The 70,542-nt window shown below is 52.0% G+C and overlaps 3 protein-coding genes across 3 annotated transcripts; all 3 read left to right on the top strand.

The window, feature by feature from the left end:
* Window positions 1–18,889: 18,889 nt before the first annotated feature.
* On the top strand, window positions 18,890–19,858 carry LOC311428290 (olfactory receptor 14C36-like; the record flags this gene model as incomplete). Its single annotated transcript, XM_084539814.1, has 1 exon — window positions 18,890–19,858. One exon carries the CDS (start codon window positions 18,890–18,892, stop codon window positions 19,856–19,858), a length of 969 nt encoding a protein of 322 aa, XP_084395940.1.
* Window positions 19,859–27,052: 7,194 nt separating this feature from the next.
* On the top strand, window positions 27,053–32,283 carry LOC311428289 (olfactory receptor 14J1-like; the record flags this gene model as incomplete). Its single annotated transcript, XM_084539813.1, has 4 exons — window positions 27,053–27,065; window positions 31,418–31,794; window positions 32,023–32,192; window positions 32,235–32,283. 4 exons carry the CDS (start codon window positions 27,053–27,055, stop codon window positions 32,281–32,283), a joined length of 609 nt encoding a protein of 202 aa, XP_084395939.1.
* A 13,609-nt stretch (window positions 32,284–45,892) lies between these two features.
* On the top strand, window positions 45,893–53,515 carry LOC311428288 (antigen WC1.1-like; the record flags this gene model as incomplete). Its single annotated transcript, XM_084539812.1, has 14 exons — window positions 45,893–45,989; window positions 46,220–46,534; window positions 47,420–47,557; window positions 47,865–48,233; window positions 48,342–48,668; window positions 48,743–49,057; window positions 49,183–49,497; window positions 49,592–49,715; window positions 49,945–50,036; window positions 50,124–50,432; window positions 51,094–51,234; window positions 51,899–51,994; window positions 52,699–52,851; window positions 53,496–53,515. 14 exons carry the CDS (start codon window positions 45,893–45,895, stop codon window positions 53,513–53,515), a joined length of 2,811 nt encoding a protein of 936 aa, XP_084395938.1.
* Between the last annotated feature and the right edge of the window lie 17,027 nt (window positions 53,516–70,542).

The following is a 70,542-nucleotide window of genomic DNA, read 5'->3' as shown; positions in this document are numbered from 1 at the left end:
TATTGTACAGCTATTGCTTCCCACTTCTTTTGATATATTTACCTATAACCCATGTCTACATCTGCACACCAACCTTGTCTTGTCTAGCTAACCGGAGACATATTTCACTGCAGTTCTGTGAGCTGCATGAGCTCTTATGATTCTGCCAGCTGATGAAGATTGACCTGCTGTAGAGGGAATGAAAACCTGGGACGTCTTTTCATTCTTCCTGTCAGTAAAACACCTGCTTCTAAGCCTTCCATTAAGAAAAATAATAATAAAATAAATCCACCATATTATATTAGAGTAAAACTACACAGTGCAGGGAGATTGATTTAGGCAATATGTGTTTATCCAGATTGGAATATACTTCGAAGTCTGAGGGTGAGGGCCTCATACTTCAAAGAGCTCTAAGGATTTATGGAACAGATGGTAAGACTGAGAGTGCCGTGTGAACCCATCAGCGTGGACACAGATCTTGGAATCTAGATGTTCGTGTTTGACACATGACTGAACACATGAACCATAAATAACACTGATCCCTGTTTGTAGGAGATGAGCCTTTGATGCGTGGAAGTGGTTCTATTTTGCTGTATCATGGGATAGCGAGCATGGGAAGCAGTGCATCACTAGTTAGTTCAGAAGTGACTGATAGATAGGGTGGACCTTGCTAGCTCTTGTGCAATCTGTTTGCTACTTGGAGAACTCCTTTCTTTCTGCAGTGAGATATATCTTGCTCAGAACTAAATGGAATCTAATTATTTGTGGGCTGAAATAAGAACAAATTGAAATATAGAAAGAACTATGTCTAGATCAGCAGAGCAATGAAGAAAAAGTCCAAGAGAGGAAAAAGTGTATGACAGCATAAGAGAGGAAAAAGGTAATTCAGAATGGAAGTGAATGCATGTAGGAGAAGAAACTAAACAAAACTACACAAAACGATTGTAGAAATAGATTAAGAATATAGACGTAAAAGATAAGTAATAGAGAGCGAAAACATGATTACACCAAGAAAACTGTGTTTAAAAACATGCATTTACCTAACTTAGGACTTTAACTTGCAAAATACCATGGCATCAGTGCCAAAGATTACTTGACTACTGTTAGCTTGTGCAGCACTAAAAGCAGAATCATGTCAATTGCTTATTTGCAGGATTTTTCCTATTTCTAAGAGTTGATATGGAAATCATCCAGTATGTATCAGTACAATTTCTGAACACTTGAAAAGAGATACTGTGGCTTCCCCTTCAGAAAAGAATCTCGAGAGCCGAGTACAGGGGGACAATCACTTCCCTAGCCCTGCTGGCCACACTGCTTCTGATACCAGCCAGGATGCTGTTGGCCCTCCTGGCCACCTGAGCACACTGCTGGCTCATATTCAGCCAACTATCCTCCAATACTCCAAGGTCCTTCTCTGCCTGGCAGCTTTCCAACCACTCATCTCCCAGCCTGTAGCTCTGCTTGGGGTTGTTGTGCCCCAGGTGCAGGACCCGGCACTTGGCCTTGTTGAACTTCATGCAGTTGGCCTCAGCCCATCAGTGCAGCCTATCCAGATCCTCCTGCAGAGCTTTCCTACCCTCGAGCAGATCGACACACGCACCTAACTTGGTGTCATCTGCAAACTTACTGAGGGTGCACTCGATCCCCTCATTCAGATCATCGATAAAGATATTAAAGAGGACTGGCTCTAGTCCTGAGCCCTGGGGGACTGCACTAGTGACCGGCCTCCAAGTGGCTTTAGCTCCAGTTAAATGTAACTGGATTACAACAGCAGGCATGCTTCTAGCCACACATGCCTTTTTCCAGAGAGCAAGCTGAAGAACATGGCAACCCCCAGGCTGCTGCACCCTGAGGGGCAAGGGCAGAGCAAAGCCCAGGCTGGCACAACACAAAGCGTTGGGGACGGCCATGGCTGCGGAATGCTGGCCCCAAGGGCGGTTGGGCGGTTGGGCAGGCCTGTACCGGCTGCCCATGCTGACGGGGAGGCTGCTCGGCTGCCTGCTCCTCCCGCTCAAGTGTCCGCTCCAGACACAACCTCAACCAGAGGGAGTCAGCTTCTTTTTCCTCTCTAACTGCAAGCAGGACAGTGATACGCTTGGGCCAGGACGGGAGTGACCGCTCCATCAGGATGACGGGAGACAGATTGACGTGGTGAGACACTCGAGGTTGTTGGGCACAGAGGCAGGGTCAGCCCCTGGTCACACGGGGATGCTGCTCCGTTAGTTCTTTCTCTTATTATAGCCAGACACACACAGCGATGGGAAGCAGACAATGGCACGATCGTTGCGACTCTCCCTTTGAGAAGTCAGCTGAGAGGAAGAGCTGCCAACGCTCTCCAGGACAGGTAGGATTGACCCAACCCACACCCACAAGGCTCTAACTGCAAGCAGGAAGGTGACACGCTCCGGCCAGGAGGGCAGTGACTGCTCCATGAGGACGATGGGACAGGGACAGCTTTGGGGAGTTGCTAGAGACCCTCGGGCACAGAGGCAGGGGCTGCCCGTGTTAAGAGGGATGCTGCTCTGTCTCGTGGTCCTTCTCTTTCAGCCAGAAACGCACAGGAATGGAACCAGACCACGGCACAATCCTTGCCGCTCTCCCCTTGAGAAGTCAGCTGTAAGGAAGAGCTGCCAACGCTCTCCTGGACAGGTAAGACTGCCCAAATCCATACCCACCAGATACTAACAGCAAGCAGGATGGTGACATGATCGGAGTAGGACGGGAGTGGCCGCTGTATCAGGATGATGGAACAGTGACAGCCTTGGTGAGTCACTGGAGACTGTCGGGCACAGAAGTCGGGGCATCCTGTGGTCTAAGAGGGATGCTTGTCTGTTTGTTGATTCTTCTTTTTCAGCCAGAATCACACGGCGATTTGACCAGACCATGTCAAAATCCTGGCCACTCTCCCCTTTAGAAGTCTGCTTGAATAAGTGCTGCCAATGCACTCCAGGACAGGTAAGATTGCCCAAATCCACACCCACCACTGTCCACAGTAAACAGGACGGTGACACGATCAGGCTAGGACGGGAGTGAGAGCTCCATCAGGACGACGGGACACGGACAGCCTCGGTGAGTCACTAGATACTCTTGAGCAGAGAGGAAGGGGCTGCCCTTGATCACATGGGGGTGCTCCTCCATTTGTTTTGTCTTTTATTAAAGTCAGACACATACAGTGATGGGACGAGACCACTGCACAATCCTTGCCTCTCTCCCCTTGAGAAGTCATCTGGAAGGAACTTCCAGCGCTCTCTAGGACAGTTAAGATCTCCCCAACCTACGCCCAGCAGGCTGGGCATTGCTGCTCCGTTTGGTGCTTTTCCTCTTTCAGCCAGAACCGGCACAATCCTGCCGTCTCTGCCCTTGACCACTCATCTAGGAGGAAGAGCTGCCAACGCTCCCTAGGACAGGTAAGATCGCCCCAACCCACATCCACCAGCCTCTAACAGCAAGCAGGAAGGTGACATGATCGGGGTAGGACGGTCGTGTCCTCTGTTTCAGGATGACGGAACAATGACAGCCTTGGTGAGTAGGCGGAGATCCTCGGGCACTGAAGTAGGGGCAGCCTGTGGTCTCAGGGGGATGCTGCTCCGTTTGGTGCTTCTCTTTTGCAGCCAGATTCACACAGCGATGGCACCAAACCACAGCACACTCCTGGCCACTCTCCCCTTGAGAAATCACCTGGAATAAGAGCTTCCAACCCTCTCCAGGACAGGTAAGATCGCCCTAACCCACACCCACCACCCATAACAGTAAGCAGGAAGGTGACATGCTCGCGGCAGGAGTGCAGTGACCGCTCGATGAGGACGATGGGACAGGGACAGCTTTGGTGGGTCGCTAGAGACCCTCGGGCACAGAGGCAGGGGCTGCCCTGTTCACAGAGGGATGCTGCTCTGTTTGGTGCTTCTTCTCTATCAGCCAGAATCACACGGTGATTGGACCAGACCATGGCACAATCCTGGCTGCTCTCCCCTTTCGAAGTCATCTGGGAGGAAGAGCTGCCGATGCTCTCCAGGAAAGGTAAGATTGTCCCAGCCCACACCCACCATGTTCTAACAGCAAGGAGGATGGTGACATGATCGGGGTAGGATGGGAGTGGTCTCTGTATCAGGATGACGGAACAATGACAGCCTCGGTGACTCGCTTGAGACCCTCGGGCACAGAGGCAGGGGCTTCCCGTGCTTAGAGAGGGATGCTGCTCTGTTTGGTGCTTCTTCTCTTTCAGCCAGAATCACACAGCGATGGCACAAAACCACAGCACACTCCAGGCCACTCTCCCCTTGAGAAATCAGCTGGAATAAGAGCTGCCAACCCTCTCTAGGACAGGTATGATCGCCCCAACCTACGCCCAGCAGGCTGTTACAGCAAGCAGGATGGTGACACACTTGGGCCAGGATGGCAATGACCGCTCCATGAGGACAACGGGTCATGGACAGTCTCGGTGAGTCGCTAGATAATCTTGAACAGAGAGGCAGGAGCTGCCATGGTCACAGGGGGTTGCTGTTCCATTTGGTACTTTCCCACGTTCAGCCAGAAACAGCACAATCCTGGCCTCTCTGCCCTCGAGCACTAGCTGGAAGAGCTGCCAACGCTCTCCAGGAAAGGTAAGATCACCCCAGCCCACACCCACCAGCCTCGAATAGCAAGCAGGAAGGTGACATGATCGCAGTAGGATGGGAGTGACCCCTGGATCAGTATGATGGAACACAGACTGCCTTGGTGAGTCGCGGTAGAGCCTCGGGCAGAGAGGCAGGGGCTGCCCATGTTCACAGAGGGATGCTGCTCTATTTGGAGCTTCTTCTCTTTCAGCCAGAATCACACGGCGAGTGGACCAAACCACGGCACAATCCTGGCTGCTCTACCCTTGAGATGTCAGCTGTAAGGAAGAGCTGCCAATGCTCTCCAGGACAGGTAAGATTGCCCAAACCCACAGAACCAGGTTCTATTAGCAAGCAGGACGGTGACATGATCGGGGAAGGACGGGAGTGGCCACTGTATCAGGATGGCGGAACAATGACAGCCTCGGTGAGTCGCTGGAGACCCTCGGGCACAGAAGTAGGGGCTGCCTGTGCTCACAGAGGGATGCTGCTTAGTTTGGTGCTTCTGTTTTGCAGCCAGATTCACACAGCCATGGGACGGGAGCACAGTACAGTCCTGGCCTCTCTCCCCTTGAGAAGTCATCTGGAAGGAACTTCCAGCGCTCTCCAGGACAGGTAAGATCGCCCCAACCCACACCCACCAGCCTCGAACAGCAAGCAGGAAGGTGACATGATCGGGTCAGGATGGCAGTGACCTCTCCATGAGGAAGACAGGATACAGACCGCCTCGGTGAGTCGCTAGATACTCGAGCAGAGAGGCAGGGGCTGCCCATGGCCACAGGGGGTTGCTGCTCCGTTTGGTGCTTCTTCTCTTTCAGCCAGACACACACAGTGACGAGACGAGCACGGCAAACTTCTGGCCTCTCTGCCCTTGAGCACTCATCTGGGAGGAAGAGCTGCCAACGCTCTCCAGGACAGGTAAGATTGCCCCAACCCACACCCACCATGTTCTAACAGCAAGGAGGATGGTGACATCATCGGGGTAGGACGGGAGTGGTCTCTGTATCAGGATGACAGAACAATGACAGCCTTGGTGAGTCGCTGGAGACCCTCGGGCACAGAGGCAGGGGCTGCCTGTGTTCACAGAGGGATGCTGCTCTGTTTGGTGCTTCTTCTCTTTCAGCCAAAATCACATGGAGTGTGGACCAGACCAAGGCACAATCCTGGCTGCTCTCCCGTTAAGAAGTCTGCTGGAATAAGAGCTGCCAACGCTCTCCAGGACAGGTAAGATTGCCCCAACCTACACCCAAGCATGGTCTCATAGCAAGCAGGACAGTGACACGCTTGGGCCAGGACGGGAGTGACCACTCCATCAGGATGACGTGAGACTGATTGACGTGGTGAGACGCTCGAGTCCGTTGGGCACAGAGGCAGGGTCAGCCCCTGGTCACACAGGGATGCTGCTGCATTTTTTCTTTCTCTTATTAAAGCCAGACACACACAGAGATGGGAGGCAGACGACAGCACAATCGTGGCGACTCTCCCTTTGAGAAGACATCTGGAAGGAACATTCAGCGCTATCCAGGACAAGTAAGATGACCCCAACCCACATCCACCAGCCTCGAAGAGCAAGCAGGAAGGTGACATGATCGGGTGAGGATGGGAGTGACCGCTCCATGAGGATGATGGGACAGGGACGGCCTCAGTGGGTCACTGGAGACCCTTGGGCACAGAGGCAGGGGTGGCAGGGGTCACAGAGGGATGCTGCTCTGTTTGGTGCTTCTTCTCTTTCAGCCAGAATCCAACAGCAATGGGACCAGACCAAGGCACAATCCTGGCCGCTCTCCCATTGAGCAGTCAGCTGGAATAAGAGCTGACAATGCTCTCTATGACAGGTAAGATTGCCCCAACCCACACCCGCCGGGTTCTATTAGCAAGCAGGACAGTGACACAATCAGGCTAGTACGGGAGTGACATCTCCATCAGGACAACGAGAAACAGATGGCCTTGGTGACTCGCTGGAGACCCTCGGGCAGAGAGACAGGGGCTGACCATGCTCACAGGGGGATGCTGCTCCTTTTGGTGCTTCTCTTTTGCAGCCAGAATCACACTGCGATGGCACCAAACCACAGCACACTCCTGGCCACTCTCCCCTTGAGAAATCACCTGGAATAAGAGCTGCCAACCCTCTCCAGGACAGGTAAGATCGCCCCAACCCACACCCCCGATGGTCCACAGCATGCAGGAAGCTGACAGAATGGGGGCAGGACGGCAGTGAATGCTGCATGAGGAAGACGGTCCACAGACAGCCCCGATGAGTCGCTACATGCTCTTGAGCTGAGAGGCAGGGGCTGCCCATGGTCACAGGGAGGTGCTGCTTTGTTTTGTGTTTCTTCTCTTTCAGCCAGAATCACACAGTGACAAGACCAGACCACGGCAAACTTCTGGCCTCTCTGCCCTCGACCGCTCAACTGGAAGGAAAATCTGCCAACGCTCTCCAGGACAGGTAAGATTTCCCCAACCCACACCCACTAGGCTCTAACAGCAAGCAGGACAGTGAAACGATCGGGGTAGGATGGGCAGTGACCCCTGGATCAGGATGATGGAACACGGACAGCCTTGGTGAGTTGTGGTAGACTCGGGCAGAGAGGCAGGGGCTGCCCAAGATCACATGGGGGTGCTCCTCCGTTTGTTTTGTCTTTTATTAAAGTCAGACACACACAGCGATGGGACGAGACCATGGCACAGTCCTGGCCCCTCTCCCCTTGAGAAGTCAGCAGGAAGGAACTTCCAGCACTCTCCAGGACAGGTAAGACCTCATCAACCTATGCCCAGCAGGCTGTAAAAGCAAGCAGTATGGTGACACGCTCAGGCCAGGAGGGCAGTGACCGCTCCATGAGGACAACAGGACACGGATAGCCTCGGTGAGTCTCTAGATACTCTTGAGCACAGAGGCAGGGGCTGCCATGGGTGCAGGGGGCTGCTGCTCTGTTTGGTGCTTTCCCACTTTCAGCCAGAAACAGCACAATCCTGGCCACTTGTTCTCGAGCACTCAGCTGGACGGAGGAGATGCCAACTCTCTCCAGGAAAGGTAAGATCACCCCAGCCCACACCCACCAGGCTCTAACTGCAAGCAGGATGGTAACAAGATCAGGTCAGGATGGCAGTGACCACTGCATGAGGATGACGGGACACGGACAGCCTCGGTGAGAAGACCCTTGGGCACTCAGGGAAGTGCTGCCCATGGTTACAGGGGGATGCTGCTCCGTTTGGTGCTTTTCCTCTTTCAGACAGAAACACACCTAGCGATGAGACCGGACCATGGCACACTGCTGGCCTCTCTCGCTTTGGGAACTTAGCCAGAAAAGATGCCAATGCTCTACAGGACAGATAAGAGAGCCCCAAGCCATTCCCCACCATGGTGTCACGCTTGGACCAGGAGGGCAGTGACCGCTCCATGTGGATGATGGGACAGGGACGGCCTTGGTGAGTCACTAGAGACACTCAGGCCCAGAGGCAGGGGATGCTCGTGTTCAGAGAGGAATGCTGCTCTGTCTTGTGGTGATTCTCTTTTAGCAAGAAATGCACAGCGATAGAACCAGACAATGGCACATCCTTGCCGCTCTCCCTTGAGAAGTTAGCTGTAAGGAAGAGCTGCCAACGCTCTCCAGGACAGGCAAGATCGCCCCAACCCACACCCACCAGGTTCTAAGAGCAAGAAGGATGGTGACATGATCGGGGTAGGACGGGAGTGACCACTGGATCAGGATGATGGAGCAATGACAGTCTCGGTGAGACGTGGTAGAGCCTTGGGCAGACAGGCAGGGGCTGCCCATGGTCATGGAGGGATGCTGCTCCTCTTTTTCCTTCTCTTATTAAAGCCAGACACACACAGAATTGACTCCAGAATACATCACAGTCCTGGCCTCTCTTCCCTTGAGAAGTCAGCTGGAAGGAAGAGTTCCCAACGCAGTCCAGCACAGGCAAGATCGCCCCAACCCACACCCACCAGGCTCTAATTGCAAGCAGGATGGTGACAAGTTCAAGTCAGGACAGGAGTGACGGCTGGATCAGGATGATGGGACACGGACAGCCTCGGTGAGTCGCTGGAGACCCTTGGGCACTCAGGCAAGTGCTGCCCATGGTTACAGGGGGATGCTGCTCCGTTTGGTGCTTTTCCTCTTTCAGACAAAAACATAGCTACCAATGAGATTGGACCATGGCACACTGCTGGCCTCTCTCGCTTTGAGAACTCGGCCAGAAAAGATGCCAATGCTCTCCAGGACAGATAAGACAGCCCCAAGCCATTCCCCACCACGGTGTCACCACGCAAATTGGGAATATGACACATTTAAGCTACAAGGAACATCTCCTGGACATGAGGAAGATGGGAGATGGACAGCCTTGGTGTGAGGCTGGGAGAACCTCAGTGATTCGCTAGAGACCCTCAGGCACAGAAGTAGGGGCAGCCTGTGGTCTCAGGGGGATGTTGCTCTGTTTCGTGCTTTTCCGTTTGCAGCCAGATTTACACAGCGATGGGACCAAATTACAGCACACTCCTGGCCACTCTCCCCTTGAGAAATCATCTGGAAGGAAGAGCTCCCAACGCAGTCCAGGACAGGTAAGATCCCTCCAACCTACACCGCCGATGGTCCACAGCAAGCAGGAAGCTGACAGAATGGGGGCAGGAAGGCAGTGAATGCTGCATCAAGAAAACGGGACACGGACAGCCTCGGTGAGTCGCTAGATACTCTTGAGCAGAGAGGCAGGGGCTGCCCATGAATCACAGAATCACAGAATCACAGAATTTTCTAGGTTGGAAGAGACCTCAAGGTCATCGAGTCCAACCTCCAACCTAACGCTAACAGTCCTCCACTAAACCATATCCCTAAGCTAAATGGTCGCAGGGAGGTGCTGCTCCGTTTGTTGTTTTCCTCTTTTAGCCAGAAACAGCACAATCCTGGCCTCACTGCCCTCTTGCACTTAGTTCAACAGTAGAGCTGCCAATGCTCTCCAGGGCATGTTCATGTAAGATCGCCCCAACCCACACCCACCAGCCTCTAACAGCAAGCAGGATGGTGACTAGATCGGGCCAGGAGGGCAGTGACCGCTCCACGAGGACAAGGGAAAAGGACGGCCTCGGTGAGTCGCTGGAGACCCTCAGGCATAGAGGCAGGGGCTGCCCGTGTTGACAGGGATGCTGCTCCGTTTGGTGCTTCTTCTCTTTCACCCAGAATCACACGGCAATTGGACCAGACCACGGCACAATCCTGGCCGATCTCCTGTTGAGAAGTCAGCTGGAATAATAGCTTCCAATGCTCTCTAGGACAGGTAAGATTGCCCCAACCCACCCCCACCACTGTCCACAGTAAGCAGGAAGGTGACAGGATCAGGCTAGGACAGGAGTGACCGTTCCATGAGGATGACAGGACACGGACAGCCTAAGTGAGTCACTAGATACACTTGAGCAGAGAGGAAGAGGGTTTTTGAACAAACCATAAATGTTTGTTCACTGTCTTTTGTATTATAAAAAAACAAGGAGTTCTGTTTGAGGAGCAGGAGTTGCGAAAGCTCCCTGCTGAAGTAAGGAGCTGTATAATGCTTGGCTAGACACTATGAAAATTACTTTGCTTAATGTAACAAAAAAAGAGAACCCCCTTTCCTTCTCTCTTTCTGCATCTCAGTTGCCTCTTTTGTTCAAAGACACTGTTGCAAAGCTCATGTAACCACCTCCTGATAAGTTGTTAAACTAGTGTATCAACATCCTGCCTTTCTGTCTCATGCTGGGCCAACATGACCAAATAAAAAAAAAAAAAAAACAAGTTGAACCACAATGCTGAGGAAGACTACAGCCTTCATCTTCATGACAACCAGAGGGACAGAGGTGACCCCCTAGCAACAGTGCGTGCAGTCACAGAACATACCAGGATGTGCTGTGTAATCCCAGAATTACCAAGATATAAAAAGGGACCCTGGCGGGGGTGAGGTGTGCGCCGTTGGAGGAGCGGAGACTCCCTGGCCGCCCAGCGCTGTTTTGCTTTCTGCTTGCTTACTCAATAAATTCCTTTCTATGCTTAATACAATGCTCTCTGACAATTAATTAAGGGGACAACTTATAAGATTGGTGAAGAAGAATGCAGCCTAATGTCCGTCCATTTCCTGAGCCATGGCTGGCCCCAGCGTGGGGGCTGCTGAGGAAGCCCAGAGTTGCATTTGTCCCAGCAGCTGTGGTGCCAGCAAATAGTAGCTGTCCTTTTACTGTCCTGGGAGTGTCCCAAAGGTGCTGGGACTGATGGCAAATGTCATCCTGCAGGGGAATCTGGAGCTGCCCTGTGCCTGGGCCAGGCCTCTTGTGCTGGCCCTGGGACTGTGGCTGGCCCTGCGGGACACAGGCACTCTGTGCTGGGGATCTCCCAGGCAAGAGACCAGGACTCCTACAGCCTAATGTCCGTCCATTTCCCGAGCCATGGCTGCCCCCAGCCCTGGGGTTGCTGGGGAGGCGCAGAGGCACCTTTGTCCCAGCAGCTGTGGTGCCTTGCGAGAGGCTGCAGCTGTGGTGGCCATGCCCAGAGCCCTGCAGCAGCCTGTGGTGGGCACAGCCCTGGGGCGAGCCCAGCCTGGGCTGTTGGGCTGGGCTGGACTGGGCTGCACTGGGCTGTGCTGGACTGGGGAGAGGGCATCGAAGTGGGGAGAGGTGGGCAGGGGCTGGGCAGTGCCCGGTACAGGGCAACAGCAGCATCAGGGAGTGGTGGCAGCATTTAGGGGAGGGCTCCCAGCAGGGCTTGGTGCTGCAGAGCCAGGGCTGCACAAAGGGAGCCCAGAGCTGCAGGGGCAGGGGAGAGGAGGCCGCTCTGGGCCCTTGCTGGCCTGGGCAGAGCAGGAAGAGGGCCCAGGGCATATGTCCCCTCGCCACAGCCTGCCAGGACTTGCAAGGTGGTCATGTAGTGTCCAGGGCCAGGCTCTGCACTGTGGACACAAGCCCTGCGTGCCCTCCTCCTGCCATGCTCCATGTGGTGGCTGCAGCAGAGGGGACCCCGAGGCAGCCCCTGCATGGGACTCTGCCACCTGCCTCACCCCAGCCCTCTTCAGCACCTTCCTTGATGCTCTCTGATGCATGAAAGGACCTCCTTGTGCCTACCGGCCAGCACATCTCCTGAGGGCCAGTGCAGCTGCTGCAGGGGCAGGGAGCTCAGCATGGCCCTTGCAGCGCCCTGCCTTGGGCCTGCCTCTCCACTTGGCCTCAGCCCCGGCCTTGTCTCTGCTGGCAGGAGGGCTCTTGGCATGTGCTCCCTGGCCTCCCCTTGCCTCCACAGAGCTGCTGCCCACTCAGGCTGCTGCCACAAACGTGTCCTCACAAGCAGCACCACCCCTTGGGCTGCTCCTCCTGGCCTCCCCCACCCCACTGCCTGGACTCCTTGTCTCTGCTGGGCCCCTCTTTGTCACCCAAATGTGTCCCTTGGCTGTCAGCTCCCTCTCCCCTGCCCCACAGGATGACAAGATTTGGGTGGGACATATTGCCATGGAGTGTGGAAGTATTTTTGTAATCTGCATTGGTGATGGCACAAAAAGACACTTCCTTCACCAGTGATCTACATCCTTCTTCAGGTGAATTTTCAGGATCTCTATTCATCAAAGGAGAAGAAATACTGATGGTCACGAGCACTTGCATTTCATTGCTTTCTCCATCATGGTGTTCTCCCTCATCTTCCAGGCACTTCCAGCCATCTTGAATAAACTATCCATATTGAATGTCCCCTTTCTAGCTGCCTGTCTGGACCTATAGATGTCCTGGTTTCAGTTAGAACAGAATTAATTTTCTTCCTAGTAGCTGGTGGAATGCTGTGTTTTGGCTTAGGATGAGAAGAGTGCTGAGAACACCCCGATGCTTTAATTGTTGCAGAGCAGTGCTTATACCAAGCCAAGGACACCTCAGACTTTTGCTCTGTCCTGCCAACAGGCAGGCTGGGGGTGCAGTAAGAGCTGGGAGGGGACAGACCCAGGACAGCTGACCCGAACTAGCCAAAGGGGTATGCCATACCATCTGACGTCATGCTAAACAATATATAGGGGTGGCTAGCCGGGGGAGGGGGCCGGACTGCTCGGGGTTAAGCTGGGCATCGGTCAGCGGGTGGTGAGCAATTGCATTGTGCATCACTTGTTTGTACATATTATTAGTAGTAGTACTATTATCATCATTGTATTATTATTATTATTATTATTATTATTTTCCTGTCTTATTAAACTGTCTTTATCTCAACTCACAGGCTTCACTTTCCATTTCTCTCCCCTGTCCCAGAGAGGGAGGGGGGAGGGTGAGCAAACGGCTGCGTGGTGTTTAGCTGCCAGCCGGGTTAAACCACGACAACTTCCCATGGTTCTCCTGCTTCGTCCTCCCCTTACTCTTTGATCAATCAGACCACTCTCACTGACCCAGTTGCTGCTTTGAGCTTCATTGAGTTCAAGCTTGACCATCAATTAGCAGTCTGCTTAATTGTTTCTGTAGCAAGCTCCTCATCATTTATCATTGAATTAAGATCATACGGAATAATAGTAATCTTAAAACCTAGAATTTCCTATCAGTCAGTAGAAAATACTAAATTTACAGTCATGCTTTTGGGAAGGTAAACCTGACTGAAGACAAGATGAAGAACTTGTTTCGCTGTTTGGGAAATTGCTGCGTGTTTATTCCTGCCTGTTTTATAATACGGAAAAACCCTTCTGTGTGCAGCCAGGTCTCTAAGGAAAGCCGGTGGGAGCTGGTGCAAAGGGGCTCTAACATCCAGCTGCAGACTTCAGTGCAGAAGTGTGGAGTAAGGAAAAAGTGATGCAAGCACCAGGTGGCCAATGAGAGAAGTGTCAGGGTTGGGGTGGTGAGGAGCAAGGTTGACCATGCACTGTCAGACCTCAAGAGTCTGATTTTCCTCCCTATGGACGTCTCCATAGGAGAAGCCTTGGATTAATATCAATTGAAGAAAGATGCTCAAAACTGAAATGCAACAAAAATCATCCTTTAAAATGAGAAAAGACTTGTATTAGGTGCTTTTTGAAATTTTTCTCCTTAACTACACTATGAAAGCTCTCCAATTAGTTGTCCTAATCTTGAAGACTTGAATAAAACTATGGTTCTTTAGTTGTTTCTGCATTTTAATGAGTTCCATGGTGGATTTTGGTGCTTAGTCTATGAACCTGAGGTAATGAGAGGAGAATGATGCAATTGCTTGAGCAAGTAAAGTCAGAAGGAAAAGTTGAAGTGACTTGGAGTATTAATGGGCCCCACTGAGGGCCGTTACCAGGAGATTCTCCTCAGGGACTTGTTAGGGCAGATAATTGGAGGCCATGATTACAGATAGGCAAAGCACTGTGCTGAGAAAAGTCTGGGTTTGTTGTGCTGCAGTAAAAGGGCCAGGTCCTGACTCCAGCCACTGGAAGGGAATGTCCTGCACTCCCATGTCTGGCTCTGGGCTCTTGTTTGGGGTCTGTGGGATATGGTGGGCAGTGTGATGCCTCAAGAAGAACAATGGTATGACACCTCCCTGCCTCTGCACAGGGTCTCAAGAAAGCAATGAGCCCCCTTGCAATGACTGTATCTCATCTCCTCAGAAGCTCTATCCAAGGGGACAAAAAAGTCAGGGCTGCTGGGGCCTTCTCTTCTTGACAGCACCCACCTCCTTGTCACCTCCAGACTTCCCTGTGCTGCCGCACACTTTGTCCTATTTCCCTGAAGGCTTCAGACCCATCTCTGTTCACCACCTTGCTCACATCCTGGCATTTCTCTGGTTTCACCAATGCCTCGTCAACCCTCACCAGCTGTTCCTTCAAACACAAAGCCATGGGCTGATCAAAGATACTCTTTGGGTGACCTCTAGCACCACAGCACAACCCTCTGAGGGACATTTCTTCCTCTTCATGGCCAGTGCCAACATTCCAAGGTGCACTTTCTGGAAGGTTTTCCTCTCCTGCTCTTTCCTACTACCAAAGAAAGCTCCAACAGGGTGGAAACCACTCCTAAAGTAGGCATCCCAACCCATCGGCCTTCTTGTGGCCTGTCAACTAACCAGACAGCAGTCACCTCACCAGCATCTTCTAAGCCATGGTCCAGCTGCTGACCTTACAGCTTTTTCTGTAGACACACTCAAGTCTTGTGCCTGCTCCTGTCCAGTCATGGACTCAAGTAGAAGGGACAGGACAACCCATATGCGGGTCTTCTTTCTGCCTGGATCCTTCTGGGTATGTGGGCAGAGGGGATCCCACAGTCAGCATGCCAAACAGGTGCCTTCTGCTGGCCTACCAGGACCACTGTCAGATGTCAGCTGAAAAGTACACATCCCAGGTAGAAGTGTGACCTGTCAGCTGCTTCAGACAGAAGTGACCTCACAGTCCCTTTCTGTGACATGTTCCTGCTGCTGCCCTATCAACTGCAGAGACAGAAGTGACCTCACAGTCACTTCCACAGTCACATTCCTCCAGCTGGATTCCCACAGCATCATCCCTTTATTTGTACATCCCTTAATCCTTACTCAAAGGCTCTCAACTTTGCCATCACCAACTTGAAGTTCAACACAGTGCTAGTGTGGAACATGCTTTGTGTTAAGGGAAGGAATCAGGGTGAGCAAGAGAGGAAAGGTAATGGAAAGGGGTTATGGACTAATTTTGGCTTCAAGGGATATTGTGGTCAAAATTAGAGCAGTGGATTCCTGTCAGCTTGTAGAGTGGCATTTAGATTTAGGTATTAATGTAACAGGTTAAAAAAGGGTAAGGGCCTCACATGACTGCTTTAAGTCAGCTTTATGGTGGGATCAACATTACCTGAATATTCTTACCTCTCCAAAATCGTTACCTTCTGCTATCCAAGCTCTTCTTTCCCCTCCCAAATCTCACATCTCTCCTGGCCAGGCTCCTCCTGCCTTCCCCATATCAGTCATCTTCTTAGTGGCAGCTTTCTGATGGCTTTCATGAACTCGAGAGTATCTGTCTCACCTCTGTTGGCTACTCTGTTCCTGAGAAAGAAGCAGCTCCTAAGGCAGCATGGAGAAGGACACAAAGGCTGTCGGAGCACCCCGTGCAATGTGCCCAGCAGCTCTGCAACACCACAGAAGTGCACTTCCTGCCTACATGTTTTGGTTCCAGAATGATTCCTATGGACCCAGAGTAACTTTTTCCCTCCCCTCATGAAGGCTTTGTGTTCCCCCAGCCATCTCAGAGGCAGTGGCCCCCTCTGTGTCAAAAACTGAATGCAGAACTGAAGGATGATGAATTAGGCAAAAGCTGAAACTTCTGACATGACAACACCTCTTCAAGACCTCTTCCTCTATGGGGCCTGCCAGGGACCTAGGAAGAGAGGATCTCAGAAACTATGTGCAAAGCAGGTGCATCTGCTGGCTTGTCATGGAGAACAGCAAATATGAGCCTAAAGGCACAGATCCCAGCCAGGAGTCAAGGGATGACCTGTCAGCTACTTCAGAAAGAAGTCAACTCACAGGCTGTTTAACAGCCATTTTCTTCCTACTGGACACTGTGAACTTACTGTCGTGGTTTAACCCGGCTGGCAGCTAAACACCACGCAGCCGTTCGCTCACCCTTCCCCCTCCCTCTCTGGGATGGGGGAGAGAAATGGAAAGTGAAGCCCGTGAGTTGAGATAAAGACAGTTTAATAAGACAGGAAAATAATAATAATAATAATAATAATAATAATAATAATAATAATAATAATAATAATAATACAATGATGATAATAGTACTACTACTAATAATATGTACAAACAAGTGATGCACAATGCAATTGCTCACCACCCGCTGACCAATGCCCAGCTTAACCCCGAGCAGTCCGGCCCCCTCCCCCCGGCTAGCCACCCCTATATATTGTTTAGCATGACATCAGATGGTATGGAATACCCCTTTGGCTAGTTCGGGTCAGCTGTCCTGGGTCTGTCCCCTCCCAGCTCTTACTGCACCCCCAGCCTGCCTGTTGGCAGGACAGAGCGAAAGTCTGAGGTGTCCTTGGCTTGGTATAAGCACTGCTCTGCAACAATTAAAACATCGGGGTGTTCTCAGCACTCTTCTCATCCTAAGCCAAAACACAGCATTCCACCAGCTACTAGGAAGAAAATTAATTCTGTTCTAACTGAAACCAGGACAAGGAGGCCAACCCAGCTCAGCCTCCCCAGCTCTCCACACCTCCCTGTCCTCTCCCCAGTCCAGTAAATTCTTTTCTAAAAAGTTAGTAATAGTTTTTAATAATTTTTTAATAATATTTCTTCTCTAAAAAGTTAGAATACAATAACTTGTATTCTCCTAACTCCCTCTCTCATTTCAGTTTGTTTCAAAGTTGATTCCCCTGGAGGCCCAGGGACTTGTCAAGAGCTCCCTGTGCTGATGAGCTGGGATCCTGGGCTCCTGGGCCCAAGGGGAGCTCCTGGAAAGCGGGCAGCACTGCAGAGAGACAGCTCTGCCCAGGAGCAGATCCTCTGCACAGCACAGCAGGGCTGGGGGCACTGCCTGCAGGGGACAAGGGCAGCTGAGAGAAGGGAGGGAGATGTTAAAGGCAGAGTGGAGGGGGGATGCTGAGAGCTGACTGCAGAAGAAATCTTCACAGCCCTGAACAGGGTAAGTCTGTGGCTGCAGGGCAACGCAACTGCTGTTCCTGTTGCCATCTCCAGATTTGCTGGCAAATCCTGCAGCCTATGGGATCTTTCATGAGGACTCTCAGACCTTCTTTGGATAAGAGGAGAAGAACAAGGTCCAGAGCAGGGTTTACCTGTGAAAACTGTCAGAAGGAGAGGACTTGAGAGTTTATTCTTTCAGGCCTGGCTGTTGGGTGTGCAGGCAGAGGTGCCAAGGGCTGTGGTGCAGAGCAGGGTCCCTGCTGTGCCCCAGGGCCTGTGTGCCAGGGCAGGGCCTCTGCTGCCTGGGAGGCTCAGCACTCAGCCTGCCTGGGGAGCTGCCCAGAGAGATGCAGGTAGAAGCTGCAGGTGGAAGGAGCCTCCTGGCAGGACAGGGTAGGGCAGGGTCCTGCTGGTGTCCAGATGCTGCTGCCTTGGACAGGCTTCTCACAGCTCCACAGCACCCCCACTACATCTTTGGGGATATTCTTGACAGTGAAAACCAATGCAGGGACTACCTGAAGGGAAGACACTCTCTGGAGTCTGTGCTTTAAATTTCCTTCCCTGAAGGGCAGTCAGGGGGATCATTAGGAAGTTGTCAGGTTTGTATTAGTAAAACAAGCTCCAAGATCATTACACTGAAAGAGATCTGTAGGTTTTTGAGGAACTCCATAACTCAGCAGGACTCTCCTCCTGTCCAGATGCTGCTCTATGAGTCAGGCTCCAGAGCACTCCTAGGGTGTTTTGTAGGAGACTCTTCAGGAGGAAGATCAGAGCAAGGAATTCTTGAAGGGAAGGTGTTTGCATTTCGACTTCTCTCCTCTTGCTTTCCTGGGTGGCAGTGGGAGATGGGAATGTATTTCTACAGTTTGATGAAGACCCTGAGAGCCCAGTTCTTCTTAGCTCTTGATAGGTACACGCTACTCCTTAGCCACTGAACACATGGAGATATTCCTGAAAGTTATACAGGGACAGGCAGTGTCTGCAAGACAGAGTTGAGCACACAGCGGGTGGAATGTTGTCTGTGAGCAATGGCAGGGAGGAGATGTGGGGACAGGGAAGCAGCTGCCAGCAGGGACAGCTCCAGGCATCAGAGACCTTGGCAGGGAGCGAGAGGGAGCTGCTGCCTGAAACACCAAGGGAGGGGGGGATTCAGGCACTCCCTGACAGGCCTGCAGTGCAGGCGCCTTCTCTGCAGCAACCCCCTGCTCTCCTCTGCCACCCAGCACAGCCTCTGCCCTCAGGGGCTTTAGGGCATGAGCCACCTCCTCCTCAGCTGGACCTCCCAGAGAGGAGAGGAGCCGGTGTCCTGCAAGGTGATGCACAAGAATGAGACTAAGAGTACCTGCCCTGCAGTGCCACTTCCAAAGGTGGCATGAAAGCTTTTTAAGCTGAAGGCTTCCCTGCATACCCATCTGCCTTTCTGTCTGTCTGCAGGTCGGAGCATTGTGATATTCTTTCTTATTTCTCCACCTGTGTGTGGGTCTCCTACTCTCTTGTCTGGGGTGCAGGTGTGTGTAAGCTTCTGTTCTGATATGAAATGCTGGGCCCTGACCTGAGGGCATCTTTTTTGGAACAAGGTGCTCAAGCTTCATTTTAAACTGTCAGACACTCCTGTCATCCAGTTGGGAGTGTTGGAGATAAGCTGACTCGTTCCTCATTCAGATCAGGGAAGGGTAATTTCTGTGGGAGGTGTGAATCTTGCTCAGAAAAGTCTCTCTAACTTGTCTCTGCTTTTTTCCTCCATGGATAGCCAGTCCTGTCCTGAGGCTGCAAATGTCCAACAGCACCTTCCCCATTGAGTTCCTCCTCCTGCCATTTGCAGACACACGTGAGCTGCAGCTCCTGCACTTCGCGCTCTTCCTGGGCATCTACCTGGCTGCCCTCCTGGGCAACAGCCTCATCCTCACTGCTGTAACCTGCGACCACCGCCTCCACACCCCCATGTACTTTTTCCTCCTCAACCTCTCTCTCATTGACCTGGGCACTATTACCACCACTGTACCCAAAGCCATGGCCAATTCCCTCTGGGATACCGCAACCATTTCCTATGCAAGTTGTGCTACCCAGGTCTTTTTCTTTATTCTCTTTGTCTCAGCAGAGTTTTATCTTCTCACCATCATGGCCTATGACCGCTACGTTGCCATCTGCAAACCCCTGCACTATGGTACAATAATGTCCAATAGAACTTGTATCAACATGATAGCAGTTCTCTGGGGCAGTACTTTTCTCTATGCTGTGCTGCACACTGCCAGTACATTTTCCCTTCCCCTTTGCCAAGGCAATGCCCTAGACCAGTTCTTCTGTGAACTTCCCCAGATCCTCAAACTCTCCTGCTCAGATGCGTACCTCAGAGAAGCTGGGCTTCTTGTGGTTAGTGCCTGTTTATTATCTGGGTGTTTTGTTTTCCTTGTGCTGTCTTATGTGCAGATCTTCAAGGCTGTGCTGAGGATCCCCTTGCAGCAGGGCAGGCACAAAGCCTTTTCCACATGCCTCCCTCACCTGGCTGTGGTCTCCCTATTCATCAGCACTGGCATATTTGCCTACCTGAAGCCCCCCTCCATCTCTTCTCCATTCCTCAACCTTTTGCTGGCCGTTCTGTACTCCGTGGTGCCCCCAGCTCTGAACCCCCTCATCTACAGCATGCAAAACAAGGAGCTCAAGTGTGCAGTTAGGAGACAGATTTGGGGAATGTTTTCCAGTACTTATAAAGATCCCTTCACTGTTCCTTGCATTTGTACATAAATATTTGGATTCCCCCTACTGCTGTGAACGAACAAACTTGTTCTGTCCCATTAGTAGGCTGTATAGATGTGCACCTAACACTGTGAGTCAGTGAAGACTCTCTCATGACATCTCAGTAATAAAACGGAATTACCCCATGCAATGCCTGAAGGCTGGGACTTCCTTCTCCCAAAAAATGTGTCAAGAATAGGCCCAAAAAATTGCTCCCCACAAGGATCTGTTCCTGCTTCAGTTCAGGAGGGAATAGCTCATTTTTGCATTGTGACCTGTCAGAGACCAAGGACTAGATTTAACACTCACCCATGTGTGTCTGCTGACAGCAGAGGCAGCGAATGGTCACTGCATTACATAGCCAGGGCCATTCCCACACGTGATCCACAGGTGATATCCTTCAGGAGGGGAATCTGGAGCTGCCTGCAGAGCCCAGGATACCTCCAGGGACACTGGAGCCTGGTGTGGGCAGTGACTGCAGCCCCTCTGAAAGTGAGAGATCTCCCACTGTGAGCTCAGCCACAGTGAAAGAACTAAAGCCAGGTATTTCAGGGACCCTGTGACTCCGCAATCTCAGGGAAGAGAGCGGGCATCCAGCAGGCAGAGGGAAGGGAAGCTGTGGAGTGATTAATTTCTCCCTTCGTGAAGTACCTCTGTCTGATACAGAACCACAGCCTGGTTGTTCTGCGCAGCAGTAGCAGCAGCTTGGGGACCACATGTGGGGAGTGTGAGGACGGCCATTCCCCACTACCCAAGGGGAGCTAATATTTGAAATTTGACCAGCTCCATCTTCCTGCTGGCATCAACGTCTGTAATGGTGGAACAGCTACTGTGGATCAGCACTGGGTCATGGGCTCAGACATTTCAATACCCAGCTGCAGAAAGCACTGACTAACCTGATCTACCGTAAAGCTATAACTGCTCAGAGAAGATTATGGTAGTGAACACCTCCAGAGGTCCCTTCTGACTCAGGGATGAAAGAGCTAGACTGTGGAGTTAGAGAGCATGACAATGCTGTGTTTTGAGGCCTCGCCGCTGTTTGTAATCCCTGCTCCTCAAGGTTACACAGTGAGTGGTGTCATTCTCAAAATGAGTCTCTGCCCTTGGGAACCTGGAGTACAGCTGGTGCAATGATACTACAGAAAAGTTCTCAGAGACATTGCAAGACATTCCAGAATGACTGAATCACAAATTGGTTGGAGTTGGAAAAAGTCGCTCCCCATGTTACTTGTAAGTTTCCTTTAAGTGCTGGAAGGCAAGAAAAAGATTCCCTCCAGAGTCTTCTCTTCTCTAGGCTCAGTGAACACAACTGGCTCAGCCTGCCTTCACAGGAGAGGTGTTCCACTCCACTGATTATTGCTGTGGCTCTGCTCTGGTCCCACTTTCTAAGTCCTATGTCCAAAATCTTATGTGTCTGTTGTGCTAGGGCCCCGGAGCTGGATGCAGAACTCCAGGTGGGGTCTCACAAGAGCAGAGTAGAGAGGGAGAATCACCTCCCTCAACCTGCTGGTCACTCTGCTTTAGATGCAGCCCAGTATACTGTAGTCTTTTGGGGCTGCAAGTGGACATTCCTGACTCATGTTGAGCTTCTCTTCAACCAGCACCCTCAGGTCCTTCTCATCAGGGCTACTCTCAATCCATTCTTTCTGGCCTGTGTTTGTGCTTGGGATTGCCCTAACCATTATGTGGGGAACAGACTGGTGTGTCTAACCCAGCTCCAACCCCTTGCCACAGGTCTTTCCTTTTCCATCAATAGAGAGGTGACGTTTTCTGTAAGGGCACCTCAGGCTTTGGGGGAAGACTCTTCTTCCCTTGTCGTTGCCACGTTCCATCCTCTGGCGATATTGGCCCCCCCTCCCTTCTGTGAGTGCAGTGAGGGAGTTTTGGGTTGTTTGGCTGTGGGCTGTGGGTGCCCTGCAGACTGTGCAGGATCCAGCCTTCCAACTCCTCATCAACCTCCTTGCTGCTATGCAGCCTTCTCCCTGCCTCCTGCAGCTCGGCCCCCTGCTGCAGGAAGTCCTCCAGCTGGGCACAACTTTGTCAGGCAGTTCTGCTGCCTGCCCCTGCCCCAGGGGAAAGGCCTGGGCACTTCCAGCAGCCTGAGGTCTGCACGGCAGTCTCACACCTCGGCAGCTCTGTCTGGGTGCAGGCATCAACCACCGCTGGGGCAGATGGTGCTGGTGGCCCAGCTGGAGCTGCAGCCTCTGTCCGGATGTCGTGGTTTAACCCGACCGGCAGCTAAACACCACGCAGCCGTTCGCTCACCCTCCCCCCTCCCTCTCTGGGACGGGGGAGAGAAATGGAAAGTGAAGCCCGTGAGTTGAGATAAAGACAGTTTAATAAGACAGGAAAAAAAAAATAACAAAATAATAATAACAATAATAATAATGATGATACAATGGTGATAATACGAAAGTAATAATAGTATGTACAAACAAGTGATGCACAATGCAATTGCTCACCACCCGCTGACCGATGCCCAGCCTAACCCCGAGCAGTCCGGCCCCCCCCCCCCGGCTAGCCACCCCTATATATTGTTTAGCATGACGTCAGATGGTATGGAATACCCCTTTGGCTAGCTTGGGTCACCTGTCCTGGGTCCGTCCCCTCCCAGCTCTTACTGCACCCCCCAGCCTGCCCGTTGGCAGGACAGAGCAAAGGCTGAGATGTCCTTGGCCTAGTATAAGCACTGCTCTGCAACAATTAAAGCATCGGGGTGTTATCAGCACTCTTCTCATTCTAAGCCAAAACACAGCATTCCACCAGCTACTAGGAAGAAAATTAATTCTGTGCTAACTGAAACCAGGACATCTATCCACCCCTTATTCCATACCATTTATGTCATGCTCAGGTTACACTCTTTTCCATACATTCTAATTAGTCACCTATAGTAATCATGGTAGTGATAACATACAGTATAATATACTATTTAACATGGTGCAATTCAGTTCATGGGCTATTCTCACCCAGTATTAAATCTCCTTGAGGTACACACCGGACCTCTCCGTTCTTTTGCATCACCCACCAAGTATATCCAGGTCCCTGAGCGAAAACAATTCCACGAATAGGTTTGCCTTTTCCTGAGGCAGGAGTAGCCCAGACTGTTTTACCCAGCATATTTTTTACATGCACTACAGGAACTTTATCCCCATCTACAGTACGTAACAGGTTTGATTGGGCAGGTCCAGCTCGGTTGGTAGATCCCCTAGTATTGACTAACCAGGTGGCCTTTGCCAAATGCGTATCCCAGTTTTTGAACGTCCCAGCGCCCATTGCTTTCAAGGTAGTCTTTAACAGGCCATTGTATCGTTCAACTTTCCCGGAGGCTGGTGCATGATAGGGGATGTGATACACCCATTCAATACCATGTTCTTTGGCCCAAGTGTCTATAAGGTTGTTTCGGAAGTGAGTCCCATTGTCTGATTCTATTCTTTCTGGGGTGCCATGTCGCCATAGGACTTGCTTTTCAAGGCCCAGGATGGTGTTCCGGGCGGTAGCATGAGGCACAGGATATGTTTCCAGCCATCCGGTGGTTGCTTCCACCATTGTAAGTACGTGGCGCTTGCCATTGCGAGTTTGAGGGAGTGTGATGTAATCAATCTGCCAGGCCTCTCCATATTTATATTTCAGCCATCGTCCTCCATACCAAAGAGGCTTTGACCGTTTGGCTTGCTTGATTGCAGCACATGTTTCACAGTCATGAATAACCTGTGCTATAGCGTCCATGGTCAAGTCCACCCCTCGATCACGAGCCCATCTGTATGTTGCATCTCTACCTTGATGGCCTGAGGTGTCATGGGCCCATCGGGCTATAAATAATTCACCTTTATGCTGCCAATCCAGGTCCACCTGAGCTACTTCAATCTTAGCAGCCTGATCCACCTGCTGGTTGTTTTGATGTTCTTCAGTAGCCCGATTCTTGGGCACATGAGCATCTACGTGGCGTACTTTCACAGCCAGGTTCTCTACCCGAGCAGCAATATCTTGCCACAATGCAGCAGCCCAGATAGGTTTGCCCCTACGCTGCCAGTTGTTTTGCTTCCATTGCTGTAACCATCCCCACAGGGCATTTGCTACCATCCATGAATCGGTGTAGAGATAGAGAACTGGCCATTTTTCTCGTTCAGCAATGTCTAAAGCCAGCTGAATGGCTTTCACTTCTGCAAACTGACTCGATTCACCTTCTCCCTCAGCAGCTTCTGCAACTCGTCTTGAAGGACTCCATACAGCAGCCTTCCATCTCCGATGCTTCCCCACAATACGACAGGACCCATCAGTGAACAGGGCATATTTCTTTTCATTCTCTGGCAACTGGTTGTACAGTGGGGCTTCTTCAGCACGACCCACCTCCTCCTCTGATGATATCCCAAAGTATTTGCCTTCTGGCCAGTCCATGATCACTTCCAATATTCCTGGGCGACTGGGGTTTCCTATTCGAGCCCGCTGAGTAATCAGTGCAACCCACTTGCTCCATGTAGCATCAGTTGCATGATGCGTAGAGGGGACCCTTCCCTTGAACATCCAGCCTAGTACCGGTAATCGGGGTGCTAGGAGGAGCTGCGCTTCAGTACCGACCACCTCCGAAGCAGATCGAACTCCTTCATATGCTGCCAATATCTCCTTTTCAGTTGGAGTATAGCGGGCCTCAGATCCTCTGTATCCCCGACTCCAAAACCCCAGAGGCCGACCTCGAGTTTCCCCAGGTTCTTTCTGCCAGAGGCTCCAGGTGGGGCCGTTCTCCCCGGCTGCAGTGTAGAGCACATTCTTTACATCTGGTCCTGTTCGAACTGGCCCAAGGGCTACTGCATGGACTATTTCCTGCTTGATTTGTTCAAAGGCTTGTCGTTGTTCAGGGCCCCATTCAAACTCATTCTTCTTACGAGTTACTTGGTAGAGTGGGTTTACAATCAGACTGTAATTTGGGATGTGCATTCTCCAAAACCCCACAACACCTAGGAAAGTCTGTGTTTCTTTTTTGTTAGTTGGTGGAGACATAGCTGTTATTTTGTTGATCACATCCATTGGGATTTGACGACGTCCATCTTGCCATTTTATTCCTAAAAACTGGATCTCCCGTGCAGGTCCTTTGACTTTATTTTGTTTTATGGCAAAACCGGCTTTCAGAAGGATTTGGACTATTTTCTTCCCTTTCTCGAAAACTTCCTCTGCTGTGTCACCCCACACAATAATGTCATCGATGTACTGCAGGTGTTCAGGAGCTTCCCCCTGCTCTAGTGCAGACTGGATCAGCCCATGGCAAATGGTAGGGCTGTGTTTCCACCCCTGGGGCAGCCTATTCCAAGTATATTGGACTCCCCTCCAAGTGAAGGCAAATTGTGGCCTGCACTCTGCTGCTAGAGGGATGGAGAAAAATGCATTAGCGATATCAATTGTGGCGTACCACTTGGCTGCCTTCGATTCAAGTTCATACTGAAGTTCCAGCATGTCCGGCACTGCAGCACTCAGTGGTGGCGTGACTTCGTTCAGGCCGCGATAGTCCACTGTTAGTCTCCACTCGCCATTAGACTTTCGCACTGGCCATATGGGACTATTGAAAGGTGAATGAGTCTTGCTGATCACTCCTTGGCTCTCCAATTGACGAATTAGCTTATGGATGGGAATCAGGGAGTCTCGGTTGGTGCGATATTGCCGCCGGTGCACAGTTGTGGTAGCAATTGGCACTTGCTGTTCTTCGACCCTCAGCAACCCCACAACAGAGGGGTCCTCTGAGAGACCAGGCAAGGTAGATAATTGTTTAATGCCCTCTGTCTCTAAGGCAGCAATACCAAAAGCCCACCGGAACCCTTTTGGGTCCTTGCAGTATCCTCTTCTAAGATAGTCTATGCCAAGGATACATGGAGCATCCGGACCAGTCACAATGCGGTGCTTTTCCCACTCATTCCCAGTCAGACTCACTTCAGCCTCCAATACAGTCAACTGCTGAGATCCCCCTGTCACTCCACAAATATAGATGGGCTCTGGCCCCACGTTGGGCGCCAAAAAGACTGTCGTGGTTTAACCCGACCGGCAGCTAAACACCACGCAGCCGTTCGCTCACCCTCCCCCCTCCCTCTCTGGGACGGGGGAGAGAAATGGAAAGTGAAGCCCGTGAGTTGAGATAAAGACAGTTTAATAAGACAGGAAAAAAAATAACAAAATAATAATAACAATAATAATAATGATGATACAATGGTGATAATACGAAAGTAATAATAGTATGTACAAACAAGTGATGCACAATGCAATTGCTCACCACCCGCTGACCGATGCCCAGCTTAACCCCGAGCAGTCCGGCCCCCTCCCCCCGGCTAGCCACCCCTATATATTGTTTAGCATGACGTCAGATGGTATGGAATACCCCTTTGGCTAGTTTGGGTCACCTGTCCTGGGTCTGTCCCCTCCCAGCTCTTACTGCACCCCCCAGCCTGCCCGTTGGCAGGACAGAGCAAAGGCTGAGATGTCCTTGGCTTAGTATAAGCACTGCTCTGCAACAATTAAAGCATCGGGGTGTTATCAGCACTCTTCTCATTCTAAGCCAAAACACAGCATTCCACCAGCTACTAGGAAGAAAATTAATTCTGTGCTAACTGAAACCAGGACACCGGAGATGAGTGGTTACCATTCTGCCTCGAGGATCAGTGGGGTGCATGCCCTCAGCCCTTGCAGGCCTGGGTGTGGGGTGCAGGTGTACCTGGTGCCTCCCACCCTTTCCTGGATGGCTCTCCCTCACTATGTGCCCTCCCAGCACCTCCTGGGCCAATGGCTGCACCAACAACAGCACCAACCAGACCCACTCCGTTTCCCCACATTGTTGGCCATGCTCCTGGTCATTGGCACTCATGAGGGTGGGGGGTGGTTGCCATCAATGCCCATGCTTTGTCAGCCACTCTGGTGAGAGCTGCAAGCTCTAGGCAGGTCTCTGCACTCCCGTGGAACTGTCCTGGCTCAGGAAACCCTTGTAGGCTGTGATCTGCCACTGCTCTGGAGAAAGTGACTGCCTGGAGCTGATCACCTCAGATGAATTACAGAGTAATGCTGGACGCCGGTCCAGCACAGACTGGGAGACAAGTGGCTAGAGAGCAGCTCAGCAGAAAGGGCTCTGGGGGTGCTCGTTGACAGCAGGCTCAACATCAGCCAGCAGGGTGCCCTGGCAGACAAGAGGGCAAAAACCATCTTGGGATGCATTAAGCACAGCACCGACAGATGGTCAAAAGAGGTGAGTTTTCAGCTATATTGAGCATTGGTACTGCCTCCCCTTAAATCATGTATGCATTTCTGGTCTGCACAATAGAAGAAAGATGTGGAGTTGAAAGCATCCAGAGGAGGACAGCAAAGCTGGTCAATGGGCTGGAAGGCATGTCCTGTGAGGAGAGCCTGAGCACACATGAGTTGTCTAGTCTGGAGAAAAGAAGGCTGAGGGGTGACCTCATTACTCTTGACAACTTCCAGAGAAGGAGAAGTGGAGAGGGAGGTGACAATCCTTTCTCCCTGGTAACTGACAGGATGTGTGGGAATGACAACAAAGCTACACAAGGAGAGGTTCACACTGGAGATTAGGAAACCTTTCACTTCTGTGAGGGTGGTCAAACACAGGAACAGGCTTCCTAGAGACCTGGTTGATGCCTCAAGCCTGTCAGTGTCAGAGAGGCATTTAGACAATGCTCTCATATATAGTCTCTGATTTCCGGGTTAGCCCTCAAGAGATTGGTCACTTGTACCAGATACCCTTTGAAGGTCCCTTCAAACTGAACTATTCTGTTCCATTTGGTTCAATTTGTTTTGATCCGTTTAAATTCTATTCTATAAATCTATACAGCCCCTAGCCTGTGTCACGGTAGAGCAGTTGTCCACCTCCGAAGCAGAAATGGGGTTTTGTCCTTGTTGGACATCATGGCGTTTCAATTGGCCTATCCCTCCAACACTGTTATTATTGGAAAAGGGAATACTGTGGGGGATTGTATTGAATCCAGGTAAATGAGACCCACTTCTCTCCTTTCACACAGAGATGTGGTATTTCATCCTAGGAAATATTGCAGGTGGTCAGGTATGGTCTACCCTCACTTTCAGTCACTTTCTTATCAATACTCCAAGCAATGAGATCCAAGAGGACATGCTCTGGAAAGACTCCTCAACCAAAGTAATACTAAGCAAGCTTTAGCTCCCCAGCTCATCTCGTGGACCTTCTTGAAATCTGCATGCAACTTTTGCAGAGGAATGTTTTATGGCAATGAGCTTTTCTGCCTTTCAGGGCTACTGACAATGAGATCTCCACTAACAGCCTCCTGAACAGGCCCAGAAATGCTGCTTTGAGGTCTGGCACCTAAGTCTTCTTTCTTCTTCCTTATGTCCCTCAGCTCTGATGTCAAGCCTGTTTCTTCTCCTTTGGGAAGCCTGGTAACAAATTTCCAAAACTCCAAGTGTGTAAAGACTTTGTTTGTAGCCAGAGACATGCTGGAGTGGACAGCAGATGTGAACATACAGTTGAAATGGGATGCCAACAGAGAGAGCAAACCCTGCTGTCCCCAAGGACAGAGAGAATCAGAGCTGGGACACCCTGGGCAGGCCTGGCAGGAAACAGATTTGCTGCCAGGTGTGTCTCTGCAGCCCCTGAAGGCCTCTGGCAGAGGAGAAGCTGATCTCCAGGAACAACCAGGTGCTGCTGACAGGCACTCTGTGAAAACTGTTGGCTTGTTCAATGACATCAAGAGGCTGAGTAAAAGTGGAGGGAGGGAGCAAACTGTCTGCAATTGCTGCCTTGGTTTTCTGCCATGCATTTGCTCTGGATGGGGATGGCTTTCCTTCCCAGTACCAGTGTTGACCCTTCCAGCCACAGGTAGTTTTGTGTGAGAGTCTTGACATCTGATGTAGCGCTAAAGGCCCGGTATTTGGCCATAACAAAATCAAGAACCTTCCCTGAATTGGCTTAGGCAATGTGGAAATGTCCATGAGGCCACCGCCATTATGGTCAGTAATGGAGATATTGTAAACACAGCTGATGGAGAAGACAGAAACTTAGCTCTCCCTGTGCTACATGACTCCATATTGTCAAGTGAAAGCAGTGTAGGTTGCTCAGAAAATATTAATGGACACTAAAAAGATTCAGTGGTGCTAAATGTAGGCATCTGCTCTCATTTCTGTTAGCCCAAGAAAATCTCCCTGCACTTAAAAATGATGCCCCCAGATGCTCCCTGACTCCCACAATTAATCCATCAGACCATATAGATACTTGCATATGTCTCTGACAACCTCTGGCAAATCAGCTCCCTCCTGGCCTCTGTCTCCATTCAATGTGCTGGGAGCTGAGGCAAGCAGATTACATGCAGATGCCTGGTTTGTGCCCAGGCAAGAGGAATCCTGTGGGCTTGTGTAAGGCATGGGAGGGAGCTGAACCCCCTTCTAGCTTCTGGACTGCAAAGAATGAGATGTCTTGGTTGACTAAGCTGAAATCCTTTCCTCACCAGGGGAAAGAAAAATCTCTCCGGGTCCTTGCATGGAATACCTGCCTGAAACCAAGACATGGAAAGGTGATTCTGTGTCATTCCCCATATTGTTCATCTGATAATGCATAACAACAGTGCTGGAAATGAGTTTCCTTGTCCAGTGGAGGGAAGGAACATCAGGGATTGCTTCACTTTCAAAGTCAATTCCCCTGGAGGTCCAGGGAAATCTCCAGGGAGGCTGAAGGGGTAGACACAGGGACGCATTGGGCTGGAGCTGTGCTGATGAGCTGGGCCGGGTTCCTGGGCCCAAGGGGAGCTCCTGGCAAGCAGGCAGCACTGCAGAGAGACAGCTCTGCCCAGGAGCAGCTCCTCTGCACAGCGCAGCAGGGCTGGGGGCACAGCCTGCAGAGGACAAGGGCAGCTGAGAGAAGGGAGGGAGATGTTAAAGGCAGAGTGGAGGGGGGATGCTGAGAGCTCTCTGCGGGAGAAATCTTCACAGCTGTAACATGGTAAGTGTCTGAGTGAGGGCAGGAAATGCAGTATCCTACAGGGTTCTTCTATAGCTGCCACTTCCCATGGCTTATAAGACATGTCACAGGAGCTGTGCTGGCTTCTCTAGTACAGAGAACAGGGATAGATATTCCCTGGAATACTGATTACCTGACAAAGCTGTCAGAAGGACAGGACGTGAAGCTTCCTAATCACCGGGCTGGCTGCAGGCTGTGCAGGCAGGGTGCAGGCAGGCGTGTCCAGGGCTGTGGTGCAGAGCAGGGTCCCTGCTCTGCCCCAGGGGCTGTGTACCTGGGCAGAACCTCTGCTGCCTGCCAGGCTCAGCACTCAGCCTGCCCGGGGAGCTGCCCAGGGTGCAGTTGTGGATGGAAGGAGCCTCCTGGCAGGGCAGGGCAGGTCAGGGCAGGGCACGGCAGGGCAGGGTCCTGCTGATGCCTGAGGCAGGATGCTCACAGCTCCACAGCACCCCTAGGCCATATCAGCGGGACTTTTCAGACAGAAGGTCCAGTCTGTGGTTGCCTGATGTGGTCTGGGCTTTCCTGATGCTGTGCTTTCAGGTTTCTTTGGTTTGTCAGGATAGGAATGGAAACAGAGCTTTACGGAGTACAGAAGATTTTGAGTTTCTGTCACCTCAATTTTTATGAGGAACCTCAGAAAGTGCCTTCAGCATCCTCAGTCCTTCATAATGCAGCAGCATCACCTTCCCAGTTTCATCAGGGCTTGTGTGGCCTGCTCTTCAGCACCTACACACACTGAAAAGGTGCAGGACAGAGCTGAGCAGACAGCAGATGGGATGGGGTGTGTGAGCACTGGCAGGGCACAGACATGGGGACAGAAAAGGAGCTCCTGGAATGGACTCCTGCAGGCAGCAGAAATAGGCAGGGAGAAAAGGAACTGCAAAGGGAAACCCTGCTGCAGAGGATAGACAGGCACCTCCTACCATCCCCTGCAGTGCAGGTTCCATCCCTGAGCAACCCCCCTCAGCTCTCCTCTCCCACCCAGCAGAGTCTCTGCCCTCTGGGCTGGGGGATCTTGGGCAGGAGCTGCCTCCTGGGTAGCCAGAGCCCCAGAAGAAGGAAGGTCTGCCTCTCCAGTTCTGTGCCCTGTCCCACTGTTCTGCAAAGGGCTGAGAGCCACTGTTCTGTCATGGTGCTGCCTGGTAGGCAGCAGGCACGGCTGGGCAGAGTGACCCCTTCCTGCTTGCTCATCTATCTCTCCCCTTTCTCGGTCATGCTGCTTGTCCTTTTCCCTCTACCTCTCTGTGTTGCTTCCTTTCTCTTATGCTGGGGCCATTGGGTATGTCACCTCTTTGGGGCAGCAGGGTTGGGGTAAGCTGAGTGTCCTGTGAAGGAGCCCTCAGGCAGGGAATTGTGTTCCTCACAGTTCACTCAAACAAAACAGAACAGAGCACCAGCCAGGGAGCTGTAAGTATGCCATCCTGAGCAGGGGAAAATGGAACTGAGTGTGTAAGGAATCTGTGAGAAACAGAGTCGATTCTGCTCAGAGACCCTGTCCTGATGGTTTGTGTGTTTTCCTCCATGGACAGACAACCATGCCCACAGGAAGAAAATGTCCAACAGCAGCTTCCCCAATGAGTTCCTCCTCCTGCCATTCGCAGACGCGCGCGAGCTGCAGCTCCTGCACTTCGTGCTCTTCCTGGGCATCTACCTGGCTGCCCTCCTGGGCAACGGCCTCATCCTCACAACCGTAGCCTGTGACCACCGCCTCCACACCCCCATGTACTTCTTCCTCCTCAACCTCGCCCTCCTCGACCTGGGCACTATTACCACCACTGTCCCCAAAGCCATGGCCAATTCCCTGAGGAAGACAACAGCCATCTCCTACTCAGGTTGTGCTACCCAGGTCTTTTTTCTCTTCTTCATGCTTGGAGCAGAATATTCTCTTCTCACCATCATGGCTTATGACCGCTACATTGCCATCTGTAAACCTCTGCACTATTGGACATTCATGGACAGCAGAGCTTGTGTCAACATGGTAGCAGCTGCCTGGGGTAGTGGTTTTCTCAACTCTGTCCTGCATACTGCCAATACCTTTTCCCTCCCCCTCTGCCAAGGCAATGCCCTGGACCAGTTCTTCTGTGAACTTCCCCAAATCCTCAAGCTCTCCTGCTCAGATGCCTACCTCAGAGAAGCTGGGCTTCTTGTGGTTAGTGTCTGTTTAGTACTCAGCTGTTTTGTTTTCATTCTTTTCTCATACATGCAGATAATCAGAGCAGTGCTCAGGATCCCCTCGCAGCAGGGCCGGCACAAAGCCTTTTCCACGTGCCTCCCTCATCTGGCTGTTGTCTCCATCTTTTCCAACACTGGCATGTTTGCCTACCTGAAGCCCCCCTCCATCTCCTCCCCATCCCTGGACGTAGTTGTGACAGTTCTGTACTCAGTGGTGCCTCCAGCAGTGAACCCCCTCATCTACAGCATGAGGAACCAGGATCTCAAGGATGCACTGAAGAAGCTGACTCAGTAAGCAGTACTTCAGAAGCCATAATCTGCCAAAGTCCTTCACAAGGGATTTCCAATTGATCTCAGGAAACTCCTGGTCTTTGATCTTTTTGGCTGTGATGATCTTGTTTGTCCAGGAATTTCTGCATGCACTCCACCTCTGCAGAGGTCTGAACACACTCTGTCGTACTCATAGGCCCATGTACATATATCTGGTGCTATGGCACAGCTCTGTCATATCTCCGTAATAAAGGAGGATTTCCTCAGTGCTTGTGCCTGGAGGTTGGTCTCTTCTTCCACAGCTGAGGTCAGGAACAGGCTGAAGAATTTGTTTTATCTGGAGGAAACTGCATTATATTCAGGTGGAGAACATTGCACTGTGGAATTGCTCTCAATGGCTCTACAGCCAGTGACAAGTGGTGCCCTTCAGGGGTCTGTCTTGGGACCAGTACAGTTTAGTATTTTTATCAGTGACATAGATAGTGGGATCAAGTGCACTCTCAGCAAGTTTGCAGATGACACCAAGCTGAGTGTTGCAGTTGATACAACAGAAGGAAGGGATGCCATCCAAAAGGACCTAGACAAGCTTGGGAAGTGGGCCCAATGTTAACATAATGAGGTTCAACAAGTCCAAGTGCAAGGTGCTGCACCTGGGTCAGGGCAATCCCATACATGGGTACAGATGGGGAGAACTCATTGAGAGAAGCCCTGCAGGGAAGGACTTAGGGGTTCTGGTGAACAGAAGGTATGACATAAGCCAGCAGTGTGCACTTGCAGCCTGGAAGGCCAACTGCACCCTGGGCTGCATCAGCAGAGGAGTAGCCAGCAGGTCAAGGGAGGTGATTGTGCCCCTCTGGTTGCCCTTGTAAGGCCTCATTTGGAGTGCAGGGTCCCCAGCACAAGAAGGATGTTTATCTATTAGAGTGTGTCCAGAGGTCCACAAAGTTCATCAGAGGGCTGCAGCACATCTCCTGTGAAGAAAGGCTGAGAGAGCTGGGGCTGTTCAGCCTGAAGAATAGAAGAGTCTGGAGTGACTTCATTGAAGCTTTTCAGTGCTTAAACGGGGGCTTATTAAATAAATAAATAAATAAATAAATAAATGGAAAACAACTTTTTGCTCAGGCCATTAATGATAAAACAAAAGGAAACTGTGAGATATGTTCATCTGATTCGCGTCAATAGAGAGCAGTTCTGTCTGTCTCTGGGTCCTGCACTGGCAATTTAATTCTTCCACAGATGTGGTTTCTTCCCTTTCCTCCCCGTGTCCTAGTCTCCCCCTCATTATAGTCAATTTATCAAATCTTCAGAAATATTCCTCAAATCCATGAGCCTATTTGCTTTTGTTACTGATTCCGAACTCTGATTCCTAACAGTTACAGCTTTTTTGCCTCCTTTGTGATTGATTTAGCACTGCTATAGATGTGACTGGAGTGTCTCTGTGAATGGCCTGTGAGGAATGTTTTAACAATTCGTGAAGTGTCAATAGAGAGCTATTTGTATTTGTATGTTCTTTCTTTGAAGTCTCTGATGTCTGGGGTTTTCAGAACAACTGCTAACAACTAGTGACTGTTATGGCTTCTGAATGGGACACTATGCAAGCCCATGGTATCTGGCCAGGAGATTAAGGAGAAGAAAGAAGCTGAAGGACAGCTAGAAGACAAAACTTGCAGGGAACTCTGCGTAAGCTTTTGACATGCTGCCAAGGAGCACAAAGGGGAAGGACAAGAAAAAAAACCTGAGAGGAAGGCTACGAGCCTTCAGCATGAAAGACCCCCGGAGACCCCCAGGGGGATCACCGGAGACTGATACGCATGCTCCAGTAGGAGGGTTTGGATTCCGGAAACTAATTATAATAACCCATTTTTCTTTTAGAAGTAGTAATGAATATGTATCAGCCTAGGAGCATAAAAATCAGCTACTTGATGTAACTGGTGTGCGTCTGGGTGGAGCAGAGACTCTTGACACACCCAGCACTGTTTGCTTACCTCTATTCTTTTAATAAATTGTAAACTTTGATTATAATCCTATTTTGGGACTGAGCTATTTATAACAGAAACAGTTTTAAACTAGGCCCCTCACTCTGCAGAGCATCACCAGCTCTGAGCCCTGCAGGGAGCACAGGGAGGGGACAGGAGTGGCAGGTGAGGCCAGCATGAACACACTCCCCTAGGGAAAGCCTCTTTGAAGGCAAGGACATGCTACAGGGAGCAATAAACGAGCAAGGAAACATTTCTTCTGCATGCATCAGCTCAAGGCAGTCTGCTCTGTCACTGGGACAGCAGCAGCCCGAAGAGCTCCAGGTGCAGGAGTCCTGTGCTGGGGAGAGGGGCTGGCACAGAAGGGATTCAGTCAGTCAGGGATAAGGATCTCTTGATAAGGATCTCCAAGCACTTGAGCTTGGAGCTGCTGTGCCCTTCAGAGGGTCTGTGGCTGTGCTTGAGCACTCAGAGCTCTGCAGCACCCCACGGTGGGCACTTCAGTGGCGCCAGCCCAGAGTGTGCTGCTGGTCTGGTTGGAGACAGGGGAGGGGCTGGGCAGGGTTTGGAAAAGCTGGGGAGGGGCTGGGCTGGGCTGGAAGTTGCCTGGCAGAGGAAAACTCAGATGTTGTCTGAGTTGTGTGGCCATGACAGGTGAGGACTCACAGCAGGGGATTTGTGGTGCAGAGCCAGGGCTTGTGGACAGGAGTAACATGCAAGTACAGGAGGCAGGTGGCCAGTCTGGGCCATTGGTGGAATGATTAGCATGTGAAGATGGCCCAGCACACTCATTATCCCCAGACTCTGAGGATGGCTGTTCCTAGTACTGGCTGCTCACTCTGATTTATGGCTGAGGTTTTCTGCCAGCCCACCCTCATCCTCACCTTAAGCTCCCTGCCTGTGTTGGGGAAATGACAAGCTCTCTCCAACCTCTTCCCTGGTCCAGACCCCTTCAGACCTCAGAACAGGGATGTCTGTGGAACCCCCTGTGGGACATGGTCAGGGCATGGCAGGCACCAGGCGCATGGGGAAGGGGAAAGCCAAGGGCTGCAGTGGGGATCACACTGGGGGACCACTGCCCACCCCGAACATACTCTTCCCTGTGCTGTGCCTGAACAATGGAACCATGTGTGGGGTAGAAGGGACAGGCTGGTGTAGGGACAGAGCCCAGACAGGGACCGTGAAGCCTCTGTTTCAGGAGGTGACTGCAAGGAAGGGCATAAAAAATGAATTAATGGATGATTCTTTTGTTATGCAGTTACGACTGGGGGAAAGGCAGTGTTCACCTGGAACTTGTAGCTGCAAGAAAAGTCAAGAGTAAAAATTCAAGCTTTAGTGACAGCATTAGAGCTCAAGGCTGGACAAGACAAAAGCAGGGCTGCTGCTGAAAGGAGGAGTGTGACTGCAGAACAGCAGACCCTGATGGGGCTGGAGGCACTCAGTGCCTTCTTTGCCTTAGTTTTCACTTCTCACTCCACAGGTCTTCAATCCTCTGTGCTTCAGAAGAGGGATCAAGGAAGAGAAGAGCAGGAATGGACAGGAATTTCATGAAATCCCACAGGACAAATGCCAGTTTCTGCCAGCTGGGGGCTGCCTGGTGGGGAGCAGCCCAGTGGGAAAGGTCTTGGTGGGCAGGGGGCTGTGCAGGGGACTGCACTGAGCCCTGGCTGCAAGGGAGGCCAGCAGCATCCTGGGTTGTGTGAGCAGGTCCCTGGCCATGAGATGGAGGCAGGTCATAATCCAGAATACTGCATCCAGATTTTAAATCCCAAACCCAGGGAAGATGTCACCATCTGGAGTGGGTTTGGGAAGGGCTGCCAGGATGGTTGGGGCCCAGAGCATTTCACCTGTGAGGAGAGGCTGGGAGAGCTGGGCTTGTCCAGCCTAGGGCAGGGAAGGCTGAAGGGGATCTTCTGGAGCCTGCCAGAACCTTTGAGGAGCTCATTGAAAGGGAGAGAAGCCACTGAAGTGTAAGAGACTGGGCTACCTATTATCTGACATTAGTGGAGGAAATGTAGTGAAGCCTCAGGCCATAGCAGGAGCTCCGCCTCACCTGAACATGGCATGTGGCATGTAGTGGTGACTGAGCAGCATTGTGTGGGGCTCTGGGTGGCACCGATGGGGGACGGGGGATGTGCTGACCATGGAGGTGCCAGATGGGAGCCTGCCCTGGGACATAACATCAGCCATCCTACCCTGCAACAGAGAACCACCAATCTGAAGGAACATAACATGTATGTGTTAACTGATTGGATTCTAGCAGAGGAAATTAAGCTTTTGTGGGTAGGAGAACCCAGGGAAAGCTTTGAGCACAGTCCCTCCTTGGAAGCACCCAGCTCAAGCTGATATATGGCTACCATTAAATTCTTGCTGTGTTAAATAAAAGTCAACTCTGAATGAATTTTGGATGCCTGGGAAGACCCATTCTTGCTAGGGGAAACAACGGGATCCCCTAACAATCCAAACCAATGAAGAGAGGTCAAGACCTCAGTGTGACTTGCTCTGTGCAGAGACTGAGGGGTGTCACGGGTAGTCCTGAGCAGAAAAAGTTGTGGTGGTACCAGGCCTTTTGCAAGACTCCTATCCATCTTTTTCTTTCAAGCTCTAGGTCTGTAGGTGTCAATTGATGTCAATTAGTATCAATTAAAATGAAACAAGAAAATGAAAGATTAAAATCTAAGAAAATATGTCCACACACTTTTCAGCTTCTACAATTCTTTCGGGGTTTGTTTTCTTTTGGTTTAATACAGTAGTCATTGAGGAGAGTCTGTGTCTATTAGCATTTTGTTTGTTCATTTGTTTCTTTCTCCCAGAACTGGGGTTCTCTGTAGGAGACAATTGTCTTCAGCTACAGGATCACAGACACCTGGGGAACTCCAGGCCTGCCAGCCTGACTTCGGTGCCAGGAAAGGTGAGGGAAGAGGCCATCTTGAAGGCAATCACGCAGCATGTGCAGGACAACCAGGGGATCAGGTCCAGTCAACATGGGCTCATGAAAGGCATGAACCTGCCTGACCCAACCTCATTTCCTTCTATGAACGAGTGACCCACCTGGTGGATGGGGGATAGGCTGTTGACATAGTTTACTTACACTTCAGTAAGGCCTTTAACACAGTCTCCCACAGCATTCTCCTAGAGAAGCTGGCAGCCCCTGGCTGATGACACCAAGTTGGAGAGAAGTGTTGATCTGCCAGAGGGTATGAAGGCCCCTCAGAGTGACCTGGACAGGATGGATCAAAGGGCAGAGGCCAATGGGATGAGGTTCAACTTGGCTAAGTGCATCCTCATACAACGCTACAGGCTTGTGGCAGAGCGTCTGGAAAGCTGTGCAGAGGAAAAAGATCTGGGGGTGTTTGTTGATGCTCACCTGAACATGAGCTAGCAGTCTTCCCAGGTGGCCAAGAAGGCCAATGGCATCCTGCCTTGTGTCAGGAATAGTGCAGCCAGCAGGACCAGGGAGGTGATCATGCCCCTGTACTCTGCTCTGCTGAGGCTGCACCTTGAGTACTGTGTTCAGTTTGGGGCCCCTCACTACAAGAAGGACATTGAGGCCCTGCAAAATATCCAGAGAAGGGCTACAAAGCTGGTGAAGGGCCTGGAACATAAGTGCCTTGAGGAGCAGCTGAGGGAACTGGGGTTGTTTAGTCTGCAGAAGAGGAGTCTCAGGGGAGACCTAATTGCTCTCTCTAGCTACCAAAAGGAAGTTGTGGGGAGCTGGGGGTCAGCCTCTTCTTGCAGATAACTACTGATAGGATTAGAGGGAATGGCCTCAGGTTGCTCCAGGGAGGTTTAGTTTGGAAATTAGAAGAAATTAGAATTTTCTTCTCAGAAGGAGTAGTCAGGCATTGGAATGGGTTGCCCATGGAAGCGGTGTTGTCACCGTCCCTGGGGATTTTTAAGGAGAGTTTGGACCTGGTGCTTAGGGACATGATTTAGTGGGTGACATTGGTAGTAGGGGCATGGTTGGACCAGATGACCTTGGAGGTCTCTCCCACCCTAATGATTCTATGATTCTATTCTGCCCAGTTGCTGTATGAGCTTCAGGGAGTTAGAAACTTGCCCCATCTCCCAGAACTCTCATGAACTCCCTTACAGTATTTATCTTTCTATGTGGGAAAAAAATTTGCAGGTGGCTTTGTGCTGTTTCACACATCCCTGAATTAGAGATAATGAGGAAACAAGCAGTAGAAACAAAAACTTGAGCAAGGTCGAGATAAAGTAATTTGGCTACAGTGTTATAGAAGAGCTTGGCAGTGGCCAATTGCTGGCTGGCTCAAGGCACGTGGCTGAGAGTCTCTAACCAATTGTATGACAAATTTGGGCACGTGGACAGCGCACAGGGCTACAGGAAAAGTATATGTAGTAGTGAAAGAATGGCAATAAATGTCTCCTGTTCAAGAGTCATCAGGAGTCCTTGTCTTTCATCCCTTCATTTCTATGGTCTGTTTTTCTAAGACTTTTGTGCAGATAGCCCTAATGGAAAGTAGATCCCCTTAGATGCAGCATGGTCATGGCAGGCATTTTTTCTGCACTATGGGCCTGTGTCTTCTGCACTATGGTCCACCAACTCAAAGAGCATATACCTTCCTCCCTCTACGTGTATGAACCAGTACCTCAGCTGTTAGGAGTAAGCATGCCTCTGCTCAAGAAAGGGGATACGGTCGGTCCACACAACATACCACTCTGTGGTTTTACCCACGTGACCATGGAGGGGACATGAGAAAATGGGGTGGGAAATCTACTTCAACACTAGAGGCATGGGTATGTAAGTTACAAGGAAAAACAATTGTAAAAGGAGAGGGTAGGGGAGGGGGATCCTTCCAGGAAAATTGCTGCTCCAATTTCCATGAATACTCTGACCAGGACTAGAGGTACTCTGTCTTGTTGTTCATGTGGAGGAACAACTGAGTTTATTGGATTGTATGGGTTCGATGGCCTAACACATCAGACCCACAGAAGTATAAGGCTCTTGTGGACACCAGCGCACAGTGTACTGTAATGACATCCAGCTATAAAGGAGCAGAACTCATTTTTATTTCTGGAGTGACAGGCGAATCCTGACAGTTAACTGTATTGGAGGCTGAAGCAGAGCTACATTAAGATGATGACATTAAACAGCTGTTTGCCTTGCCCAGTCTTTTGGAGGACCCTTCTGTTGTAGGGTTGCTGAGGGTCAAAGAGCAGCAGATGTTGATCACTACCCCAGTGGTGCACAGGGAGCAATATTGCACTAACTGGGACTCCCTGATTCACATTCATGAACTGGTTTATTGACTGGAGAGACAAGAAGTGATCAGCAAGACTTGCTCACACTTTATTAGTCCCATATGGCTAGTGTGAATTCTTGACAAAAAGTGGAGACTAACAGTGGAGTATTGTGGCCTGAATGAAATCATGCCACTACTGAGTGCTGCAGTGCTGGACATGGTAGAACTCCAGTATGAACTAGAATCAAAGCCATACAAGAGTTATGCCACGACTGATATCACTAATGTATTTTTCTCAATCCCTTTAGCAGCAGAGTGCAGTCCACAATGACACAGGAAACAGGTGAATGCAGACAGGCACACTCAGCATTCACACAACCACAAACAGCACCAGCATCATTATCCTGATTGCCACTCTGGCAGAGCAAGATGGAGGCCCATTAGTGGGAAATGTAAAGTGCTTGTGTGCGCAAATGCATGTGCATGTGAGTGTGTGCAAGGTAGATCCCTCCAGCAGCTGGGATCAGATACTCAGCCTGCCCAGGACAAGTTCCTGGCTCCCAGTCTGCCCAGATGAAGACAGTTGGACATATGAGCCCTCGTAGGCGCAGCCCCACTGTAGCTGCTGGCACACACCACCCCAATCTAACAAACACTCACAATGACACAGGCACACACACATTAAGTCCACACACTCCCATCTCTCCTTTTGCTTACTACAATGACACATGGGCCCTCTGATGCCCTGGTTCTAGTCCAGCTGCTTCACTTACCCCTATGTATGATCATTAGGTGACCTACAGCCCTTGGCAGCAATCCCATTACTCCAAATGGTGATGTGGAGAGCTGCTGCCAGTGATACATCTGGATGGGTTTCTGCCTGGATGGAGGGGTGACAACCCTCCCAAGGCAGTCCTGGAAGGAGCTGGGACAAGATCTTAGTTCCACAGGAGCCTGTGACTTGGGTTCCCACCTGCCATTGTGCTTTGTGCTCTTCTGGGCTCATGGAGATGGGTCCTTGATGAGCTGAGGGCTCTCCTGTGACGGGCCTGGAAGCAAGCAAGGGCAGGGCATGAACTGAATTATTCATCCTGCCATCATTTCCTTGGGCCTTTGTTTTGTGTCCAGATGTGCTTCTTATCACACAGCCTACAATCCAGCAAGAACATAAACCCCTGGAAGCATCTGCATGTGGAGGTCACATATGTATGATGGTGGTATTACATAAGATATGACAGCAGAGAACTCAAATTGCTCTTCAGAAATGCATCACGGTTAGGGGAAAAGCTGTGCTGTTGCACGGGCCATGGCTTCCTTTAGGGCCAGCATCACGGCCTTGTTTCTAAGACTGTAGATGTATGGGTTTAAGAATGGGTACAGGACAGTGTTCAGCAAAGCTAGAATGCTGTTGGTCTCCAAAGAAACATGTCCTTAGGAGGGTGCGTAGAGAGCAATGCAGCTTCCATAGGCAATGGCCTATGAGGATGAAGCCTGTGAGGATGAATTCAGGAATGACAGTTCCATTGCCTATTCTCATGCGCAATTTCCATTCATCCTGCTGCGGTAGGAACATGGCAAAACCAAGTACAATAATTTCAGTACTGTAAATTAAGGCTAAAATTCATTATGGTCCCACCAGATCAATGGAAACAGATCTGTCACACAATCTCATCTGACCTTATTCTGCACTGAAATGCAGTTGTTTCCAAACAGTTGGTCTTTTCTCTTGCTATCAAATGTCCTCACCTAAATGCCTTACGTTTCTGAGAGGTGGAAAAATCTTGTCATTTTCAAAAGTTTAAGGACGGTCCTTAAAGTCCTTAACCAAAACAAAGCATTCTACCAGCTACTAGGAAGAAAATTAACTCCGTCCTAACTGAAACCAGGGCAGTCTGGAACAGGTTTCCAAGAGAAGCTGTGAATGTTTCATCATCGGAAATGTTGAAAATCAGGTTAACAGGGACATTCAGTAACCTGATGTAGTGAGAGATTTCCCTGATCATTGCAGGGGGACTGGAGTACATGATTTAGAGTCTTGTTCCAACCCAAATCAATCCAAGACTTTATCGGTCTTTGATTCAATGATTCAATGACTCTATAATGTTATGATCTATATATAATGTTATGTATTCTCACTCTGACTCTAGGCAACTCCTGATCTATGTTTTTACATAACCTTTCATGTCTACTGCCGAAATACAATGCTGATAAGTATATCCCTTGTGGGAGGTGAGTCTCATTAGAAAAAAAATAGAGCTAGCATACAACTGAGCAGTGTGTTTCATTGATTATTAAGCTTTCTCATATTTATTTTAGTTTGTTCACAGTTAAGAATCATTCTTCTCTACCTGTGTGCAGCCTGTTCTCTAAGGAAAGCAGGAGGGAGTTGGGACAAAGGAACTACAAGCTGCAACTGCAGACTTCAGTGGAGAAGTCTGATGTCACGAGAAGTGATGCAAGTCCTAGGGGATCAATGAGAGAAATGGTGCAAGGTGGGAAGGTGAGGAGCAAGGTTGTCCTACAGAATCAGACTTTCACCTATCCAGACTTCCTTCAGAGAAACTCAGGTCTTTCTGTGTTCTAGTAAGTCCCAAGGGGTAGTTACTGCCAGGCCCGTGAACTTCATCTCCTGAGAGGATACTGATGAAATCTCAGAAAACCAAAGTCAGAAGCCAAACCCCAAAGATCTTCAAAGCACTGACTGGTCCTGCTGAGGGCCAATACTGACAAAGTCCCAAGGACTCCTTAGAGCAGGTAGTTGAAGGCCATGATTACAGGTAGGCCAAGGCCCTGTGCAGGTGGCTCTGAGGCTGAGAAAATACTGTTTGTTTGTGTTTTTTTTTTCATCAAGCAGAAAGGCCAAGATTTTCTGCCAGCACTGAACATAGGGAGCTCCTGTCCTCACATGGGGCTCCAGGCTCTTCCTCAGGCAGTGGGATGCGGGATATGCAGTGCCAAGTGAAAGACACTGGTGTGACACCTCCTGACCTCCATCAAGAGGTGCAAAGGGGAGGTATGGTCCCATTGCTAAGAGGACCAAATGTCTCCTCCTAGGTATTGGTGGCAGGGAGACCTGAAAGAGCCAAGGGAACAAAGGCCTTGGTTTTCATGGATAAATCTAGCTTTGCCAGTGCCTTTGGCCATCTCCACCGCTGGCTGTCCTATGATGTCCCACACCTGTTCCCATTTCCCTTCAGGATGCAAGCACCTATCTTGCTTTCCTACCTTACACTAAGCTTGGCATTTCCATAGGTTCATTGATATCTCTACCCTCCCTAGTTTTTCTCTCACATGTTGTTTCCAACTATCAAGAAAAGCTCCACCATCTTTCAAACGACCCTTCATAAAGGCATGCTAAATTATCCTTCTTGTTTCCTGTAATTTGACTAAATAGAAGGAACTTCACCTTGATCTTCCAGGCCATGTGTCTGCTGCTGGCCTTTCAACTCTTCAGACAGACACAATCAAGACACATGCTTGCTGCTCTCTTTTGCAGCCATGTACTCAGGCAGAAGAGACTTAACAATCCACAGCCAAGCCCAATTCTGCATGGGCCTTTCAGGTACTTGGGCAGAGGGCATAACGCAAACACCATGCCAGCCAGGTGCCTTCTGCTGGCCTGTGACAGACACTGGGAGGAGATGTGAGCCTAAAAGCCCATCTGCCAGCCAGGAGGCAAGGGTTGACCTGGCAGCTACTCCAGAAAGATGAGACCTCCCAGTGCCTTGCCCAGCCATCCTCCTGCTGCTGGCCTCTCAGCTCCAGAGGCAGAAGTGAGCTCACAGTCTCCACCAAAGCCAATTGCTTCTTCCTGGATTCAGAGTTTCTTAAGCACAATAAACACCTTATAAGAACATACAAACATGGTACCCTCCTTGGCTCCCAACCTGCACCAGATAAAAGTAAAGTTGTTTTCATGCTACAAGACTATGCATCTCTTAATGGCCTCTCGGCTTCTCTGTCAGAGTTTAAGAAGCATTTGGACTGTGCACCTAGTCACATGGTCTGAATTTTTGGGTTGACCTATGTGGTGCCAGGAGTTGGACTCGATGATCCTTGTGGGTCCCTTCCAACTCGGGATATTCTATGATTCTATGATTCTAAAAGAGTGTTCTGCAACTTCCATTTGGTACTAGAGCAGGAATAACCTCAAAATAAATAATCATGCTATCTTCATGTCAGTGCATTATCAGTTCCTTTTGCCCAGCTAAAATGACAAATGCATACAGCAGCCATGTGCCTGAAGATGGCCTGTCAGGTCCTCATGCACAAGTGCCCTGACACCCACCTTCACAGCCATGGGCCTCCTGTTGCCTCCTGAGATCCTGAGGCACAGCTGACCTCAGCAGAGCATCCCCACCCATCTCCTCCTTGAGCCGTATGTCCTCATAACTTGAACCTCTCTCACTTCAGAATCTTTCCCTTTTGTTAGCCAAGCCCCTCTGTTCTCCCCCAAATCTCCAACCTTTATTCACCCAGCTTTCCCCTGACCTCCCCATATCTGTCACCCTGTTGGAGGCAGCTTCTGAAGGCCTTTAGGACCTCAGAGGCTTAGCCTCCCTGCTGTTGGCCAGCCAGCTGGTGGGACAGAAGTGACCTCACAGCCAGCATCCACAGAGCCACAAGGAGGTGTTGTGCTCAGGAGGCCTCTTCCCAGCCCACCCAGGAGCACTGGGTGCAGGGTGTGTAGGTCACATCAACGATGGCCCCCCGTGGTCATGCGGCTCAGTGCAGAGCAGACATGTGCAGTCAGAGGGGCGTCAGGGGGATAGGAGCCTAGCCTGTGACTGTGAGGCTGAAGGAGCAGCCCCTGCCTGGCACAATCAGGGTGCAGGAGTCTGGGAGGTACCGCAGGGCCATGCCTGGGCACGGGGCCAGGAGGAAACCACCGTCTTCCTGCCCGGGCGCCATGTCACGTGGGCTGCGGTTTGTGCACCTGCAGTGGCAGGCAGGCTCCAGCTCACCAGAGGCCGTGGGGAATAATGGCCCCTGGGTGACACGCTGAGAGCCAGGGAGACGTCTGAGGCTCTGGGCTGCAGCTCTGCTGCCAGGGCAGGCCCTGGACCAGCTCTGGCTGTTGCTGGGACCCCACAGGAGGTTCCCTAGGGAGGGACGGGACAGCCAACGCTCCCGGCATGGGGCTCTGGCCATGCCCAAGGGCCTTTCCCAGCTGCTGCTGCCAGCACAGCAGGGGCTGTAGCAGGGGCAGGGGCTGGTCCCTTCCCAGACTGATACAACCCTGCTGCAGGACCAGACCCATGTATACCATTGTGCAAAGATGGCCAGGATATTGCACCTTGGGCACTTGGATGCACCCAGCATAGGAGATGCTCCGTGCTTGTGATCCTCACAGTGTGCTGCAAGGGGTGTCAGAGCCATCTGCCCCCACACCCAGCCCTACCCCACGATGACCTCCCACCGCAGTGACGTGAGACCCACAGCAGAGCCGTCCCTCATATATGGTCATGAAGAGCTCTGGAGAAGTTCATTGGAGAGCTGGGTTGCGTCGGAGAGGAGATAGGTGTTGATAACGTCTAAAAAGGAGCCTGCTGCTTCGATTGGCTCCTCCTGCAGCTGGGACTGCATCTGCACAGATATATTGCCCTCCCATCATCTCCATTGCCTCGTGGGTCCCCAGGAACTCCAGCAGCAGGGCCGTGCTGTCAGGGCAGGAGCCTCAGGATGGGGACAGAGGGATTCCTGTCCCCTCGGGTGCTGTGTCTGCTCCTCTGGGTGCAGCTGTGCAGAGGTAAGTGCCAGCTCCTTTGTCCCACAGCCTGGGACCAATGGGCAGCAGTGGAGTCATTGAGATCCCTTTGGGAGTGGTGTTGCTTTCCAGGCGCTACTGAAATGAGAAGCAGAAGGTTCTTGGTATCTCAGCCATGTGCTTTAACCTGTACCTGTCTGAGTGGGAGAGGATAATCCATTTGCACAACTCCCGTGATTATTGCAGCCCATGTCTGGCTACAATTTTAGACTCCTTGTCCTTGGGTACTCTTTTGGGGCCCCTTGTTCCCCAGTGTTGTGTCACTGGATCTGGAGGAGGCCCAGACAGTGACAGTGGAAGCTCAGTGATCTCCATTGCACAGCCAATGCCTGGGGTGTCCTGGAGGGGTTGTGTGCTGCTCCTTCCCCTGGGATCTGTGGATTCACAAGAGAGCAGGTTGTTCCCCATAGAGAGAAGGGGACTGAGGCATCTGCACACAGAGGTGACAGACAGGCTTCCTTCCTGGGGGCTCTGGGGGCACACGGGCTAAGCTGACAGCAAGGATGAGGAAGGGCCATGGGGGGGATCTTTGTGGTCAGCTCAGTGTCCCCTGTGCACACAGGAGGTCCTGGGGCTGGTGGTGGGTTTCATAGAATTGTAGGCGTTGAAAGGGACCTCAAGACTCCCTGGTTTTGGAGGTGTCTGGGGCAGGTGATAGACAGAGGGAGGTGAGGGCCTAGGGAGATGGGACTGTTCAGGAGGTTCTGGGCTGGGGAGGAGCAGGAGCCCTGTAAAGGGCAGGGGATGGTGTACGGGTGGGCAGGGGCAGGGGCCCACTCGGGTAGGAGTAGGTGCCGAGGGCTGTGGGGCAGAAAATGTCCCAGGAGTCCTGGAGCTGTGTATCCTCATCCCAGCATAGCCCATGGGAAGAGGAGGGACACTCCACTACCCCTGGGACAACCCATGGGGACAAGACTCCCACCCTTGTTACTCTGTCTGGGCAGGGGGTACTCACAGACTCACAGTGTGGGGCTCGAAGCTCTCCTGACCCTTCCCTATGTGTGTTTGAAGGGGCTGCAGAGGTGAGGCTGGCAGATGGCGGCAGGCGCTGTGCTGGGAGAGTGGAGGTGAAACTGCAGGACCAGTGCGGGACTGTGTGTAGTTACTCCTGGGACATGGCTGATGCTGCAGTGGTTTGTAGACAGCTGGGCTGTGGCATTGCTCTTGAAGCTCCTCAGTATGGATACTTTGGGCCAGGGTCTGGCCCCATTTGGATGGATGTTGTTGACTGTAATGGCACCGAGTTTGCCCTGTCAGACTGCACACATGAAGGGCCAGAAGAAGTTTACTGCTTACCCAGTGAGAATGCTGGAGTGATGTGTTCAGGTAAGGGTTGACCCCCCTTCCCTTACCTCTGGGTCCAGGACAGTTGTAAGGGACCAGTCTGTGCCCTCAGGAAGCAACAGGTGGACACCAGAGCACGGGTCAACATTGCTAGTTCTGCTGTCAAGCAGGGACTGTGATTGCTGCTGTCCCCTATTAGTGGGAAAGCCCAGTGGAAGCCCACGTTGGGTGCCTGCAGACTGAATGGCCCCCAAGGTGGGTAAGCACAGCTTGGGCCTGTGCCTGGAGCTGGGAGATGAATCCCCTCACCCTGTACTGGAGTGGCTGCTAGTTCACAGCTTTCTCCTGCTCACCCAGGACCTGTCTGGCAGGGACCAAGACCAGGTCCCCACAGCAGAGCCATATGAGTGTGACTCACATGGCCATGGCCACCCACAGCTTCAAGGATGGCTGTGAGAGTGCTGGGGACCTTTGGGACATGACCTAGCAAACATGAGTCCATCAGCTGAAGCCAGGACCCCCTCGGAACAAGTATTTTTCTGTCAGATCCAAGGGGTTCCTCAACCTGGCCTGAGCCCAGAGCAGGCTGCAGCAGCCCCCAGGCCTGGGCCTTTTTTCCTGGGCCCATGTCCTCAAGGTGCTGCAGTACTGGGGCCAGGGTCAGGCAGCCCAGGGGCTCCAGGCAGCAGAAGTTTGTCTGAGTGGTGCCTATGGCTAGGGGCTGGGAGAGAGGGCAGCCCATGGGGGCTGGAGTGATTTCTGAGGAGCAGCAGAGGGGCCCTCACCTCTTTGTGCCATCAGCACACCCTGAGAGCTGCTGGGCTGGCCGTGGGGCTCTGCATGTGGCCACCTTAGGGATGAGGTGGGAGGTGGACACGGAAGTACCAGAGGGATCTGGGAACTCACAGATCTCCTTGGTTGCTCCAGGATTTGTCCGTCTGGTCGGAGGAAACAGCCCCTGCTCAGGAAGTGTGGAGATCTACGACGGGAACCAGTGGAAAGCTGTCTGTCACTCCCACTTTGGTGCCAAAGCTGCCGAGGTGGTGTGCAGGGAGCTGCAGTGTGGCACAGCCCTGTCTGTCCATGGGGCAGCTCAGCTGGGAGAAGGGGCCGGTCCTGTCTGGGACAGGGAGCTGCAGTGTGTGGGGAATTAATCCGTTCTCTCCTCCTGCCCCACGCAGGCCCCCAGAGACCAGCCCTGCACCCATGGCAATGGCACTCATGTCACCTGCACATGTAAGGACTTGGGGTGAAATGGTGCCTACGAGGGCTGTTCTGGGGGCAGAAGAGGTGGGGTGAGGTGGTGGTCTGCGGCCCTAAAATATTGCTGCAGGAGGAGAAAGGCACTATGTCCCTTTGGCCTCTCTTGCAGCTCCTGTGAGAGCAAGATCACAAATGTGGCCTCTCTCACCCTCCTTTGTCCTCGAGTACACAGGGTTCAGGCTGGTGAACGGCAGCACAGCGTGTGAGGGCAGGGTGGAGGTGGAGGTGCTGGGGATGTGGGGGACCCTCTGTGCCTCCCGCTGGGACCTCTCGGACGCCCACATTCTCTGTCGGCACCTCGGCTGCGGCTTTGCTGAGTCCATTCCTGGAGGAGGGCATTTTGGGAGAGGAACCGGCCCCGTCTGGAGAGACTCGTTCCACTGTGACGGGACTGAAGCCCACCTGGGGCAGTGCCCGGTGACTGCCCTGGGGGCCTCGCCGTGCTCCCAGGAGAACACTGCTGCTGTCATTTGCTCAGGTGAGTGCTGGGCAGTGCTGCAAAGTCCATTTGCCCCTGGTGTGTGACATGGCCACCCACAGCTGGGGACCCCATGGCAGCACCAGGCTGAATTTTTGCTCTCACCAGGCCCGGCTCGCCACATGTCTGTATGGTTGGTGGGTGGAGAGAGCCGGTGCGACGGGCGCGTGGAGGTCTTCCAGCACGGGACGTGGGGCAGAGTCCTGGATGAGCAGTGGGACATGCAGGAGGCCAGCGTGGTGTGCCGGCAGCTGCAGTGCGGAGAGGCAGAGGCAGCCTACACCCCCGTGAGGGCCGAGCGAGGACGAGGACCTATGGGGCTGAGTGGGGTGCGGTGTACAGGGCACGAGGCTGACCTGAGCCTCTGCAACACCTCCCTGCCTGAGAGCACTCCGGCAGCAGGGGTCATGGAGGACGTGGGGGTCGTGTGCCAGGGTGAGTGGTGCTGCACGTCGCCCAGGTGTGGATCCAGGAGGGCAGCCAGCCCCTGAGGGTTCTCCCCGCTGCAGGGAGCCGGCGGGTCCGGCTGGTGGACGGGGCCGGGCGCTGTGCCAGGAGAGTGGAGATCTACTACCAGGGGCGCTGGGGCACCGTCTGCGACGACGCCTGGGACCTGGCCGACGCCGCCGTCGTTTGCTGCCAGCTGGGCTGCGGAGGGGCCCTGGAGGCAGCCGGCTCTGCTCGGTTTGGGGAGGGCTCCGGGCAGATCTGGCTGGATGGCGTCAACTGCTCCGGGGCCGAAGCTGCTCTCTGGGACTGCCCTGCCAAGGCCTGGGGGCAGCACAACTGCAGGCACAAGGAGGACGTGGGAGTCATCTGCTCAGGTCTGTGCTGGGAGTGGGGAGGGGAGCTGGGGCCTGTGAGGCCGGGGCAAGGGTACAGCCAGGTAGGGCTAAGGCCATCTGTGTCTGACATCCAAGGACGTCCCTGGGGCCTTTCCTCCTTCCAGAGTTCATGGCCCTGAGGCTGGAGAACAGCGACGGCTGCTCCGGGCGCCTGCAGGTTTTCTACAACGGGATGTGGGGCAGCGTTTGCTCCAACTCCATGACCACCGAGACGGTGTCACTGGTGTGCAAGGAGCTGGGCTGCGGGAATGAAGGGGAACTGAAAACAGATTCTAACTATGCCAAGCTGTCTGGCACTGCGTGGCTGGATCACGTGGAGTGTGGGAAGAGCAACAGCTCCTTCTGGCAGTGTCCCTCTGCTCCCTGGCATCCACAGTTGTGTGATGACCTCCGAAAAGAGACCCACATCACCTGCAATGGTAAATCTGAGCCATCAAGGCACCAGGTCCTACTCCCCACTGGGTATGGTGAAATGCAGAGAAGGAACCTAGAGGTTCCTGCTTTCTGCATTAGACCCTGTTGCTGCTGGTGGCACAAAGGTGACTTCAGCTCTCAGAGCCACCCATGCCCACCAGCAGCAGTCAACAGCTGGGCTGCCAGCAGCTCCCTGGGGGATGCAGAGCCATCTCCAGGAGAGGTCTCAGAGGAGACCATGTGGGCATGGGCAGGAGTTTCCCCTCCTGGGACAGCCTCCTGCTGCTTTGTGAACCAGGGACCCTGTGAGGATGCGCACTCAGTTCCCTCCCACAGTGCCATGCGTGTCCCCTGAACAAACAAATGAACAGGGTGCTGCTGCTGCCCTGACCCAGGCAGCAGGGGCACATGCAAGTAGAGGTCAGCCCTGCTGTCTTCTGCACAACCCCTAGAGCATCCCTTTTCAGCCCAACTTCTCTTTCCTTTGGGACATGGACAGAAAGGCTGCAGGTGGCTGCATGCCCCAACTCCACGAGGTGCACAGGTAAAGAGCTGCCCCTGCACATGCCCCCCTCACCTGGCAGGGCTCTCCCAGCTGTCCTGGTGCCATGGGAGGTCTCTGCCTCCTCAGACAGGGAGAAGATCCGTGCTGTGGGAGGCAAGGATGGCTGCTCGGGCAGAGTGGAGATCTGGCACCGCGGCACCTGGGGGACGCTGTGTGACAATGCCTGGGACATGCGGGATGCCGAGGTGGCGTGCAGGCAGCTGGGCTGTGGCCCCGCGGTCTATGTCCTGGGCCAGGCTGCTGCCGGAGAGGGGACGGGCCCCACGTGGCTGATGGAGTGCAGGGGGACGGAGCTGCCTCTGCAGAACTGCTGGGCCCAGCCAGGGGACAGCAGTGCCTGCCAGCATAAGGCAGATGCGGCTGTGCATTGCTCAGGTGAGCAGTGGGGCTGGGAGACATGGCTGGGGGCTTGGCAAGGAGCTGGCTTGAGTGTCTGCCCTGCAGGATACTTGCACAGCCCCAGAGTTTTCACAGTCAAGGAGGTTCCTGCAGAGTGGGGGGCTGGTGTTGGGTGGGGAGCAGCCTCAGTGGGGCTGGATGTGCCAGCACATCCCCTGGGCTGCCTGCACTGTCCTGTGAGCAGCCCAGAGCAGTGGTGCTGGGCCCTGTCCCTGCCACCCTGCCCAGCCCCACAGGAGGGACAATTCAGGTGGCAAATTTTGGCGTCATTTGCCAGGGAGGCTGCCTGGTGCCACAGCCCCAGCCTCTCAGCCCAGCTCTCCTTCTGCTCCCCTGCAGCTGCACCCAGGACAGCAACATCCCCCCGACAAGCAGGTAAGCTGTCCTTCCCCTGGGGCTGGGTCTGTCCATGTTCACGCTGTGACCCACAGCCAAGGGAAGGGGCTCCTTGTTGGGCTGTGAGACTCCCAGAAAACCAAAGCAGCTGGGGGAAGTCTGTGATGGACCTAGAAGGGTGGGACCTGCCCCATCACCCAGCCCTGTCCCCCCCAGCCCCTGTTGCCTTGTGTGGTCACACGTGGCACGTCCTGCCCCCAACCTCTCCCTTGCTGCCCCTGCCATGTTCCTGCCCATGCAGATCCCCCACGGGGCCGTCCGACCACCAGCAGTGAGAGACTCTCGGTGCCTGTCATCTTCTGCATAATCCTGGGGGCCCTCCTCTGCCTGCTCCTGGCCCTCCTGGCTGGGCAGGTGCGAAGCGCCAGGGCTCGGCGCAGAGGTGGGTCCTTCCCCAGTGGTCCTGGGGGGGAGATGCCTCCTGGCAGGGCCGGGGGTGCTGGGGGTGTTGGTGTTCTGGGGCACAGAAACAGAGCTGTGTGCTGCCTCCTGCCCCATGTGCTGCCCCACTGACTGACAGACCATGGGGCACCAACATCAAGGGGTGGAGAGAGCCCAGAGCCTGAGGCATCAGTTCTGGGGTGAGAAGAGAAATGTGAGAGCTGGGCTGGGTTAGAAGGGGAGGATGCACTGCTGGCAGTGCTCTGAGCAGGTCTGGCAGGAGGAGCATGGGGCAGCGGAGTCCATCACCTTGGTGTCAACCACCTCCCAACAGGACACGGGCTGTGCTATTGATGTGTGGGGCAGAGATGGAGCAGCTCCATGGGGAGGAGAAATGTGGGAATTGGTGCAGGGTCTGCACTGAGACATGACCCAGGGACCAAAGGAGCACAAGGGCTGTCTCCAAATGAGAGGCTGATGCTGCCCCAGACCATCTCCATGGGGATTCTGCCCTCCCTGGGGATGTGGTTGCAGTGCCAACACAACACAGTGGGGCTGTGCTGTGGGGACAGCCCTGTGCTGGTCCTGATAATGGGGCTGGGGGAGCCCAGTGGGGTCCTGTCCCTCTCTGCCCATGCCCAGACCAGCCCTGCCTCTGTCCCCAGGCTCCGGGAGAGCTGGGGAGCCCTTCCCCGAGGCCGTGTACGAGGAGATCGCTTACAGCCTGGCGTGGGAGAAGCAGGCGAGGTTCAGTCTCTCAGGTGGGTGCAGGTCCCTGTGGAGGCACATTTGTGGGGCTCTTTCTCCCTGCCCCAGACCAGGGCTGTGTCCTGCAGCTCCTGTCCATGGTCCCCAAAATCGCTGGGCTGTGGGGATTTTGGGAGAGCATCCAGGTGCTGAGCCCCAAAGAGGAGCTTCCTCGCCACCAGCTCTGCCCATCCCAGACCAGATAGCCCCTCTTTGTTTGTCCCTGAACCAAGGACTAAGTGAAGGGCTTTCCCAGGGCAGCTGTTGGAGTCCCTCTGAGAATTGTCTCTTTCCAAGGAACTGGTCTCCTCCCCATGCACCCCCAGCTCTGTGGGTGCCCATCCCCAGCAGTGCTGACCACCAGTCAGGGCAGCAGGGCTCATCCCACAGCACCCACTGCAGCTCTCTGCAGGCTCCTTTTCAGAGGGGTCCCTGACCCAGATGCAGCCCTACCCCAGGCACATGAGGAGGAGGATGGTCTGGGGCCACACCCAGGGATAAGAGGTGGTGAGGGGAGGAAGGGCTCCATATCTCCTCTCTGAACACAGACCAGACGGGCAGCAGTGCCACCGAGTGTTATCATCAGAGCTGGAAGCATGAAGGCTCTGCTGTGACCCTGACACCAGCAGCATGTCAGCCCTGTGTCCCCACACACCCTCCCATCCTCTGTTCTGCAGGACATCTCTTCTCATTGCCACCACCTTCCCTCTCCTTTCAGATGTCCCTGTCCTGCCCGGAGGTTACCCAGCAGATGGCTATGATGATGCTGGGGAGGTTTCTGACCCTGGGGAGGATCCTGTCCCTGGGCAGGGGGACTGGGAAGTGCCCAGGACACCAGAGGAAGGAGATGGGCGCAGGGATGCAGTCACAGGTGAGAGGGCAATGCAGCACTGCCACTTCCTAGGTGCCAACCCCAGGCCTAGGAGAATCCATGGCATATTGAAAGCCTGACCATCCATGGAGAACCTGTCCTGGGACATTTTGTGGGGGCTGGAGAATGGGCTGAATGTCTCAGTCTGGTAAAGACGAGGAAGCTGATAAACAACTCTGAGGGGCACCCCACAGGCCCAACCAGAGCAGCCTGCCTTGATGCTTACAGGGGGAAGCCTGCGCTCCCGGAGAAGTGCTGGGGTCCCTGGAGCTGAGGGAGACACCTCGTCACCTTTCCTGGGGAGCACGGGCTATGACGATGTTGAAGAGGTGTCTCTGGCATGTCCCCATGAGGACACCCAGGATGTGACACCAGAGCCCCGTGCACAAGAGTTCCAGAGCCCCAGGCCAGCAGAGCCCAGCCCTGCTGAGCAGCTGGGTGCAGCTGGGAGGGAGGAGAGCTCAGTGCCACTGGGAGAGCCGTGAGTGCCAGGGAATTGTCTGGTCTCCCTTTTCCAGCAGTCAGCAGATGCACATGGGTATTTGCCTTCTTGGTATTCCCCTGTTTTTATGCTGTGTGTTGGTATTTGTTCATATTAAAACCCTCTGGGGGCTTTGCCCCAGGTCCAGTGCTTCCCTGCCCAGGTGTCAGGGTGTCTCCCTGAGGCTGATGGAGTGGAGAGGAGCTCAAAGATGCAATGGCTGGGAAGGGACACATCTTAGAGCCAGCAGGATCAGGGTCTGGCTTTGGGGCTGACAGAGCCCCTGGTCTCTGGACACTATTCCTACTGACAGAGACATTTCTGTCCTGCCAGCCACAGGCAGTTTCCAGGCAAAGTGGATCTCTGGGAAGCCCCATGAGACACTCCCTTGCAGTGCCCACCTTCTGCTGCCTTGGGCCCCCATGAAGCCCAAGGATGTCTTCCCAGCACCCACAGGCAGGGAAAGATCAGGTAAAAGAGGTGAACGGGGAGATGTCTTGGACCCTTGGGCAGGACTTGGCACCAGCTCCTGCTGGTGGGTCCCCACAGCCCTCCAGGTCTTCCCCAGCAGGCTCCTCTGCTGCAGGCTGGGAGGTGCTTTTGGTAGTGGGATGGTGGGCTGGAACACCTACTGGAGCATCTATTTAATCCCTTTGGGTCATCTCTCATGGCTGTGTATAGTCTTCTGTGGGTGAAGAACTGGCTGGAGGGCCATGCCCAGCGGGTTGTGGTTAATGGAGTTAAGTCCAGTTGGTGTCCCTTTACAAGTGGCATCTCCCAGAGGTTGGTACTGGGGCCTATCTTGTTTAATACCTTTATTAATGACCTAGATGAGGGCATTGAGTGTACCCTCAGTAAGTTTGCAGACTATGGCCTGAGCAGCTATTCCTGCAGCCCCTGCCCATGCTGCCCACAGCCCCCAGCTGGTGGTGCTGCTCTGCAGAGCAAGGGGGCTGTGGTGCACAGGGCCATGGGGACACTCTGCAGGGCTGTGCTAGCCAGGCTGGGGAGGCAGAGCCAGCTGGTGGGGGGCACTGGCACTGAGTGCCTCCCACACAAGTGGTTCCTTGGCCATGGATAGCCGGCACAGATAGCTGGCCTTCTTCAGAGTCAGAGACTCATGGAATATTCTGAGCTGGAAGGGACCCACAAGGATCATCGAGTCCAACTCACTTCCAATGTCAGGATATGTTTTGGGGTGATTCACTGTATTCAATCTATGAAATTTCACCAGAGGTATAACAACCAATTCAACAGAGAGCTTTCTCTATGCCTGCTGTGTTCCCTGTTGTTGCAGAGCTCTGCTTTTCCTTTTCCCACCCAGATTTAGCACCTCAGGGTGGCTCCACCTGGGACGTGCCCGTGCTCTATGGGCTCCACATGCTATTGACTCCCTGGCACACACTGTCCCTGCCGAGTGCTTGGGCTCTCCTGGCAGCTCCCTCTTTCCTCCTGAAAGAAGCCTGTCTGCCATCATCCCTCTCATCCACTGTGTACAGAGGCAGGTGAATTCACCATCTCTGTGGGTGCTGTCCAAGAACAGGGAACAATCACAGGTTCAGCCTGGCAATGCTGCACCCTGGCAATGCTGCTGTGGCAGGACCCTTCTCCCCTCCACCTCTGCAATCTGCCACGTGCCCCTGAAGCTCCACCACAGGTCTACAAGGAAGGGTATCAGGCAAGTAATTCAATGCATGGTCCTTTCTTTTGTTAAAATACTCAGAAAGCCTGACCCACCATTTATACAAAAACTTGGAGTCACATGAGACAGATACATACAGTGTAGGAAGGTATGAACAATGGTATTTCTTTGTGGGGAACACTATGAGAAGTAAAGCAAAGTAAAAAAGGAAAAAAAAAATAAACAAATAGAAAGATTTCTGGGTATGTATACAGTTAACATTAAGAACACAGACAGTTTATTCCTTCTGAAAAATCTCCAGTCATCACTTTCCATACTACATCCTTGAGCTCCCGATTCCTCATGCTGTAGATGAGGGGGTTCACTGCTGGAGGCACCACCGAGTCCAGAACTGTCAGCAAAAGATTAAGGGAGGAAGAGGACATAGACGGGGGCTTCAGGTAGGCAAAAAAGGCAGTGCTGAGAAACAGGGAGACCACAGCCAGGTGAGGGAGGCATGTGGAAAAGGCTTTGTGTCATCCTTTGTGTCATTCCCCTAGAAAGGGGCTTAGCTGCCTCCCCGTGCCTCACAGAATCCCACTGGAGTTGGGATTCCTCTTCCTTGGTTCTGGTGGGCACAAACCAGGCAGCTCTCTGTAAGCTGCTTGTCTCAGCTTTCAGCACTTTGAATGGAGACAGAGACCAAAAGGGAGCTGTTCAGAGGCAGACACCAGGTGATATTGGAGATGGCAGAGTGACATCTGAGTGACATTTGAAGTGCCAAATTCCTCTGGGCCATAAACAGAGATTTTATTATTGCATGTACAATATAATATAACTGTAGCCATTGCTCAATAGCAAAGAAATAAAAGAAATAAAAGGCATGCTGTGACCTGGTTGCCATCACTGGAACGTGGTGGGACCACTCCCATGACTGGAGTGCTGCAATGACTGGTTATGGGCTCTTCAGAAGAGACAGACAGAACAGAAGGGGTGGTGGTGTGGCTCTATATTAGGGAGTGTTTTGACATTGCAGAACTCGAATCTGGGAATGATAATATTGAGTCCCTATGGGTTAGGGTCAGAGGGAAGGCCAACAAGGCAGGCATCGTGGTGGGGATATCTTATTGACCGCCAAACCAGGATGAGGAGACAGATGAGGCATTCTACAAGCAGACTTTGACCTGGTCAGGACACTGGTTGGCAGAGTGCCTTGGGAGGCAGTTCTGAAGGACAGAGGAGTCCAGAAAGGATGAGCACTCTTCAAGAAGGAAATCTTCAAGGCTCAGGAGCAGTCTGTCCATCCCCACTGTCATGGTTTAACCCAGCCAGCAGCTAAACACCACGCAGCCGTTCGCTCACCCTACCCCTCCCTCTCTGGGACGGGGGAGAGAAATGGAAAGTGAAGCCCGTGAGTTGAAATAAAGACAGTTCAATAAGACAGGAAAATAATGACAATAATAATAATCATAATCATAATCATAATCATAATCATAATCATAATCATACAATGGTGATAATAGCACTACTACTAATAATATGTACAAACAAGTGATGCACAATGCAATTGCTCACCACCCGCTGACTGATGCTCAGCCTAACCCCGAGTAGTCCTGCCCCCTCCACCCAGCTAGCCACCCCTATATATTGTTTAGCATGACATCAGATAGTATGGAATACCCCTTTGGCTAGTTTGGGTCACCTGTCCTGGGTCTGTCCCCTCCCAGCTCTTACTGCACCCCCAGCCTGCCCGTTGGCAAGACAGAGCAAAAGGCTGAGATGTCCTTGGCTTGGTGTAAGCACTGCTCTGCAACAATTAAAACATCGGGGTGTTCTCAGCACTCTTCTCATCCTAAGCCAAAACACAGCATTCCACCAGCTACTAGGAAGAAAATTCTGTTCTAACTGAAACCAGGACACCCACGTACCCAAAGATGAGCCAGCATGGAAGAAGACTGGCTTGGCTGAACAGAAAGTTGTGGCTAGAGCTTAGGAAGAAAAAGAGGGTTTAGGACCTTTGGAAAAGAGGGCAGGCCACTCAGGAGGACTATAAGGACCTTGTGAGGATCTCCAGGGACAAAATTAGAAAGGCCAAAGCTCATCTGGAGCTCACTCTCACTGCTGCTGTTAAAGATAACAGAAAATGTTTTTATAAATACAGAAACACAAAAAGGAGGACTAAGGAGAATCTCCATCCTTTACTGGATGTGGGGGGAAACTTAGTGACAAGAGATGAGGAAAAGGCTGAGTTGCTTAATGCCTTCTTTGCCTCAGTCTTTAGCGGCAAGACCAGTTGTTCTCCAGGTACCCATCCCCCTTATCTGGTGGAAGGGGATGGGGAGCAGAATGTGGGCCTCATAATCCATGAGGACATGGTTGTAGACCTGCTACAGCACTTAGATGTACACAAGTCAGTAGGGCTGGATGGGATCCACCTGAGGCATCCCACCCCTCATCCTCCTGTAGCGAGGTGGGCATTGGTCTATTCTCCAACGTGCCCTTTTATAGGACAAGGGAGAATAGGCTAAAGTTGTGCCAGAGGAGGTTTAGGTTGGATATTGGCAAAAACTTCTTTAGAACGAAGGCAAGAGGAGCCTGGCCAGGAGAGATGTGAGATCTGGGGGAGGAAAGAGGAGCTTGGATAGCAGAAGCTAACTATTTTGAAGAGGTAAGAATATTCAGGTAATGTTGATCCCACCATAAAGCTGACTTGAAGCAGTCATGTGAGGCCCTTACCCTATTTTAACCTCTTACATTAATACCTAAATCTAAATGCCACTCCACACCCTGACAGTAATCCACCACTCTAATTTTTGACCATGATATCCCTTGAAGCCAAAATTAGTCCATAACCCCTTTCCATTACCTTTCCTCTCTTGCTCATCCTCATCCCTGCCCTTAACAATACCATTGAAATGCTCTATTTATCCCTAGTCTTCTTGCAGATCTAAACAAAACCCTCAAAGAGCTTGCCCATACCCTAACCACAGACCTGACACCACAAGCAGAACACCAAACCCTCCCACTAAACATCGGCTTAATCTCTCAACCAGAAAGGTTTGCCATAGTCCCTAATGCCATAAATGAGTAAGTATCATCCAAAGCCTATCTTCCTGTGCATTAACCTTCTCACCTTTAACCCTTTTCCTAACCCTAAACATAGGTTCTTGTTCCCTTGGGTCAGGTCAGGAACCGTGAGATTGCTGTGCAGTCACATGGCATTCAAAGATGAATGTGAGGGGCCATGGATTTGATCAGCTTGTAGGCCACAAGGAGGAGATGGGTGGGAATGCTCTGATGAGCTCAGCTCTATCTCAGGATCTCCCAAACCAGCAGGAGGAATTGGCCTGTGAAAGGGACTGTGAGGTCACTTCTGTCTCTGCAGTTGATAGGGCAGCAGCAGCAACGTGTCACAGAAAGGGACTGTGAGGTCACTTCTGTCTGAAGCAGCTGACAGGTCACACTTATACTCGGGAACTCTAGTTTTCAGCTGACATCTGCCAGTGGTCCTGGTAGACCAGCAGAAGACACTGGGTTGGCATGCTGACTGTGGGATCCCCTCTGCCTACATTCCCAGGAGGACCCAGACAGAAAAAGGCTCAGATATGGGTTGTCCTGTCTCTTCTGCTTGAGTCCATGACTGGACAGCAGGAGGCACAAGGCTTGGGTGTGTCTGCAGAAAAGTCTGTAAGGTCAGCAGCCGGACCATGGCTTGGAAGATGCTGGTGAGGTGACTTCTGTCTGGTTAGTTGACAGGATGCAAGAAGGATGACAGGTTGGGATGCCTACTTCAGGAGTGGTTTCCACCCTGATGGAGCTTTCTTTGGTAGTAGGAAAGAGCAGGAGAGAAAAACCTGCCAGAAAGTGCACCTTGGAAGGTTGGCACTGGCCATGAAGAAGACAAAATGTCCCTCAAAGAGTTGTGCTGTGGTGCTAGAGGTCACCCAAAGAGTGTCTTTGATCAGACCATGGGTTTGTGTTTGAAGGAACAGCTGGTGAGGGTTGACGAGACATTGGTGAAACCACGGAAATGCCAGGATGAAAGCAAGGTGAAGAACAGAGATGGGTGTCTGCAGATTTGAAGGAAATAGGGCAAAGTGTGGGGCAGCATAGGAAAGTCTGGAGAGGACAAAGAGGTGGGTGCTGGCAAGAACAGAAGGCCCCAGCAGCCCTGATATTTTTGTCCCCTTGGATAGAGCTTCTGAGGAGATGAGATACAGTCATTGCAAGGGTCTCATTGCTTTCTTAGACCCTGTGCAGAGGCAGGGAGGTGTCATACCATTGTTCTTCTTGAGGCATCACACTGCACACCATATCCCACAGACCCCAAACAAGAGCCCAGAGCCAGACATGGGAGTGCAGGACATTCCCTTCTAGTGGCTGGAGTCAGGACCTGGCCCTTTTACTTCAGCACAACAAACCCAGACTTTTCTCAGCACAGTGCTTTGCCTATCTGTAATCATGGCCTCCAATTATCTGCCCTAATGAGTCCCTGAGGAGAATCTTTTGGTAACGGCCCTCAGTGGGACCCATTAATACTCCAAGTCACTTCAACTTTTCCTTCTGACTTTACTTGCTCAAGCAATTGCATCATTCTCCTCTCAGTACTTGAGTTTCACAGACTGAGCACCAAAATCCACCATGGAACTCATTACAGTGTAGAAACTCCTAAGCAAACATATGTCTTCCATAGTGTTATTCAAGTCTTCAAGACTTGGAGAACTAATTGGAGAGATTTCATGGTGTAGTTAAGGAGGAAGATTTCAAAAAACACCTAATAAACATCTCTTCTAATTTTAAAGGATAATTTTTGTTGCATTTCAGTTTTGAGCACCTTTCTTCAATTTATATTAATCCAGGGCTTCTCCTGTGAAAAAAAAGGTGGAAAAGCAGACACTTGAGGTTTGACAGTGCATAGACAACCTTGCTCCTCACAACCCCAACCCTGACACTTCTCTCACTGCCCACCTGGCTCTTGCATCCCTTTCCCTTACACCAGACATCTGCACTGAAGTCTGCAGCTGGATGTTACAGCCCCCTTGCACCAGCTCCCACCTGCTTTCCTTAGAGACCTGGCTGCACACAGGCACAGAAGGGTTTTTCCTTATTTTAAAACAATCAACAGGAAAACATGCAGCAATTTTCCAAACAGCAAAGCAAGCTCCTCATCTTGTATGTCTCCAGTCAGGCTTACCTCACTGGTTTTAAAATTAAGTAAATTTAGTGTTTTATACTAATTAATAGGAAAGTATAGGTATTAAGATTACTATTATTCCATAAGATTTTAATTCAATGATAAATGATGAGGAGCTTGGTACAGAAACAATTAGACAGACTGCTAATCGATGGGCAAGCTTGAACTCAATGAAGCTCAAAGCAGAAACTGGGTCAGTGAGAGAAATCTGAATGATCAAAGAGTAAGGGGAGGAAGAAGCAGGAGAACCATGGGAAGTGCATAGGTCATGACAGGCATCTGGAAAGGGGACATTCAATATAGATAGTTTATTCGAGATGGGTGAAAGTGCCTGGAAGATGAGGGAGTACGCCATGATGGAGAAAGCAATGAAATGCAAGTGCTGGTGACCATCAGTATTTCTTCTCCTGTGATGAATAGAGATCCTGAGAATTCTCCTGAAGAAGGATGTAGATCACTGGTGAAGGAAGTGTCTTTTTGTGCCATCACCAATGCAGATTACAAAAATACTTCCTCACATCATGGTAATATGTCCCACCCCATCTTTACCATCCTGTGGGTCAAGGTAGAGGGAGCTGTCAGCCAAGGGACATATTTGGGTGACAAAGAGGGGATCCAGCAGAGACAAGGAGTCAAGGCAGTGGGGTGGGGGAGGCCAGGAGAAGCAGCCCAAGGGGTGGTGCTGCTTGTGAGGACACGTTTGTGGCAGCAGCCTCAGTGGACAGCAGCTCTGTGGAGGCGAGGGGAGTCCAGGGAGCACATGCCAAGAGTGCTTCTGCCAGCAGAGACAAGGCCGGGGCTGAGGCCAAGGGGAGAGGCAGGCCCAGGGCAGGGGGCTGCAGGGGCCATGCTGAGTTCCCTGCCCCTGCAGCAGCCGCACTGGCCCTCAGCAGATGTGCTGGCCGGCACACAATGGGAGGTCCTGTTGTGCATCAGAGAGCCACAAAGAGGACACTGGAGAGGGCTGGGGTGATGTGGTTGTCACTGTCCCATGAAAGGGCTGTCTGGGGGTCCCCTCTGCTACAGCTACCGCATGGAGCATGGCAGGAGGAGGGCACGCAGGGCATGTGACCACACTGCAGAGCCTGACCCTGGACTCTCCATGATTGCCTTGCAGGTCCTGGCAGGCTGTGGTGAGGGGACGAGTGATAGCCCTGGGCCCTCTTCCTGCTCTGCCCAGGCCAGCAAGGGCCCAGAACGGCCTCCTCTCCCCTGCCCCTGCAGCTTTGGGCTCCCTTCATGCAAGCCCTGGCTCTGCAGCACCAAGCCCTGCTGGGAGCACTCCCCTAAATGCTGCCACCGCTCCCTGATGCTGCTGTTGCCCTGTGCCAGGCACTGCCCAGCCTAGCCCAGCACCTGCCCACCTCTCCCTATTTTGATGCCCTCTCCGCAGCCCAGTGCAGCCCAGTCCTGCCCATCCCAGCCCAACAACCCAGGCTGGGCTGGCCCCAGGGCAGTGCCCACCACAGGCTGCTGCAGGGCTCTGGGCATGGCCACCACAGCTGCAGCCTCTCACAAGGCACCACAGCTGCTGGGACAAAGGTGCCTCTGGGCCTCCCCAGCAACCCCAGGGCTGGGGCTCTTAGTTGCCCACTTAAGTTGCCCCCTTAATTAATTTTCAGAGAGCATTGTATTAATCATAGAAAGGAATTTATTGAGTAAGCAACAGCAAGCAAAACAGCCTTGGGCGGCTGGGGATTCTCGGCTCTGACAATGGCGCGCACCTCACCCCCGCCAGGGTCCCTTTTTATATCTTGGTTATTCCGGGATTACGCAGCACATCTTGGTATGTTCTGCGACTGCGCGCACTGTTGCTAGGGGGTCATCTCTGTCCCTCTGGTGGTCGTGAAAATGAAGGCCGTAGTCTTCCTCAGCGTTGTGGTTCAACTTCTTTTTTTATTTGGTCATGTTGGCCCAGCATGAGACAGGAAGGCAGGATGTTGAGACACTAGTTTAACAACTTATCAAGAGATGGTTACATGATGGTTACAACAGTGTCTTTGAACAAAAGAGGCAACTGAGATGCAGAAAGAGAGAAGGGGAGGGGGTTCTATTTTTTTGTTACATTGAGCAAAAGAATTTTCATAGTGTCTAGCCAAGCATTATACAGCTTCTTACTTCAGCAGGGAGCTTTCGCAACTCCCCCTCCTCAAACAGAACTCCTTGTTTTTATAATCTAAAAGACAATGAACAAACATTTATGGTGTATTACAATGGGCACCCCCTTCCTTTCTGCTCACGTGTATCTAGCAAATCACTGAGGCTGTCCATGTCCCGTCGTCCTCATGGAGTGGTCACTCCCATCCTGGCCTGATCGTGTCACCTTCCTGCTTACTGTGGACAGTGGTGGTTATGGGTTGTGGCAAACTTACCTGTCCTAGAGAGCATCGACAGCTCTTATTCCAACTGACTTCTTAAGGTGAGAGCAGCCAGGATTGTGCTGTGGTCTGGTCCAATCGCCGTTTGATTCTGGCTGAAAGAAGCACCAAATGGAGCAGCATCCCTCTGTCAACACGGGCAGCCCCAGTCACTGTGCCCGAGGGTCTCCAGCAACTCACCAAGGCCATCCTTGTCCCATCATCCTCATGGAGCACTCACTGCCCTCCTGGCCCGAGCGTGTCACCGTCCTGCTTGCTGATAGAGGCTGGTGGGTGTGGGTTGGGGAGATCTTACCTGTCCTGGAGAGCATTGGCAGCTCTTCCGTGCAGCTGAGTGCTTGAGGGCAGAGAGGCCAGGATTGTGCCGTTTCTGGCTGAAAAAGGAAAAGCACCAAACAGAGCAGCATCCCCCTGTAACCATGGGCAGTGCTTGCCTGAGTGCCCAAGGGTCTCCAGCGACTCACCGAGGCTGTCCGTGTCCCGTCATCCTCATACAGCGGTCACTCCCATCCTGACCCAATCGTGTCACCGTCCTGCTTGCAGTTAGAGCCTGGTGGGTGTGGGTTGGGGTGATCTTACCTGTCCTGGAGAGCGTTGGCAGCTCTTCCTCCCAGAAGTCTTCTCAAGGGGAGAGAGGCCAGGATTGTGCCGTGGTCTCATCCCATCGCTGTGTGTGTCTGGTTTTAATAACAGAAAGAACAAACGGAGCAGCACCCCTGTGTGACCACAGGATGACCCTGCCTCTGTGCCTGAGCTTCTTGAGCATCTCACCAAGTCTGACCACCTCCCATCATCCTGTTGGAGTGCTCACTGCCATCCTGGACCAATCGAATCACCTTCCTGTTTGCTGTGGCCTTGGTGAGTGTGGTTTGGGGTGATCTTACCTCTCCTGAAGAGCATTGGAAGTTCTTCCTTCCAGCTGAGTTCTCAAGGGGAGAGTGGCCAGCAGTGTGCTGTGGTTTGGTCCCATCGCTGTGTGAATCTGGCTGCAAAAGGAGAAGCACCAAACGGAACAGCATCCCTCTGTGAGCACGGGCAGCCCCTACTTCTGTGCCCGAGGGTCTCCAGTGACTCACCAAGGCTGTCATTGTTCGGTCATCCTCATGCAGCGACCACTCCCATGCTACCCCGATCATGTCACCGTCCTCCTTGCTGTTAGAACCTGGTGGGTGTGGATTGGGGCAATCTTACCTGTCCTGGAGAGTGTTGGCAGCTCTTCCTTACAGCTGTCTTCTCAAGGGGAGAGCGGCCAGAATTGTGCCGTGGTCTGGTTCCATCGCTGTGCATTTCAGGCTGAAACAGAAGCACCAAGAGACAGAGCAGCATCTGTCTGTGAACATGGGCAGCCCCTGCCTCTGTGCCTGAGGGTCTCCAGCTACTCATCGAGACTGTCTGTGTCCTGTCGTCCTCATGGAGCGCTCACTCCCGTCCTAGCCTGATTGTGTCACCTTCCTGCTTCCTGTGGACAGTGGTGGGTGTGGGTTGGGGCAATCTTACCTGTCATGGAGAGCGTTGGCAGCTCTGATTCCAGCTGATTTCTCAAGGGGAGAGTGGCCAGGAGTGTGCTGCGGTTTGTTGTCATCGCTGTGTGAATCTGGCTGCAAAAAAGAAGCACCAAATGGAGCAGCATCTCTCTGCGAGTATGGACATCCCCTGCCTCTCTGCCCGAGGGTCTCCAGCTACTCACTGAAGCTGTCAATTTTCCGTCATCCTGATGGAGCGGTCACTCCCATCCTACCCCGATCATGTCACTGTCCTGCTTGCTAATGGAACCTGGTGGGTGTGGGTTGGGGCATTCTTACCTGTCATGGAGAGCGTTGGGAGCTCTTCCTTACAGCTGACTTCTCAAGGGGAGAGTGGCCAGGATTATACCGTTGTCTGGTTCCATCGCTGTGCGTTTCTGGCTGAAAGAGAAGCACCACGAGACTGAGCAGCATCCCTCTGTTAACATGGGCAGCCCCTGCCTCTGTGCCCGAGGATCTCTAGCAACTCCCCAAAGCTGTCCCTGTCCCATTGTCCTCATGGAGCGGTCACTGCCCTCCTGGCCCGAGCGTGTCACCTTCCTGCTTGCTGTTAGTGCCTGGTGGGTGTGGGTTGGGGAGATCTTACCTGTCCTGGAGAGCGCTGGAACTTCCTTCCACCTGACTTCTCAATGGGAGAGAGGCCAGGATTGTGCCGTGGGCTCATCCAATTGTTGTGTGTGTCTGGCTTTAATAACAGACAGAACAAACGGAGCAGCATCCCTCTGTGACCACAGGCAGACCCTGCCTCTGTGCCCGAGGGTCTACCAGGACTCACCGAGGCTGTCCCTGTCCCATCGTCCTGATGGAGTAGTCACTGCTGTCCTACCCTGATCATGTAACCGTCCTGCTTGCAGTTAGAGCCTTGCGGGTGTGGGTTGGGGCGATCCTACCTGTCCTGGAAAGCGTTGGCAGCTCTTCCTTCCAGTTCAGTGGTCGAGGGCAGAGAGGCTAGGAGTTTGCCGTGGTCTGGTCTAATCGCTGTGTGTATCTGACTGAAAGAGACGAAGCACAAAACAAAGCAGCACCTCCCTCTGACCATGGGCAGCCCCTGCTTCTCTGCTCAAGAGTATCAAGCAACTCGCCGATACTGTCATTGTTCCGTCATCCTGATGCAGCGATCACTCCCGTCCTGCCCCCATTCTGTCAGCTTCCTGCTTGCTGTGGACCACTGGGGGTGTAGGTTGGGGCGATCTTACCTGTCCTGGAGAGCATTGGCAGCTCTTCCTTCCAGCTGCTTTCTCAAGGGGAGAGTGGCCAGGAGTGTGCTGTGGTTTGGTCTCATCGCTGTGTGATTCTGGCTGCAAAAGGAGAATCACCAAACAGAGCAGCACCTCCCTGAGACACAAGGCTGCCCCTACTTCTTTGCCTGAGGGTCTCCAGCTACTCACCGTGGCTTTCCGTGTTCCATCGTCTCCATGGAGCAGTCACTGCTGTCCTAGTCTGATCGTTTCACCTTCCTGATTTCTGTGGACAGTGGTGGATGAGGTTTGGGGTGATGTTACTTGTCCTGGAGAGTGCTGGATGTTCCTTCCAGATGTCTTCTCAAAAGGATAGTCGCCAGGATTGTGCCGTCGTCTGCTCCCCATCGCTGTGTGAGTCTGGATTTAATAAGAGAAAGAAAAAACAGAGCAGCATGCCCGTGTGATCGTGGCTGACCCTGCCTCTGTGCCCGATGGACTTGAGCATCTCACCATGTCAATCCATCTCCCATCATTCTGATGGAGCGGTCACTCCCGTCCTGGCCCAAGCGTGTCACTGTCCTGCTTGCAATGAGACCATTGTTGGGTGTGGTTTGGGGCGAAATTCCCTGTCCTGGAGATTGTTGACACCTTTTCCAGATGATTTCTCAATGCGAGAGAGTCCAGGAGTGTGCCATGGCTTCATTCCAGCACTGTCAGTGTCTCCAGCTGTAATAGAGGAGGCGACAAACCGAGCAGCCACCCCCTCTCAGCACTGGAAGCCATTCCTTCCTCCTTGCACGAGGCTCTCCCAGCCTCACACCAAGGCTGTCCATCTCCCATCTTCCTGATGTCCAGGAAATGTTCCTTGTAGCTTAAATGTGTCATGTTCCCACTTAGCGTGGTGAAGCCGTGGTGGGGAATGGCTTTGGGCTGTCTTAACCGTCCTGTAGAGCGTTGGCATCTTTTCTGGCTGAGTTCCCAAAGCGAGAGAGGCCAACAGTGTGCCATGGTCCAGTCTCATCACTAGGTGTGTTTCTGTCTGAAAGAGGAAAAGCACCAAACAGAGCAGCTTCCCCTCTGTAACCATGGGCAGTACTTGCCTGAGTGCCCAAGGGTCTCCAGCGACTCACCGAGGCCGTCCCTGTCCCCTCATCCTCATGCAGTGGTCACTCACATCCTGACCCTATCGTGTCACCATCCTGCTTGCAGTTAGAGACGAAAAAGAAGCTGACTTCCTGTGGTTGAGTTTGTGTCTGGAGCGGACACTTGAGCGGGAGGAGCAGGCAGCTGAGCAGCCTCCCCGTCAGCATGGGCAGCCATTACAGACCTGCCCAACCGCCCAACCGCCGTTGGGGCAGCATTCCGGAGCCATGGCCATCCCCAAAGCTTTGTGACATGGGGCACCCCCTGCCTGCTGTGAAATGGCAGGGCATTAATTGCAGAGCAGCAGGCTGTGGGAGCATGCTGGGGGCTGGTGGGGCTGTGCTGCCTGCCCTGCAGAGCTCTGAGAGCTCCATGCCCAGGGGAAGAGGCCAGGAGCATGCCCCAGTTCAGTCCTGTCACTGCCTGTGCATGCGGCTGAAAGAGGACAGGCAAGCAGAGGGGAGACCCCTGCCTGCCCCCCATCGCCGCACAGGGTGACAAGCCTATTCCTGCCCACCATGGAAGCACAAAGGAAGAACTAAACAAATAATAAGCACTGAAAAGCCCAAAGCCACGGGTTCTGATTCTGGGGAGGGGAATCAAGTAGCTGTAGCAGCAATTGCAAGAGCAGCTACTCAGCAAAGGCAAAATGAGTTCATTGAAATGAACTTTTTTTCAGCTAAAGAGTAAAGTTCAGGAAAAGCTAAGAAAGCCCAAAACTCTACTAAAAATAAAAACAGCTAAAGTGGTGTCCATTTTATACATCATTTGCAGGAACACTGCCCTTAACAGAAAAGATACTCCTAAAGAAAACTCTGAAGGACATCGTTAAGATCAGTCTGACCTTTAGTCTTGGTGTGACTGAAATCAGTCCAGTTTGGGGTCAGAATTCTGCCTGACATCGTGCAGGAGTGCTCTTCTGAAGCCAGTGCAGTTCCCCATGCAGTGGGTCCCCAGCCCCAGCGACAGACAGCAGTGACCTTTGGTGGACACTTACAAGGACAAATTGGCATTTGGCTTCAGTTGACCATAAGTCAATGCACAGAGCTTGCAGAGCAGCTTCCATATTGCTGCATGAGCACATCAGGCCATTGTGAACTTCAGCCCAATTGTCTTGCAGAGAATGAGGTTAGAATAAAGCAGGCAGTTGGAATAGGGATGATGGAACACTGCCTGGAGGGCCTGCTGCCTCCACATAAGGAAGAGAGGGCATATAATAAAATAATAGTACCAGCTTGAGCAGATCAGAACTGAAGGATAAAAATATATTTTGTTTTGTTAAATGATTTGGTAATGGATAGCTTTGTTTTGTTTGTGTGTTTCATAAATATACATGAACAGGAGGAAAAAGAAAGGAAAAAAATATATATCTTCATTAAGAAATGGGCTAGTGTTTAGAAAAGAGGAGGAGGGAGGATGGTATTTTGGTTCCCAGTTCAGATGAGGCTCTGGTGTGCACAAAGAAATGTTAAAATAGATGAAGCCTCATGAGCCTGATTGAAGCTGGCATGTAAACAGCTACAACACTCATAAGCTGCACATAGCTAGTCCAGTCAATAGGTCACTTCCTAGGCCTGCTTACATTACTTGAAGTACTTCCTACTTCATCTAAATGTTTCCTAGGCTCTCATACCCAAAGTAGGCTGTGAAAATGTTCCTTTCTTTCATCTATCTAAGCTGCCTAAGTAAAAGCAAAGAGACACCTCTATTCCAACCATGTCCCATTGCAAGGCCTACAACTAAATCCATCTGTAAGAGAATTAAAGATCCTGCCCACTTCCATGTGACCATCCTACCAGGAGACAGGAGCCCAAGGCTGTACTCAAGCATCAACCACATGTAAAGCATTCCTCACAAGCACTTCAATTTGAACAAGGGAAGAAAGCATGCTTCAGTCCTCCAGCTCAAGCTGAGCCACCATGCCAGTAATGTCAGGGACATGGAGGCTCCACAGAGAGCTGCAAAGGGAAGCTCTGTTCCAGCTTAATAATATAGCTGGATTGTCCTGGAAAACAGGCTGAGTGGCTCCCTGGGAGTGAGTGGGGATTAGGTGTTTATAATTAAACATAAGTAAATTGAGGGAGGTTGAAACCCACCCCAGTGGCTGTACATCCTCCTTCAAGTCTTGAAGAGCTTTCCAGTTAGAGAAACAGACAGCATCTCCCCTGTGAGAAAGACAATTTCAGAGAATTTTGCCTAACCCCATTTAGAATCTGAAAACACTTATCACTGTGCCCTACCAATTCCATGTAAGCCCAATACAACCTCCCACCTGCAAGGTAAAAGCAGAGCCCAGACAAGCACCAGCAGACCCATGAGCAAGACACTGCTGCTACTTTGGGGCTGCTAGCAGATGAAAACGCTGGGAAAATTGCTCAGATTTTTTTTTTTTTTGGCACTTCCCTCCATGGAAAAGAAAAAACAAGGAGGGTTTTGGCAGGGGGTGAGCTATTCCACACTTGTGCTTAGGTGGGAGATTAGAAACAAGCCCAGGTGTTTGCACCAAACCCAACACACACACACATCGCAGAGCAACAGGGACCACACTATCACGGCCCAGCTCTGCACACCCATGCATTTCCTGACAGGACACATTGGGTGACACACACGCTGGTGATTCCAGGACCAAGGGGACTCCTCAAAGATATTCCAGCTTGGCTCAGGGCATGTGCTAACCCTGCTCTGAGCTGGAAAGCTCCCCAAAGTGCTCAGTGCAGTATTTCCAGCCTGTGGAGTTCAAGTAATAGTCAAACAAGCTTTGAGAATGTGCCCCAACACCCACCTGCACAGCCATGGGACTCCTGCTGCCTCCTGAGACCCTGAGGCACAGCTGACCTCAGCAGAGCATCCCCACCCATCTCCTCTTTGAGTCCTGTGACCTGACCACATCCATGTCACCTCACCTGCCTCCTCCAAGACCAAGGGATTGCTGCAGGACCTTTCATGCCCTGCTCAGCTTCATGAGGCCAAACTGCTTCAGTTAGGTGACTAGACCACAGGAATGCAGGATTTGGGGATTAGGTGTTCAGGTTAGGGTTTAGGGATTAGATCTTGCCTTCCAGGGTTAGTGGTTGGGCAGAGTATTAGAGGGAGGCCTGTGTTTACTGCGTTGGCTTCTAGTCTGTGTCTAGTGTGGAGACTATGTTATCTGTTGAGATTTTCTTCAGGGCTCTGTTGAGGAATCATGTTAAGGCTGGAATTCAGTGCTAGGGATGAAAGGCTGAGGAATAGGGTGAGAATTGAGCTAAGAGTGTAAGGTAAGGCCTTATGGATTTGGGACTTGGCTAACCCACGCTAAGTGAGATTTGGGGTTAGGAGTAAGAGTAGTGAATTCCTTGCAGAGAGAGGGATAGCATTTAGATGTAGGGGTAGGGCTTACAGTTACTTAAGCAGGGCTTATAGTTACTGCTTAGAAATATTGCCAGGGCTTGACATGGATGTTTTCCTAGTAAGTGTTGCAGCAGCACAGCCTTGCCTGAACCCCTCTCACCTCTTCCAGATCTTTCCTTTCTGTTAGCCAAGTCCCTCTTCTCTCCCCCAAATTTCCCACCTTTATTCACCCAGATTTCCCCTGGCCTTCCCAAAGGAGTCACCCTGTTGGGGGCAGCTTCCTGAAAGCCTTTGTGATCTCAGAGGCTCTGCCTCCCTGCTGTTGTCCAGCCAGCTGCTGGGACAGAAGTGACCTCACAGCCAGCATCCACAAGGGTCACAAGGAGCTGTTGTGCTCAGGAAGCCTCTTTCTAGCCCCCCCAGGAGTACCAGATGCATGCCCTTCACAGTCCCTCGGGTACTCTGCCTGCCAACCAGCTCATGCTTCAGAAGGTCTTCTACATGTCCAGGCTCACGTTTCCTCATGCAGCCTTTAGCAACTCCATTGCATCCTAAAGGAAATGCCCACCCATGTGTGGAAAAGTGATTCAAGAACTTTATATATACTTTGGGAAAACATATATTTTAGGCAAATTCTGCAGAGAAGGAGTTGATGTGACAGTTATGATGGCTAGGATTGCTTTATTCAGATGGTATTAAATATCTTCATCGATGATCTGGACGAGGGCATTGAGTGCACCCTCAGTAAGTTTGCAGATGACACCAAGTTAGGTGCGTGTGTCGATCTGCTTGAGGGTAGGAAAGCTCTGCAGGAGGATCTGGATAGGCTGCACCGATGGG

This window comes from Aythya ferina, assembly GCF_964211825.1.
Source record: "Aythya ferina genome assembly, contig: HAP1_SCAFFOLD_37, whole genome shotgun sequence".
NCBI lineage: Eukaryota > Metazoa > Chordata > Aves > Anseriformes > Anatidae > Aythya > Aythya ferina.
This window is presented reverse-complemented; position numbering and strand designations above follow the sequence as displayed.